Genomic DNA, 72,089 nt, shown 5'->3' on the forward strand with positions numbered 1-72,089 from the left:
TGCAAAATGCTTGATAAATAAAAGTGATTCTACTGAATTATCTCACACATCTTTATTAAAGCAGACCATAAAGTAGTCATTCCATAGATACAATTATATCAATTAAATTAAATGTGGAAAATATTGAAATATGAATTAGTAATCTGTATGGCATGCCAAAGGGTGATAGAATATTTAATTGGGAATAAAATTTACTGAATCATTGTGGATCTTTTCATAAGATGAAAACAAAGTAGAGTTTGTTGTTATTCTTATATTTTCACAAATATTTACAAATTTCATCTTTTATCACATCCATGTGTTAATATTTTTCCCCTCTAAAAATACTAAACCTCTTAGGGTACCTCTGTGTTGTGGGGAAGGTTATTTACTATTTTACACTGCAGATTTAAAATTTTTATGTTATACAAGTAAATGATGGATTGATAACAGGTATTTAGTTGTTTCCTTCCAAAAGGGAAATGAAAACATGTCAAATAGCTTTGAAATGGAAAATAAACTAGTTGACAATGTAGAATTCTGTTTAATGCTTCTGGAACCAAGTCCCCCTAAACCTGAGCTCCTCTGCTGAGTTTATGATTAACCTCTGTCCAAAACTGTATTCACTTTCTTGCTGTGCCCCTGTTCCCCTTGGGATTGAGGAGAATCAAAGAAAAGAGGGGTTTGAAATTGAGCAGGACTCTGCAGGGGCCCCCTACAAAAGTCCCTTTTTGTCCTCCATTTCTTGTTTGTTGAAAGCAATAACAACAAATTCCTCTAAGCTTTATTTGAGTTCCAAACAACAGTCTCAAGCAGTGAAGGAACACACAAAAGAAAAGCAGGTAAGCAAGAAAAGTAGTGAGAGCTTAAACAACAGCTTAAGCAACAATTTGACTGCAAAACAGAGTTCCAGTTCCTCCTCAGGAGACAGACATAACATGCCTTTGAATTGTTCTGCAGAAACTAAGCCCCCTCCCTTCCCACCAAGGTGGAGGATGGTGGCTTCCTGCTGACCACAGCACATAGACCCCAGACCATTTGGCATCAGAAAGCTGATTATTAAGATTCCTGAACATCACCTTGTTACCTCACCACCAACCAATCAGAAGAAAGTCCATGAACTGCTATGTGGTACATGTGTGTGTGCTCCATGAACCGCCCTGCCTGTGTGCTCAGTCATGTATGACTCTTTGCAGCCCTGTGGACTGTAGCCCACCAGGCTCCTCTGTCCGTGGAATTTTCTAGGCTAGAATACTGGAGTGGGTTGCCATTTCCTTCTCCAGGGAATCTTCTCAACCCAGGGACTGAACCTGCGTCTCCTCTCTAGCATTGCAGAATTCTTTACCACTGTGCCACCTAGGAAGCCTTTTTCGTTGCTTCAGTTCAGTTCAGTTCAGTTGCTCAGTTGTGTCCAGCTCTTTATGACCCCATGGACTGCAGCACGCCAGGCTTCCCTGTCCATCACCAACTCCCGGAGTTTGCTCAAACTCATGTCCATCGAGTTGGTGATGCCAACCATCTCATCCTCTGTCGTTCCCTTCTCCTCCTGCCTTCAATCTTTCCAGCATCAGGGTCATTTCCAATGAGTCAGTTCTTTGCATCAGGTGGCCAAAGTACTGGAGTTTTAGCTTCAGCATCAGTCCTTCCACTGAATATTCAGGACTGATTTCCTTTAGGATGGACTGATTTCCTTTAGGATGGACTGATTTCCTTTGGATCTCCTTGCAGTCCAAGGGACTCTCTTTCCTTGCTTGGTACCCTGCAAATAAACACTATATTTTTCTTCACTACAATCTGGTGTCAGTAGATTGGCCTTGCTTTGTGGTGGCAAGTGGACCTGACCCAAGTTTGGTCTGTCAATGCTTCCATTAAGAATTTAGACTGATCCATGTACATTATAGCAATTAGCAAACAATCCCTGAGTTGAAATATTGAGCAACTCTCCTTTAGAATATGAGCAGTTTGTGGATAAATGTATTTATATCAGGATCTGTACTTTTCTCTGACATAAAGCCTAAGATCATATGTGGAAATGATTGTGAATCTGAAGTAAACTCCTCAAAAATTCTCTTGATCCACAGCGAAGAAAGAAGAGGAAAAGGATGTTCCTTATCCCTTGACTGTATTAGGGGTAAGGTATAATCCACTGCCGTTGCTCACCAACAGTGTACTCTGAGAGGAGTTCAGGATGAAATATAAGACAAGACACTCTGTGCTTTGGATAAATAATCCTCTTAGGTAGTTTGATGTATATTTGAGGAAGAATGATAATGAACCTAGATTCTTGCATCTTCCCATACATAGGACAACACTAAAATCATTAACTCCACATATCTGTTCTTTGTGATTAGCAATAATCTTTCACCAAGATGTATGCTTGACTGCGTGGGTTCCCTAGCCACAAATCATATAGGAACTTGCTTACTCCCTGTCTCTTTGGAGCAATTTCTTTGGGACTAACTGAGTTATTGTCTCCTCAGTAGGATCCTTAATAAAACTTAAACTCACAACTTTTATGTTGTGCATTTTAATTTGATACCAGCATATTTTCATTATTCATAGGCTACTAGTATGCTAAATTTTTAAAGAGATAGGAATATCTGACCACCTTACCTGTCTTCTGAGACGCCTATATGCAGGTCAAGAAGCAACAGTTAGAACTGGACATGGAACAGCAGACTGATTCCAACTCGGGAAAGGAGTTCATCAAGGCTGTATATTGTCACTTGCTTATTTAACTTATGCAGAGTACATCATGCAAATGCAAGGCTGAATGAATCATATGTTGGTATCAATGCCAGGAGAAATATCAACCACCTCGCATATGCAGATGATACCACTTTAAGAGCAGACAGAAAAGAGGAACTGAAAAGCCTGCTGATGGAGGAGAAGAGAGTGAAAAAGCTGGCTCAAAACTCAGCATTCAAAAATGAAGATCATGACATCTGGTCCCATCACTTCATGGCAAATAAATGGGGGAAATAATGGAAATAGTGACAGATTTTAATTTCTTGGGCTCCAAACTCAGTGTGTATGATGACTGCAGCCACAAAATTAAGATGCTTGCTCCTTGGAAGAAAAGCTATGACAACCTAGACAACATGTTAAAAAGCAAAGACATCAAAAATAAAGGCAATGGTATAATTAAGGTAGAAATGAAGTAATATGTGTAGAAAAATATTTCCATTTTCATTTTTGAGAAAAGTCATAGTAAAACAGAAGGATTATCTTACAGTACTAGGGTGAGAATATTAAGTTATTTAACTCATTTGTATTTATTAAGGATTATTTAACATATAATCTAAATGACATATACACTAAGCTTTTCACATATATTTTATGTACATATATGTGCATGTGTGTCCATATACATGTATATATACCTATGAAAACAAAACTGTATTTCAGAATCTGTTAGTGCCTTTGTTCTGAAATTTTACCTGGAAGAAAATACAGCTCATATTGTATCGTTGTAACAATAATAGACACATTGATATAAATAATAACAATTTTTAACAGACATAAAAAAAAAAAAATGAGGCGGGGGGGGCGGGAAGCAAAGACATCACTTTGTTGACAAATGTCCACATAGTCAAAGCTATGATTTTTCCAGTAGTCATGTATGGATGTGAGAGTTGGACCATAAAGAGACTGAGTAGTGAAGAATTGATGCTTTCAAAATATCGTGTTGGAGAAACGCTTGAGAGTCCCTTGGACAGCAAGGAGATCAAACCGGCCAGTCTTAAAGGAAATCAACCTTGAATGTTCATTGGAAGGACTGGTGCTGAAGCTCCAATACTTTGGCCACCTGATGTGAAGAGTTGACTCATTGGAAAAGACCCTGATGCTGGGAAAGATTGAGGACAGGAGGAGAAGGGGGTGACAGAGGATGAGATGGTTGGGTGGCATCATGATCTAATGGACACAAGTTTGAGCAAACCTTGGGAGATAGTGGAGGACAGAGAAGCCTGGAGTGCTGCAGTCCATGGTGTGGCAAAGAGTCGGACATGATAGCAACTGAACAACAGCTGGTATTACTTAGCTCCTACTGTTGGAGGGAAAGAAAATTTTCCTCTCCCCTCTAAGTTCTTCTGGATGATCTAAGAATTAAATTGATATGATATAGATTAATAGTAGAATATACATTTAATTTAATACATATGGGAACTACCCATACATGAGAGGGTCAGAGAACCTCACATATATCAGAGGATCAGAAACAGAAGTGTAAAATGAGTTCTATATGCCATCCTGAGCTAAGGAATGGGATAAGGGCTTGGGGCTTCTGAGGACAGAAGAGTCACAGGATGACAAGAGAAAGAACAGATGTTTGGTCATCAAAATGCCCTGCTATATAGATGAGGCCACTTAGATAGAACATATCTGTAGTAATAACTCTTTCCTGGGAAGGAGTCCCAGCTTAAATTCACCTAGGTAGTTAAAGGAAGAGCAGCAGTTTCTCTTAAACCCTCAGGATCTTGATTCCTTTTAGCTCAAAATAATCCTCATCCAAAAGTACACATTTTAGGGGAAGTTCATTCTGAACCTCTACACCATGTATTTGGTTATTTTTAAACTCACTGTGTTGATCTTTTAGAATATATTAAATTTCTTGCATAAGTATATTTTTTATCATTTGTCTTATATTCCTATTAATATTTGCTTAATGTATTTAGCTGCCATACTGTTTGTTCATATAAATTTATGACATATCTGATGCCTAAGTTTTGCCTTTTATTGTTAAATAATGTCCCTTCTTTTCTTAGATGGTGTTCATAACTTTTCCTTCTTCCTAGTTCAATATTCATTTCTTTTTTGTTTGCTATATGTCAATCTGTTATTTTTAAACTTTTATTATCAATGTATTTGGTTTATTCTGCTATGATATTTTTCTTTATTTTTCTGGTTTACTCAAATTCCTCCATGCTAACTTATGAAATCTGATAGGCTTTTTAGGCTTTTCTATCTGATTAATAACCACCTTCCATTTATAGTCACTAATAATCTATTTTTTAAATAAAATAGTATATCTTTCCCCCACTTATCTGCATATGTTATGTTCGCCTATGCTTCCCTTAATCTAAAAACAATTTCACTTCCCTATTTTACTTTTCCACCCCTAGATGAGAGCTTGGGAATGATCTTATTATATCCCTCCAGTCTTCTTAGAGAGATCCCTCCAAGCCCAATTGCAACTCTTGAGTTGGCCAAGATAATTCAGAGTTTTAAATCTCAAACAGTTGTATTATTGACAGTATGAATCTTCTATGTCAACACATATGACATAGTCTCAAGAAATCAATCTTTTCTCACTGAAAGGCCAGTTTCATGTTGTGCTTATGAGCTTGGGCACCAGAGTCATTATCTGGGCTGGTGTCTCAGCTTCTTTGCCTGCTAACCATGTGTGATATTGTGATTTATAATAATATCTTTGGTCTTCATCCCCATTTTGGGCACAGAGCTCCTGAAACCATTGGCATTCCTAAATGATGACAGAAACAAAGATATCTTTTTGTTATATTAATGTGGTGACTTTTGAACCCCACCTAAGGATGGGGACTGGTTTTCAGGAGAACCAACCTTGTGATTAGCAGGTTGGATCTTCTAGTCCCACTGCCCTCCCCCCCCACCTCCAGAGAGTGAAGAGGGGTTGGAGGATGAATCAATCACCAATGGCCAATTAGTTAATCAGTCACAACTATGTAATAAAACCTCCATAAAACTCCCAAAAGGATGAGATTTAAAGAGTTTCCAGGTAGAACCAGAAAGTTTCCATGTGCCACTGTGCAGGTTTTCAGACTCCACAAAAACAATAACTCATTTGTCAGGACTCAGGACTTTGCCCTATGGATCTCTTTATCTGGCTATTGATTAATATCCTTTAATATTGTTTGTAATAAACCAACAATGTAGACAGCAGACAGGTTTCTTGAGTCTTTTGAGCCATTCAAGCAAATTAACCAAATCCAAAGAAGGGATCATAGGAACCTCCAATGTACAGCAGTTTTGTCAGAAATCTAGGTGACAGCCTTGACTTACTATTGGCATCTGAAGTGAAGGGCAGTCTTGTGGGAATGAGCCCTCTACCCTGATGCTAACATGGATAGATAGTATCAGAATTGAGTTGAATTGTAGAACACCCATTGGATTCGTTTGCTTTTTCTATGATCCAGTGATGTTAGCAATTTGATCTGGTTCCTCTGCCTTTTCTAAATCCAGCTTGAACATCTGGAAGTTCTCAGTTCACATCCTGTTGAGGCCTCACTTGGAGGATTTTGAGCATTACTTAGCTAGCTTGTGAGATGAGTGCAACTGTGTGGTAGTTTGAAGACTTTTTGGCATTGCCTTTCTTTGGGATTGGAATGAAAACGGAGCTTTTTCAGTCCTGTGGCCACTGCTGAGTTTTCCAAATTTGCTGGCATATTGAGTGCAGCACTTTCATAGCATCACTTTTTAGGATTAGAAATAGCTCAACTAGAATTCTTCCATCACCTCCCCTAGCTTTATTCATAGTGATGCTTCCTAAGGCCCACTTGACTTCACACTCCAGGATGTCTGACTCTAGGTGAGTGATCACACCATCGTGGTTATCTGGGTCATTAAGATATTTTTTGTATAGTTCTTCTGTGTATCCTTGCCACCTCTTCTTAATATCTTCTGCTTCCGTTAGGTTGGGATAGGAGTACGTCAAGGCTGAAAATTGTCACCCTGCTTATTAACTTATACTCAGCGTACATCATGAGAAACACTGGGCTGGATGAAGCACAAACTGGAATTAAGATTGCCGGGAGAAATATCAATAACCTCAGATATGCAGAAGACACCACCCTTATGGAAGAAAGCAAAGAAGAACTAAAGAGCCAAGGTGAAAGTGAAAGAGCAGAGTGAAAAAGTTGGCTTAAAACTCAACATTCAGAAAACTAAGATCATGGCATCTGGTCCCATCACTTCATGACAAATAGATGGGGAAACAGTGGAAACAGTGAGAGACTTTATTATTTTGGGCTCCAAAATCACTGCAAATGTTGACTGCAGCCATAAAATTAAAAGATGCTTGCTTCTTGGAAAAAAGTTATGACAAATCTAGACAGCATATTAAAAAGCAGAGATATTACTTTACCGGTAAAAGTCCATCTAGTCAAATCTATGGTTTTTCCAGTAAGTCATGTATGGATGTGAGAGTTGGACCATGAAGAAAGCTGAGCACCAAAGAATTGATGCTTTTGAACTGTGGTGTTGGAGAAGACTCTTGGGAGTCCCTTGTACTGCAAGGAGATCAAACTAGTCAATCCTAAAGGAAATCAGTCCTGTATATTCATTGGAAGGACTGATGCTGAAGTTGACTCTCCAATACTTTGGCCACCTGATGTGAAGAACTGACTCATTGGAAAAGACCCTGATGCTGGGAAAGATTGAAGGCATGAGGAGAAGGGGACAACAGAGGATGAGATGGTTGAATGGCATCACTGACTCAAGGGACATTAGTTTGAGCAAGCTCTGGGAGTTGGTGATGGACAGGGAAGTGTGATGTGCTGCAGTCCATGGGGTCACAAAGAGTCAGATGCGACTGAGTGAGTGACTGAGAACTGCTTGGTGGTAGCAAAGTAACCCATCTGACCCCAACACACACACACATGCACACACACACACATTCGAGTCAGAACCTTTACCATGTAAGGGTAGTCAATTTAAATTTCTTTTCTGTGCCTCAGTGAAAAGAATAAAAATGTGGTGGTGGTTTAAAGTGTCCACTTGTTCTTTGACCCTCGCTTCAAAAAAGTGGAGCTGAATTCTCCTCCCCTTTCACAGATCCAGGATTTGATCTTACTTGTAATGACTAGAGGGCTTCCCTGTGGCTCAGAGGTTAAAGCGTCTGCCCGCAATGCGGGAGACCTGGTAGAATATAGTGACTGTGACAGTGTGTGACATCTAAGATGAGGTCATAAAAGACATTGTGGTTTCTGATACGCTCCTCTTCAGAACATTCCAATTGCTGTAGACAAAGTCAGCTGCTATGTTACAAGGACACTTGGGAAGCCCGGGATGGGGCCTGTGTGGCAAAAACCTGGGGCCTCCAGCCAGCAGCCCTGTGAGTAAATGATCTAGGAAGTGGATCCTTTAGCTCCAATTAAAACTTCAGATGCCTGAAGCCCTGCCTGCTGCTTCCAGGCTTTTTCCTCTGTTAAGATCATCCCCCAGCCATATGCCTCATGGCCAGTTTTAATGGAGACTTTGCTATAAAATGCTTGATCTGTTCCTATCCCACCCCCAATCATGCCACAGGAGGTGTAAACAGGAGATCGTGGAGAGAAAAATACACTAATGGAGGCAGAATTTGGGGAAATCAGAATTTGGTGCCTGAACACTTCCTACATCCAAGTGGATCAGTCAAGATGCATAGAGGCCTGAACATAAAACTTTTGAAATTTGCATGTGTGCTAGACCATATGAATGATATCTGCTTCTCATAATCAGGACATTTCTAAAGGCAAGAGGCCCCTTGCCATATCTCGAGCCAACGGGACATGGCAGGATCATAGGGGTAAACAGAATCACCCACCCTCTCTTCATTCCCCAAGCTCTCAAAGGACAGCGAATAAGACCCCTCAAGTTTCTCCACTTTCAAAGGAGAGAGATGTCTCAGATTAGCCAATGGGCAGGAGTTATGAGCCAGCCTGGAACAGTGGGACACACACTTAAGGGAGTGTGCAGGATTTATGGGCTCCAAAGGAGAACACAGCTGAGATTCGGCTAAAAGGGCAGGGGAGTGACTAGAAAAATATGTCCACCAGCTATGTTGAAACCATCACATCAATAATTACTAAAAAATCAGATTCTCCCTACATGACAAGCAGCTGGCGATCCCAGCAGAAGACAGCATGGTCCAGGTTTGTCCACCAAGAAACCGTCAGTCACCATCACTTATCCAAGCAGCTTCTCTTTTCTGCCTTCCCTTCAGCACACACTAGTAATGGACAATGTGCAAATACTGATTACTTATATTTCATTAACTACTCGTGACTGCTATCACAACAGAATTAGACAGAAAATCCCAGATTAGACTAGATTATTGAATGGAAAAACATTCAATTTTTCCATCACCAAGCAAGAATGCGGGCTTTGCAAAGAATTTGACTGTTTGTGGAAAGGGTGAACATGCGCCAGTGGTTTGACTGGACAAGCAGGTTTATGCCTTGTGTTAGGTTTCACTGTTAGGAGGTGCTGCAGCATCTTCTGGCCATGAGGGAGCAACCTTCTGCGCAAAAGCCAATCAGCTAAGATTAGCAGAGAGAATTATAAGAACTTGAAGCTTTAATGCACCTGAATTAACTTGAGCTTGCCCTACTTCTGACTTCAGACTGAGATAATAGTTTCCTATATTTTTAAGCCACGTTGAGGTGATAAAAATAACCTGATGCTGCATCCCGACAGCAACATTTGTTATGTTTATCCAAGAAATCTTGATGTCTGTCTTGCTGTGTAATGTAAATATGGTCTGAATATCCAGTCAGAAATTACAGCTGCTTTGCAATATATAATTGTTATGTGGCCTATATTTGTAGTTATTCTTAACTCTCTTTTACTATTCCATATATACACGCAAAGTAAATCTACATTGTTTTGTTGATTAGACAAAACATAGCAGAAATCAACTGTTAGGAAAATTAAAAGGGAGGAAGTCTTGTTCAGGCTTCAGAGACCAGAAAGCAGAGCAGGCCTCTGACCTTGGTTTTGACCTGCCCGGAGCCCTGACTACATGCCTGCTCATGAGTGCACCAATTATTACCAGTAAGCTGAATGGCACTATAGGAAGCGAGTCTTGGAATTTTCTTGAGCCCCTGGAGATTTGTCCAACCCCTGAGGTCTGGAAAATCTCACCACTCAGGAGATAAAACCAACAGCACTGTAAAAAGATTAACATGAAACCAGCCTCGGATTATAAGTGGGAGCCCCCAAATTGCAATTTGAAACCTCACTGTGGGTGGATGCACTGCCTGAGACCCTTTCACAGCTGAGACTTCAGATTGCTCTTACATGGGACTTCCCAGCGCCGTTTGGATCTCATTGTTAGTTGGCCCAATTCTGTGATGTATGTGCTGTTAATTTCCTCTACTGTTTCTATTTCTCTTTTCTTTTAATGATTGTATATTGAAAGTAAGTTAGATAATTCTCTATTAAATATCAAAATTGTTTATTTATGTATCACAAGTGGTTTCTTTTGTTAACAAATCCTTCGAAACTGAAACAAAAATTAAAACTTTCAGCAAAACATCAGCTCACTGTACCTTTATTTCAATTATGGGAAAATCCAAACCTTTCTCTCCCGTTTAATATGTCCCTAGGTAAGCAGATGAAATAAACTAGTACAATTCTAAGTTGATTTGTGCAATAGATAGATCAGAGTACAGAGAGGAACCTCCAAAAAATACAGGCATGACTTTTCTACAAATTAGGTTTTCATTAAAAACCAAACTTAAATGATTAACTTCAAGCCAATTAATTATTTTTATGAATTGCATCCTGAGCCAATGTATTGTTTCACTGTTGCAATAATTAAAATATAATACATATTCAAATAGGTATTTGAATTAGTTAAAAGAACATGCTCAGTTCAGTGAAGACTTTTGAATAAATAGAATTCAAGTATTATATTTTTGTGATTCATAACACTTTCTGTATCTTAGTTTTAAAGACTACCATGTCTGTTACTATAAGAAAATCTAATTTAGAATTTATTTTGCACTATTCACAGGCTCATATACATGGATTACAGCCTATGTATGGATTATAGCCTGAGAATTTGGTAACTATACTTGAGATGAGAAATTCTGTAGACACAGTCTGATTCGTTTTGCACACTTTCATATTTTCTACCTGTCGAGCTTTGCCAGTAAGATCCATAATATTGGTTTTTTTTTCTTCTTTCTTATAACCAAGCAGTAAAATGACTAATGCATTGGGAATGTTGTTTTCCTGTGCTAAGTTCTTAAAATAACTCATGTTCAGTACAAGGAAGAAGTTTTATAAGATGGTTTGGAAAAGAAACTTTTTTTTTGTCTTGCTATTCTCAACATGTTAGTAATTTTAAAGTGCCTTTTAGGAATGAATATGGATAATGGAGGTGGAAATTGAATCAAAATTCATTTAACTTTCATTGGTATTACAGAAATTCATTCTTCATTCATTTTTTTCTAAAGGCTCTTGAATACTTGAACTATTTTAAACACAATTTTCTATTCAAAAGGATTTTAAATTTTTATTCCATTAAAAGTCATTATTAAGCACATATCTATTATATGCCAGGCACAGTTCTAGATGCTATAATTACTTCTGCTAATGGTTCACAGGTGCCTTTCTCCTGAAACTTCCCTGAACTATGGAGCCCATGTACCAGAAGATACCTAGGAGGTTACAGTCCACCACTCACCCATCAAATGGGTGCACACATGCACAACTCTGTGGCGCTCTTCACACTCCAGAGCTGTTCCTGTGCTCAGGCTGAAGCTAGATTTTAGCTACATTTCCAGATGCTTAGCTTCCTTTTGGGGCACTCTGCCCCTTTCCTTGGTCTCTTACAAGTCACTTCTGAGAGCACTCCCTCAATAAATCACCTGAATAAGAATCCCTGGATCACACTCTGTTTCTAGGAAAACTGAAATAAAACATAAGGCATCAAAGTGCTGAATACTAAGTACTTGTTGAGTACTCTTAGGCCAGTGATACCATAGAGAGATATGTCTTATTATTGTTATTATTATTTATATATTCATATAACTGACTTCATTTATCAGATAACTAATGTGTATCATGGGTGTATTATCCATCCCATAGGTACACTGAAAAAAGCAAGCAATACAATCTCTTCAATGATTAATGATATCAAAGGAAATAATTTTTATAGTTTTCTGAAAATAGATTTTGTCAAAGGCAAGAATTGTTAGCAAAAATCTTGAGATGCTTACTATATAGTAAACTGTTACTAAGTTGGCCTGGGTAAGAAAGCTAACCTGAATTAATAGGCAGGAAAGACAAGTATGATTAAATGCTTCCTGTTTGAAGGCTTCTTATCAAAACATTCACTTCATCTTTGGAAAGCATCCTGTTCTTCATGTTAATACAGTAATTTACACGTTGATTCTTATTAAATTATTAGAGTGAATTCGGGGAAATAAAAACAAACATTAAATATACTGGAAAGGGTTAATTTGGGGAAGGCATGTTTAAATAAGTATTTTAAAATAACTTCAAATGACTCTCAGTATAAGTTCTTTGAACTGCATTTTGCTTAATTTGTTTCATTAACTGCTGCTGCTGCTGCTAAGTCGCTTCAGTCGTGTCCGACTCTGTGCGACCCCATAGACGGCAATCCACCAGGCTCCGCCCTCGCTGGGATTCTCTAGGCAAGAATGCTGGAGTGGGCTGCCATTTCCTTCTCCAATGCATGGAAGTGAAAAGTGAAAGTGAAGTCGCTCAGTTGTGTCCGACTCTTAGTGACCCCATGGACTGCAGCCTACCAGGCTCCTCCGTCCATGGGATTTTCCAGGCAAGGGTACTGGAGTGGGGTGCCATTAACTGCTGTTTGCTAAAAGCACATTGCAAGTGGAGAGAATATATTATGATTATAAATGTTGTGTTGAATTATATCTACAGCTGTATCTATCTATAAAAATGTCAGACCACAGAACCTTCATTCTGAATCATACTTTATATTATTCATAAATGACTGACTGTAATACACTTCATAAAATTAAATGGTATGTTCAGACATGAGAGAAATTCAGAGTTATCTAGTGTAGCTGCCCAAAGAGTGAGATACTAGAGGAATTCCTACAATTTCTTCATTTTTCACTGGAGGAAATTGCAAGTTAGAAAAGTTAAGGGATTTACTGAAAGTCATAGAGGTGATTAGTGTCATATCCAGAACCAGAGGGCTTCCCAGGTGGCATTAATGGTAAAGAACCCGCCTGACAGTGCAGGTGACTTAAGAGATGTGGGTTCAATCCCTGGGTTGGGAAGATCCCCTGGAGGAGGGCGTGGGAATCCACTCCAGGATTCTTGCCTGGAGAATCCCATGGACAGAGAAGCCTGGTGGGCTGCCTTCCATAGGGTCGCAGAGTCAGATACAACTGAGTGACTTAGCACGCAATCATGCTATAATCAGAACACAGAACAGCATGTAGTAAACATACTCATTATAAGGTATAACTGCTATACTTGTTGCTATTATAGAAAAAAGAATGGAAAATACATGAATTGGAGAATTGATAATTATCAATATAATTATTTCAAGTGGTTCACTTATCTGCATAACTCAGGCAAGTCAACATTGTAGTTTCCTTCTAAATTAAATGGATATTTAATACTAGTTTTTCATAGCATAGAAATTAAAGCAGAAAACTCTGTATTATTTAGTTACTTCCTCTTATTTAAAACATTTAATTCACTTAGTTAAGTAGTATCTTTGGACCTGCCTCTGTTTCTCCTAAACAATGCTGCTTTATGTCACTTCTTATAGGAGAGCTAGCAGCTTTAGGAGACAGAATGTGGCAGTGTTGGATGGAACATTATTTGGGCTGAGTTTTTAACAATTCAATTTAGAATAAAATAAAAAATTAATATATTTGGGAAAATTTTAACAAAAAAAGTGCAAAACTTATAACTGAAAAGTATAAAATATTGTAGGCAGAAATTAAAAACCTAAATAAGTGCTAAGAAAGCCCATGTTCATGGTTGGAATATTTAATATTGTTAATACGGTGGTGCTGCCCAAACTGATTTAGAGATTCAACATGATCCTTATCAAAATCGCAACTCTCTTTTTCTCAGAAATTGACAAACTCATCCAAAAATTCATTTAGAAATGCAAGGGACACAGAATAGCCAAAATAATCTTGAACAAGAACAGAGTTGGAGAACAATTTTAAAACTTACTACAAAGCTACAGTAAACAAAAGGGTATGATGTGTGTGAGTGTGCTCAGTCACTCAGTCATGTTTGACTCTTTGTGACCCCTTGGACTGTAGCCCACCAGGCTCCTTGTAAGGATAGACAAATAGATCAATGGAATAAAAAATGAAAGTCCAGAAATAAACCAGTACATCTATGGTCAAATGATTTTTTTAACAAGGTTACCAAAACACATCAAGGGAGACAATAGTCTTTTAGTAAATGATACTGGTACAGCTGGATATCTATATACAAAAGAATGCATTCTGCCTCACATCTTATACATAAAGTTAATTCAAAATGGATCAAAGACCTAAATATAAGAGGTAAAACTATAAAACTTTTAGCAAAAGCTTCAGCTGTCACAGGAGCCCAGGAAACAGCTTATGAGTGTCAACCCTCGGAAATGTGCCACCTAGAACAGGGGAAGGAGAAAAAAGAAGGGAGGGAAAATAGACTCAAGACTGGCATGAGACCTTAAGGGACGTGTACATTTGTAATTTATCATTATGAATGCCAAAGAATAACAAAAATAGCAGAGTGAGGAAGTTCTGCCTGAAAAGGTATTACCTTTCATGCATCCCAACTGCCCGCACGTTAGAATCACTGAGAAGATTTCTAAAATCCCCTGCCAGGCTGCATCTCAGGCTGATTACGTCAGAATCTCTGAGAATGAGACCCAAACATTAGTGTTTTTTTAAACTACTTGGGAGATTCCAACACACAGATAAGCTTAAGAACCACAACTTTAGGAAAAAGGACTGGGCAGACGATGTTATGTAGCTTTCTATTAGAAATTATGATAACAGGGGGCATCATTTTTCTATTAGCCTTATATTATTACAGTAGCAAATAATTAGAGCAAGAGAAGAAAGGAAGGAAATAAGGCAGATGAGGAAATTTTATAAATGGGGTTATTTTAATGGTGAATGTACTATTTTAGACAGACATCTAAAAGGAGAAGAAAATATTGAGCTGGCTGTCTTGACCAGAGTGGGCAATTCAAAGGGAGAATCTGATTAAGGGGAAGGAAAGTATCACCATTAGCTAAGGGAAATAAGAAAAGTTAAGGTAGTAAATCCAAGACAAATGAGACAAATCAGCTGTTCACCACAGAGAGCCACAAAGCAAGAAATGAGGCAGAAGTGCAGAAAGGATTGCATTCTTTCAACCATAAAAGTGAGAACATTCAAGAATGTAAAAGAAAAAACATAAGTAGGGCCCAGTCACCATGCATAGTGCACAGTGCTGTTTTTGTTGCCCAGGCAACAGGAACCTGGTCCTCATGTTAATGAGAGGAAAGCACATAGTAAGCGAAAACACATGCAAACACAGTACTAAATAATCAGAGTGGAGTCACACCTAGTGCAGGGGGCTTCCTTTCGGGAAAGCTAGGTAAGAACTGGGGTGGGATTAAAGTGAGAGGTTGTGAAGGGGATGCATTTATGTGTGAAAGCAGGAAATTGAAGCTTCTCTAGTGTCTGTTAAAGAGGAGCTAAATCGGTAGTTATGTCTCTCGGTGGTGATGTCTCCCTGTTGTCTCTTTATGTACCTTGCAGATCAGCTGGGAATGGAGAAACAAGTCAGCTCAGGCTTGGCTGTCTCTCCTCTCAGGAAGGGAAAACACTGAATAAAAAATATATATATATATATATATATATGGATAATTGCTTTACAGTGTTCTTCTGTTGGTTTCTGCCAAACCTCAACATGAATCAGCCATAGATATACCTATGTCCTCTCCCTCTTGAACCTCCCTCCCTCCCCCTACCCATCCCACCCCTCTAGATTGATAGAGTCCCAGTGTGAGTTCCCATATGGTAATGTGAGTTCCCACGGTACTCTCTGCATCAGTTCAGTGCAGTTCAGCCGCTCAGTCGTGTCCAACTCTTTGTAACCCCATGAATCGCAGCACACCAGGCCTCCCTGTCCATCACCAACTCCCGGAGTTCACTCAGACTTGCGTCCATCGAGTCAGTAATGCCATCCAGCCATCTCATCCTCTGGCGATCCCTTCTTCTCCTGCCCCCAATCCCTCCCAGCGTCAAAATCTTTTCCAATGAGTCAACTCTTCACATGAGGTGGCCAAAGAACTGGAGTTTCAGCTTTAGCATCATTCATTCCAAAGAAATCCCAGGGCTGATCTCCTTCAGAATGGACTGGATGGATCTCCTTGCAGTCCAAGGGACTCTCTGCATACATCCTAACTTTTCCTTCATCCCCTACTTCTGCTCTGTCCTTACAGCTGTTCTCTGTGTCTGTGTCCCCTTTGCTGCTATGCAAATAGATTTATCAGTACCAACTTTCTAGACTCCATATATATACATTCAGTTCAGTTCAGTTCAGTTCAGTCGCTCAGTCGTGTCCGACTCTTTGTGGCCCCATAAATCGCACCATGGCAGGCCTTCCTGTCCGTCACCATCTCCTGGAGTTCACTCAGACTCACGTCCATCGAGTCAGTGATGCCATCCAGCCATCTCATCTTCGGTCGTCCCCTTCTCCTCCTGCCCTCAATCCCTCCCAAATTCAGAGTCTTTTCCAATGAGTCAACTCTTCACATGAGGTGGCCAGAGTACTGGAGCTTCAGCTTTAGCATCATTCCCTCCAAAGAAATCCCAGGGTTGATCTCCTTCAGAATGGACTTGTTGGATCTCCTTGCAGTCCAAGGGACTCTCAAGAGTCTTCTCCAACACCACAGTTCAAACACATCAATTCTTCGGTGCTCAGCCTTCTTCGCAGTCCAACTCTCACATCCATACATGACCACAGGAAAAACCATAGCCTTGACTAGAGGGACCTTAGTCAGCAAAGTAATGTCTCTGCTTTTGAATATGCTATCTAGGTTGGTCATAACTTTTCTTCCAAGGAGTAAGTGTCTTTTAATTTCATGGCTGTAGTCACCATCTGCAGTGATTCTGGAGCCCCCAAAAATAAAGTCTAACACTGTTTCCACTGTTTCCCCGTCTATTTCCCATGAAGTGATGGGACCAGATGCCATGATCTTTGTTTTCTGAATGTTGAGCTTTAAGCCAACTTTTACAGAGACTCTTTTACTTTCATCAAGAGGCTTTTTAGATGCTCTCCACTTTCTGCCATAAGGGTGGTGTCATCTGCATATCTGAGGTTATTGAGATTTCTCCCGGCAATCTTGATTCCAGCTTGTGTTTCTTCCAGTCCAGCGTTTCTCATGATGTACTCTGCATAGAAGTTAAATAAGCAGGGTGACAATATACAGCCTTGACATACTCCTTTTCCTACTTGGAACCAGTCTGTTGTTCCATGTCCAGTTCTAACTGTTGCTTCCTGATCTGCATACAGATTTCTCAAGAGGCAGGTTAGGTGGTCTGGTATTCCCATCTCTTTCAGAATTTTCCACAGTTTATTGTGATCCACACAGTCAAAGGCTTTGGCATAGTCAATAAAGCAGAAGTAGATGTTTTTCTTGGAACAGTCTTGCTTTATCCATGATCCAGTGGATGTCGGCAATTTGACCTCTTGATCCTCTGCCTTTTCTAAAACCAGCTTGACCATCAGAGAGTTCACGGTTCACGTATTGCTGAAGCCTGGCTTGGAGAATTTTGAGCATTACTTTACTAGCATGTGAGATGAGTGCAATTGTGCGGTAGTTTGAGCATTCTTTGGCATTGCCTTTCTTTGGGATTGGAATGAAAACTGACCTTTTCCAGTCCTGTGGCCACTGCTGAGTTTTCCAAATTTGCTGGCATATTGAATGCAGCACTTTCACAGCATCATCTTTCAGGATTTGAAACAGTGGAGGAATTCCATCACCTCCACTAGCTTTGTTCGTAGTGATGCTTTCTAAGGCCCACTTGACTTCACATTCCAAGATGTCTGGATCTAGATGACTGATCACATCATCGTGATTATCTGGGTCATGAAGACCTTTTTTGTACAGCTCTTCGTGTATTCTTGCCACCTCTTCTTAATATCTTTTGCCTCTGTTAGGTCTATACCATTTCTGTCCTTTATCGAGCCCATCTTTGCATGAAATGTTCCCTTGGTATTTCTAATTTTCTTAAAGAGATCTCTAGTCTTTCCCATTCTGTTGTTTTCCTCTATTTCTTTGCATTGATCGCTGAAGAAGGCTTTCTTATCTCTTCTTGCTATTCTTTGGAACTCTGCATTCAGATGCTTATATCTTTCCTTTTCTCCTTTTCTTTTTGTCTCTCTTCTTTTCACAGCTATTTGTAAGCCCTCCCCAGACAGCCATTTTGCTTTTTTGCATTTCTTTTCCATGGGGCTGGTTTTGATCCCTGTCTCCTGTACAGTGTCACAAACCTCATTCCATAGTTCATCAGGCACTCTTTCTATCAGATGTAGGCCCTTAAATCTATTTCTCACTTCCGCTGTATAATCATAAGGGATTTGATTTAGGTCATACCTGAATGGGCTAGTGGTTTTCCCTACTTTCTTCAATTTGAGTCTGAATTTGGTAATAAGGAGTCATGATCTGAGCGACAGTCAGCTCCTGGTCTTGTTTTTGTTGACTGTATAGAGCTTCTCCATCTTTGGCTGCAAAGAATATAATCAATCTGATTTCGGTGTTGACCATCTGGTGATGTCCATGTGTAGAGTCTTCTCTTGTGTTGTTGGAAAACGGTGTTTGCTATGACCAGTGCATTTTCTTGGCAAAATTCTATTAGCCTTTGCCCTGCTCCATTCTGTACTCCAAGGCCAAATTTGCCTGTTAATCCAGGTGTTTCTTGACTTCCTACTTTTGCATTGCAGTCCCCTAAAATGAAAAGGACATCTTTTTTGGGTGTTAGTTCTAAAAGGTCTTGTAGGTTTTCATAAAACCGTTCAGCTTCAGTTTCTTCAGCATTACTGGTTGGGGCATAGACTTGGATTACCGTGATATTGAATGGTTTGCCTTGGAAATGAACAGAGATCATTCTGTTGTTTTTGAGATTGCATCCAAGTACTGCATTTCGGACTCTTTTGTTGACCACGATGGCTATTCCATTTCTTCTCAGGGATTCCTGCCCGTACTAGTAGATATAATGGTCATCTGAGTTAAATTCACCCATTCCATTCCATTTTAGTTTCCTGATTCCTAGAATGTCAACGTTCCCTCTTGCCATCTCTTGTTTGACCACTTCCAATTTGCCTTTATTCATGGACCTGACATTCCAGGTTCCTATGCAATATTGCTCTTTACAGCATTGGATCTTGCTTCTATCACCAGTCACATCCACAGCTGGGTATTGTTTTTGCTTTGGCTCCATCCCTTCATTTTTTCTGGAGTTATTTCTCCACTAGTCTCCAGTAGCATATTGGGCACCTAATGACCTGGGTCAGTTTTCTTTCCAATTCCAAAGAAAGGCAATGCCAAAGAATGCTCAAACTACCGCACAATTGCACTCATCTCACATGCTAGTAAAGTAAAGCTCAAAATTCTCCAAGCCAGGCTTCAGCAATACATGAACCGTGAACTCCCTGATGTTCAAGCTGGTTTTAGAAAAGGCAGAGGAACCAGAGATCAAATTGCCAACATCCACTGGATCATCAAAAAAGCAAGAGAGTTCCAGAAAAACATCTACTTCTGCTTTATTGACTATGCCAAAGCCTTTGACTGTGTGGATCACAATAAACTGTGGAAAATTCTGAAAGAGATGGGAATACCAGACCACCTAACCTGCCTCTTGAGAAATCTGTATGCAGGTCAGGAAGCAACAGTTAGAACTGGGCATGGAACAACAGACTGGTTCCAAATAGGAAAAGGAGTATGTCAAGGCTGTATATTGTCACCCTGCTTATTTAACTTCTATGCAGAGTACATCATGAGAAACGCTGGACTCGAAGAAGCACAAGCTGGAATCAAGATTGCTGGGAGAAATATCAATAACCTCAGATATGCAGATGACACCACCCTTATGGCAGAAAGTGGAGAGCATCTAAAAAGCCTCTTGATGAAAGTAAAAGAGTCTCCAAAAAAGTTGGCTTAAAGCTCAACATTCAGAAAACGAAGATCATGGCATCTGGTCCCATCACTTCATGGGAAATAGATGGGGATACAGTGCAAACAGTGTCAGACTTTATTTTTTTGGGCTCCAGAATCACTGCAGATGGTGACTGCAGCCATGAAATTAAAAGATGCTTGCTCCTTGGAAGAAAAGTTATGACCAACCTAGATAGCATATTCAAAAGCAGAGACATTACTTTGCTGACTAAGGTCCCTCTAGTCAAGGCTATGATTTTTCCTGTGGTCATGTATGGATGTGAGAGTTGGACTGTGAAGAAGGCTCAGTGCTGAAGAATTGATGCTTTTGAACTGTGGTGTTGGAGAAGACTCTTGAGAATCCCTTGGACTGCAAGGAGATCCAACCAGTCCATTCTGAAGGAGATCAACCCTGGGATTTCTTTGGAAGGAATGATGCTAAAGCTGAAACTCCAGTACTTTGGCCACCTCATGTGAAGAGTTGACTCATTGGAAAAGACTCTGAATTTGGGAGGGATTGGGGGCAGGAGAAGAAGGGGACGACCAAGGATGAGATGGCTGAATGGCATCACTGACTCGATGGACATCAGTCTGAGTGAACTCCGGGAGATGGTGATGGACAGGGAGGCCTGGCGTGCTGTGATTCATGGGGTGGCAAAGAGTCAGACACGGTTCAGTTGGAGCGACTGAACTGAACTGAATGAACTGGGGAGTTCTTCTTTTGGTATCCTATCGTTTTGCCTTTTCATACTGTTCATGGGGTTCTCAAAGCAAGAATACTGAAGTGGCTTGCCATTCCCTTCTCCAGTGGACCACGTTCTGTCAGACCTCTCCACTATGACCCGCCCATCTTGGATTGCCCCACAGGCATGGCTTGGTTTCATTGAGTTAGACAAGGCTGTGGTCCTAGTGTGATTAGATTGACTAGTTTTCTGTGAGTATGGTTTCAGTGTGTCTGCCCTCTGATGCCCTCTTGCAACACCTACCATCTTAAATGGATTTCTCTTACCTTGGTCGTGGGGTATCTCTTCACGGCTGCTCCAGCAAAGCACAGCCGCTGCTCCTTACCTTGGAGGAGGGGTATCTCCTTACCTTGGAGGAGGGGTATCTCCTTACCGCCGCAGTTCCTGACCTTCAACGTGAGATAGCTCCTCTAGGCCCTCTTGTGCCTGTGCAGCCACCACTCCTCTGGTTGCTGCTCCCGGCCGCTGGCCCTGGCCTCGGGTGTGGGTGGCTCCTCCCAGCTGCTGCCCCTGGCCTCGGGCTCAGGGTGGCTCCTCAGGATCACCACCCCTGACCTCAGACAGACGCGGGGTGTCTCCTCCCGGCCGCCGCCCCTGACCTCGGACGCAGGGTAGCTCCACTTGTATACGATATTTGTTTTTCTCTTTCTGATTTACTGCACTCTGTATAATAGGCTCTAGGCTCATCCACCTCATTTGAACTGACTCAAATTCACTCCTTTCTATGGCTAATACCATGACCTAGTGACTAACTCATTTTGAGTCTTCCCTAATGGCTCAGATGGTAAAATATTTGCCTGCATTGCAGGAGACCTGGGTTCGATCTCTGGATCAGGGAGATCCCCTGCAGAAAACAACGGCCACCCACTCCAGCATTCTTACCTAGAGAATTCCACTGGCAGGCTACAGTCCATGGGATCACAAAGACTTGAACACAATTTAGCAACTAACATTTATGGCTGAGTAATATTCCATTGTATATATGTACCACAGCTTCTTTATTCATTCATCTGTAAATGGACGTCTATGTTGCTTTCATGTCCTACCTGTTGTAAATAGTGCTACAATGAACATCAGGGTACACATGTCTTTTTCAATTCTGGAAACAATGATTTTTGATGCAGGAAAAATTACAATTTACAAAGTTCAACTTACTCTCCTTGAAAGGTGCTAATATTGGTTTCTGTTGTTTTTATTCAGTTATCTTGCTTCTCTAGATACTGAAAAATTCAGTTTTGTATTTAACATTTTAACATTTAAAATATTTTTAATATTGTGAAAGAATTATCTTTACAAATTGTCTCTGATATTTGAAGGTACTTTCATTTTTCACATAATAGGAAAAAATTAAAATGCTTTACCTTTAAACAGTTTCTTTTTCAATGATTAAAGCAGAAATCAAAATGCTTAATGCTTTAGAGCAACATTACTGAAACTTCCACGCACTCAACAATTGCCTGGGGATTTAATACAGATTCTGCTGATCTGAGGTGAGGCCTAAGATTCTGCATTTCTAGCCAGCTCCCAGGTATTGCCATTGCTATTTGCAAGAACTTCTAGCTACTTTGAGCAGCAAGAATTTAATTCATTATGGTAGATGCCGGGATATAGAAATGATAATTTGGTGCTTAAATGCTGACCAAATATAATACTTTTGCTTTGTGCATTTTTTCTTCATTTTGGAAACAATTTCTGTATTTATTTTCTTCTTATAGATTACTCAAGTAATGTGTATCATAAAATATTCACTCTGGGCATGTGTGCCACGCTTGGTCAAAAAAAATAAAAATAAAAATAAAATATTCAGTTAATCTTAATTATGTTGAATAGATTCATAGTGTCTATCAAGTTTACTATATTCTTATACTTTTCTGTATATTATTTCTATCAAGTTTTTAGAGTTTGATATTGAAACTCCAACTAAAAATATTAATTCATCCACTAAAAAAATTAATTGTAATATATAGTGGAACTATACGTAACTTTGTTCTGTATTTTCCAAGTCTCCTGTATGTGTTATACTTTCATAGTTTAAAAAATAAAAAAGAAATAGAAAAAAAATCACTAATTGTAAAAATGTATAGAATAAAAGTAAAAAAAAAAAAAAAAGGCTGTCTGAGGAGGCCTTACAAACAGCTGTGAAAAGAAGTGATAAGCAAAGGAGAAAAGGAAAGATATACCCATTTGAATGCAGAATTCCAAAGAATAGCAAGGAGAGATAAGAAAGCCGTCTTCAGCAATCAATGCAAAGAAATAGAGGAAAACAATAGAATGGGAAAGAGGGTCCGACATGCCTGAGCGACTTCACTTTCACTTTTCACTTTCATCCATTGGAGAAGGAAATGGCAACCCGCTCCAGTGTTCTTGCCTGGAGAATCCCAGGGACAGAGGAGCCTGGTGGGCTGCCTATGGGGTCACACAGAGTCTATGGGGCCACACAGAGTCGGACGCAACTGAAGTGACTTAGCAGCAGCAGCAGAGATCCCTTCAAGAAAATTAGAGATACCAAGGGAACATTTCATGCAAAGATGGGCACAATAAAGGACAGAAATGGTATGGAAGCAGAAGAGATTAAGAAGAGGTGGCAAGAATACACAGAAGACTGTACAGAAAAGGTCTTCATGACCCAGATAATCACGATGGTGTGATCACTCACCTAGAGTTAGATATCCTGGAATCTGAAGTCAAGTGGGCCTTATGAAGCATCACTATGAACAAAGCTAGTGGAGGTGATGGAATTCCAGTTGAGCTATTTCAAATGCTGGAAGATGATGCTTTGAAAGTGCTGCACTCAATATGCCAGCAAATTTGGAAAACTCAGCAGTGGACACAGGCCTGGAAAAAGTTAGTTTTCACTCCAATCCCAAAGAAAGGCAATGCCAAAGAGTGCTCAAACTACCACAAAATTGCACTCATCTCACATGCTAGTAATGCTCAAAATCCTCCAAGCCAGGCTTCAGCAATATGTGAACCGTGAACTTCCAGATGTTCAAGCTGGTTTTAAAAAAGGCAAAGGAATGAGAGATCAAATTGCCAACATCCACTGGATCAACAAAAAAGCAAGAGAGTTCAAGAAAAGCATCTACTTCTGCTTTATTGACTATGCCAAAGCCTTTGACTGTGTGGATCACAATAAACTGTGGAAAATTCTGAAAGAGATGGGAATACCAGACCCCCTGACCTGCCTCTTAAGAAACCTATATGCAGGTCAGGAAGCAACAGTTAGAACTGGACTTGGAACAGCAGTTTAGTTCAGTTCAGTCGCTCAGTCATGTCCGACTCTTGCGACCCATGAACCACAGCAGGTTAGGCCTCCCTGTCCATCACTAACTCCAGGAGTCCACCCAAACCCATGTCCATTAAGTTGGTGATGCCATCCAACCATCTCATCCTCTGTCGTCCCCTTCTCCTCTTGCCCTCAATCTTTCCAAGCATCAGGGTCTTTTCAAATGAATCAGCTCTTCACATCAGGTGGCCAAAGAATTGGAGTTTCAGCTTCAAAATCAGTCCTATCAATGAACACCCAGGACTGATCTCCTTTAGGATGAACTGGTTGGATCTCCTTGCAGTCCAATAGACTGCTTTCCTGGTCTGATGGAACACCAGACTGGTTCCAAATAGGAAAGGGAGTACATTGAGGCTGTATATTGTCACCTTGCTTATTTAACTTATATGGAGACAACATCATGAGAAATGGTGGGCTGGAAGAAGCACAAGCTGGAATCAAGATTGCCAGGAGAAATATCAATAACCTCAGATATGCAGATGACACCACCCTTATGGCAGAAAGTGAAGAGGAACCAAAAAGCCTCTTGGTGAAAGTGAAAGAGGAGAGTGAAAAAGTTGACTTAAAGCTCAACATTCAGAAAACTAAGATCATGGCATTCAGTTCCATCACTTCATGGGAAATAGATGGGGAAACAATGGAAACAGTGTCAGACTTTATTTTGGGGTGCTCCAAAATCACTGCAGATGGTGACTGCAGCCATGAAATTAAAAGACGCTTACTCCTTGGAAGGAAAGTTATGACCAACCTAGACAGCATATTAAAAAGCAGAGACATTACTTTGCCAACTAAGGTCCATCTAGTCAAGGCTATGGTTTTTTCCAGTGGTCATGTATGGATGTGAGAGTTGGGCTATAAAGAAAGCTGAGAGCTGAACTGAGGCTTTTGAACTGTGGTGTTGGAGAAGACTCTTGAGAGTTTCTTGGGCTGCAAGGAGATCCAACCACTCCATCCTAAAGGAGATCAGTCCTGGGTGTTCATTGGAAGGGCTGATGTTGAAGCTGAAACTCCAATACTTTGGCCACCTGATGTGAAGAGCTGATTCATTTGAAAAGACCCTGATGCTGGGAAAGATTGAGGGGAGGAGGAGAAGGGGATGACAGAGGATGAGATGGCTGGATGGCATCACTGACTCAATGGACATAGGTTTGGTTGGACTCTGTGAGCTGGTGATGGACAGGGAGGCCTGGCGTGCAGCGGTTCATAGGGTCACAAAGAGTCAGACATGACTGAGCAACTGAACTGAAAAGTAAAAAATGTCCGTTTTCATTCTCCACTCTTTTCTTCCCTCAGTCTCTTTCCTCTGTGGATCATAAATCCTTTGGTATAATAAGCATTTTTTTACATATAAATAAAAATAAAATGTGAGTAGTATAATGAGTACTTTCATATTTATTGAGAACTTTTAATTGCATTTAGATACACACATATATGTACAAACTTCTCTCACATAAAATATGAGAGAATCATGTTATATGAAATTTTCTCCTGCTTGATTTTTAGAAAATTTTTCAATCTCTAACTGACATCTCTCTGTGTCAGTATTCATTTGATTTTGTGACTATTACATTCTATCGATTGACATTATTTCCATATTATTTACCTTTATACATTTAGACCTATTTTTCTTCCCTTAAATATTACTTTTTAATACATTTTAAGTTTTTGGGGGTGGAAAAATATAATTTTGTTGCTGTTTTGAGTGAGATCTTTATATAGATCATTGTTAGCACATTGAAATGTCTGTGCTTGTGTGTGTTTATTTTACTTTTAGACACCTTGCAATTTTCTCATATACCTGTTACATATTTTTATTTCATTATTTTGAATTTTAATGTAAAATCTTAGAATTTTTTCCAGTTTTTGCTAATATTTTTTTCTAAGATTCTTTAGATTATTTTGAATAATGGGGATTTGTGGAATTATTGCCTTATTTTATGGGACACTCCTAACATTTTAGCATTAATATTTGTCATAGTTTCCCTGTAAGCATTATGTCAAATTTAGTTAGTCTCCTTTATCAAAGTCCTAATTTTGAATTTTTAAAATTGGGAGTGACTAATACATTCTATTGAATACTTTCCAATAATGATTAAGATTTTTTTTGCTCATTTATTCTTTAATCTAGTGATTTAGCATAAATATACTTCTTATTGTTTTGTTGGTGGTGGTTTTTTAATTTTTATTTTTGATAATAGCCATCCTAATGGAACTGGAAAAGGACTGCAATTTTAAGGAGGTGATCAGAGTAGGCTTTGGTGAGACAGTGGCATTTGAGACTTGACAAAGTTGAGGCAGATACTTGGGAGGCAAGCTTTCTAGGCAGAACTGTGGGTTCTGAGGCAGAAACCCACCTGGGGTGTCTGAGGAAGAGCAATGGGAAACCAGAATGGCTGTATCAGCCTGAGCAGATGGGAGAGAGGAAGGGAGGAGGTAAGATGGGAGCCCTGGGGGTGTTTTGAACAGTCCTCTATTCACGTCCTATTCTTACACTACTCCTGCATTCCTAAAATAAACCTTCCTCTATCACTTTGTGTTGTTAATATTGCAAGTTGTTGCTATAGTGAATTTGAAAATATTTTATTCATTATATTTGCATTGAGCTTAATATCTACTTTATTATTGCTGCTTGTTAGGCATAATGCCAGTGGGTTTTATTTTCATGTTTTCTTTTTAATGTGATTGAATAGACTATAAATGCCAAAGAGATTACTTACTAATTAAAATTGGGATAAAAACACTCCGTAAAACAAGCAAAGATTGCTGTCAAATTAGAGTCATGGGGGTGTAATAAGGGGTGATCTTTGACTATCTTCATGTTTTCTGATAACACTGGTTTGTTTACTCATGTCAGGGAACTGAGTGGTATAGAGTGTAAGTGAAATGGACCTGTGTCTTCCCTGGACGTCTGGTGGCCTGTGGGGCCAAGGTCATGGCCAAGGGCAGGTGTATGCAGGCATCCAGGACCCCCGGAAGCCCCTGGAGGAAGAACCTCTATGCACAGGCATTCAAAGGCCTGCAGCACTGCTTTGTCTCCGCGGCCAAGAGCCTGAATGGAGGCCGTTAGAAAGGAGGGAGTGCTGCACTTCACATCCATCTTCTGCCCGAGGACACAGAGCCCCTGGCCTGGTACTGATGGCTCCAAGGCTCAAACATCTAAACCCACAAGAGCTCGTCCAGCTACAAGCCAGAAATGTGTTAGGGCAGAGCACAGGCAGAGGGGAATGTGTTTTCCAGCATTGCATCTTGTAAGGATTTGGGTTAGAATAAGCTACAATGCACCAAAAGCAAAGACCACTCTAAGGCCAGGGCCCAGGTATGTGTGTGTGTGTATTTTTAGTAAAAGGAAATAAAGAATTGGATTAAAATTTTAATCTGTAAAACCACTGAGAGTAATTCCTTCTTAGCCAATCCTCTGGGCTCTGTCCAGGCTTCTGTCCTCACTCCATTCAAGTCAAGTCGAGTTTTCATATGTTGTCATCTGGCTTTTCCAACAGAAAGCATTGGATGGAGAAAAGAGTAGCAAAACCATTTTCAACTTAGACTGGCTCCACCTTGGTAGTGGTTCAGAGTAATGACCAGTACAGTAGCATCACACACCCTGCAGTGTTTCCTGTGTTCATATAGGAAGAGCTGAGGGCTGATTATTTAATATAGTTTGGTGAGGCTTTTCATTTATAAACCAGAGCCATAAACTTGATGTTGGCTGCTTTCCCAGTTAGTTCTTTAGTCATGGTAAAGGAGATTTTCATTAAGCGGATCTAATGCCATCTTGAAGTTTTTGTAAAGTTTAATAAGTAATTTCAGTTTCAAAGCTGAGTTAAACTGCCTCTAACACTTTACTATTCTTTCCACCTTGTTACCAGCAGGAGACTGTTAATGCTGTTTTTCTCTGTGTTTGGACATTTTGCCCTTTGCAGAATAACCTCAGCGCGTACAGTAAAGGCTACTGGTGCCCCAATCCACGTCCTTTCAGCAAACTCCCAGATTGACTGCAGCTGTAGTTCACACCGTCCACCCCCCACCCCCTCAATCATCCATACCTCTCCACTGGCATCTCTGCCTGGAGGCTTATTAGGCACTAAGGGAGCTTGCTCTGCCTGCATGCCAGCCAGCACCATGGATTTAATGTTCCCAGTAGCAACCTTCACCCAATGAACTGGAGCTGGTGCAGAGACACCCGAGCTTCGCACACTTCCTGCAAGACTGAGACCCCGATAATAAGCTCCCGCACACACACTTCCTGCCTTTCCTCCCCATTTCAGTACCCCCTCCCTTGCTGCACTTCCTCCGTCACCTCCCAAATAAACTACTTGTAGCCACATCCTTGCCTCAGCGTCAGCTTTTAGAGCAACTCAAACTAAAATAGGTCAAAAGCAGGAAAAGCGGAGGGCTTTCCCTAAATCACACAGAACTCAAAGCACCTAAAGTAATTTATGTGATGATAAAAAGATGAATGGCAGATGGCATCACTCTGCCAGAGATGAAAAGTTAAAATAAATAGCAACCAAATACCAAAAACGTGAACAGACAGAAAAACTCCCATCCAGATGTCAGTGTATTTGAAGCACAGAGAAAGTGGAATTTGGTCCTAGGCAAAGGCAACACCCCAATGCCCTGGCTTCTTCTGCATCCCAACTAGTTTCCCTTTCTGACTTTCCTTTGGTATGTGTGCCCCTGTCTCTGACTGTTGTTAGAGGAATGGGTATTTTCCTGTGTTCATTATTTCCAGAGCAGACCGATTTGCATTAGCCTCATGTCTTTCTAAGCATTGGTGTCAGCAACTTCTTGTGCCCCAGATCACATCCTTCTACCCGCATTTTTACAGCAGCCAGCTTGGTGAAGGTGTCACTTGACAGCCACTTGCACCAACCACAGCAACTATCTCAGCCTTCCTGCCACGCAGCTTCTCTTTTGCCATCTTTTAAGATGCTTTCTGGAAACCACTCAGTTGTTCTGAAGTGTGGACAATACTGAAAGTGCAAGGTCATGCACTACATTCTGGGGCAATTCTTGACCAATAGGAGAAGAAAGCTGATGGATTATTTCTTGCTTGTCCTTCTGCTAGACAAGCTTAAGGTGTATTGTTTTGAATAATTTATTAGAGCGCCCCCTGGAGGACTGAGCCACAATTGTCCAAGGTGGTGCTCGGCTTTGTAATACTTTGTTTTACCGTTTCCCAGCTCCCACTCCAATTCCTTAGGATGGAACTGCACAAAGTAACTTCCTGCATACACATCCTGTCCAGCTCAGCTTTCTGGGAAGGCTATTACTTCTTAGGTCCACATTCTAGAATGACTTTCCCGTTTCTCCTTTTCCAATATCTCCTCATACACCTTCCCAGCTCAATTGCTCTCTGACACCATCATGATCTCATCTTGGCTTCCAAGGAACAAAGGTGTAAACATCTGAAAACCAGACTGTTACTCCTGATTCACTACTGGCAAGTAATTAACCATTTGTAAAGAAATGAAAAAACGTTTAACTTCTGGCTCTTGTTGTTAGATTTTGAGAACTTTCCTCATTCCTCACTTGATGGTTCTTCTCCGTAAATTTCCACATTTCCTTGGGGTGTACAGTATTTATGTCAGTGGCTATAGATTTTGTGGGATTTGTGGATTCAGACAAATGCCTATTGCTATTCACAGCTCTTGGATGGGCAACGTTGAGAATACAGAGCAGCTGAGATGCAATTGCTGAGATTAATCAAAGGATGAAATAGGATAAACTTTGCACATAGTAAGAGCAAGTAATATGCAGAATTCTGTAAGTGTGGCAAGTCAAGTATTGACAGGGTGTCATGGTGGAGAGAGAAATCATCTGGTCAAAGCTAGAAGAAAGCTGACTTCACAAAGTTCTTCACTCAGGAAATAAAAGATGCTCCATGGTGGACTGCCAAGAGACCAGCAAAGCAATGGTCAATTTTGCAACAATGGCAAAAATTCTTGTGGTTGGTTGGCAAAGGCATCATGAAGGAATATTTTTCTGTTTAATAATTAGACATTTTTGGCAGCTCTAAATTTCAAGCTCCAAAAGCATTTCAACAAGTATTGGCACTATATTGTTGAACAGCATGTTTATCCTCTTCAAGGTTGAGCATTAGAGTTAGGAAGTCTATCTTTTCTGAGGTTACAATGTCATAATACATGACTTATTAAAGCACTATAACTCTCCATGCCTCTTGGATACTTTGGCTTGTTTATGAAAATTTCATTGTTATGCATGTGTAGATGGCAGTTTGAATGACCTACAAAGAATAAGACATTAAAATTTACAGATGTTACACTACTTATTACAGTCTGTTCAAATATTATTTGTCACACAAAAAGATATTGGTTAGCTTGAAATATATAAGCAAGTTCTATGCATTTCTTTAAATTAAAATACAGATATCAAGGTATATTATTCATTCTCTTGTGTAAGTTAAATGAGGAACTAAACTAGTTGAGGTCTTTAATACCTTCTCAACTCAGAGTGTGGTCTTTAGTCCAGCAGCAGCAGCATCACCTATTAGCTTTTGGAAATGCAGAATACTGGGCCTCAGCCTGGAACTACTGACTGAAAATCTGGATGTTATTAAGATGTTCAGTGATTCACGAATACATTAAGGTTTGGGAAGCCTTGACCTACTTTTCTCTAGCTATAATTCTTCAAGGAGATCAAACTGGTCAACCTAAAGGAAATCAACCTTGAATATTCATTGGAAGGAGTGTTGCTAAAGCAGAAGTTCCAATACTTTGACCACCTAATGTGAAGAGCCGACTCATTGGAAAGACTGAGGGTAGGAGGATAAGGGAGTGGCAGAGGATGAGATGGTTAGATAGCATCACCGACTTAATGGATGAACTTGAGCAAACTCTGGGAGATAGTGGAGGACAGAGGAGCCTGGTGTGTCTCAGTCCATAAAGTCACAAGAGTCGGACATGACTTAGCAACTGAACAATGACAACAACAATAATTCTGCAAGTTTTAAGAGCTAACTTTGGCCTTAAATGCAATGATGTCTGACACATGAGATGCCCTCAGACCATCTGGTGACCAATGGTACTTGGGTTTTACAATATATATATTTTGAAATATTAATTTCTAGTATACTTTTAAAACAATTATTTTTTTCCATAGAATGTCTTCCTCCTAGGCTGAGAGGATTGGCCTATAAATCTCAGAATATATGAGCAATCCATAGAAATTAAAAATAGAGAAAAATTTAAGAAAAGTCTCTCAAGGAAAGTGTTCTAAGAAATTTTTAGATATAGGGTTTCTGAGAAACATCTGAATTCTGAATACATTTTCTATTATAGGTTAAAGCATTTTGTTCTATGAATATTTAAATGCACAGGTAATTTTCAAAATGCAAAGTGAAATGAAATAGCGTTTTCTACTTACCAAGTTGGAAAAAAGTTTGCCAATGTTAAAAAGGTTGCTAATATTCAGCAATCATAAGTAGGTACACAAATAATGACCTGCAAAGATGTATATTTTTTAAATGGAGCAATCAAGTTTCAGTCCAATACGTGTAGCCAGACACCATTTTATAATTTAAATTTTATATACAATATATACACATTTCAGAATAAGCATAAGAAAAAGTTGGAAAGAACAATATCAAGCTCTTAGCAATGGTTAGTTACCTCAAAGGCGGGGAATTCAAGAACAGACATTTGAACACATATATGGTCCAATTGGTCCAAACACTTGATTAGCTATTCAAGGGAATAAAAATCCATGTTGGAGTAGGCCGTTAAAACTTTTATTTTTAAAATTTAAAATTTATTTTTATTTTATATTGGTGTGTGGTTGATATACAATGTTCTGTTAGTTTCAGGTGTACAGTAAAGTGATTCAGTTATACATATATATGTGTGCGTGTGTATCCGTTCTTTCTCAGATTCTCTTCCCATATAGGTTATTATAGAATACTGAGTGAGTTCCCTGTGCTATACAGTAGATCCTTGTTGATGTCTTATTTTATATGTAGTAGAGTACATAAGAAGTGTGAAAAAGTGAAAGTGTCACTCTGTGCAACCTCAAGGATTATAGCACATTAGGGCTCCTCAGTTCATGGAATTCTCCAGGCAAGAATACTGGAATGAGGAGCCATTCACTTCTCCAGGGGATCCCCCTGACCCCAGACTCAAACCTGGGGCTACTACATTGCAGGCAGATTCTTTACCATCTGAGCCACCAGGGAATCAAGGGATATGTTAACCCCAAGCTTTTAATTTATCCCTCCTCTCCCCTTTGTCCTTTGGTAACCATAAGTTTGTTATTTGAAGCCTGTGAGTGTGTTTCTGTTTTGTAACATCTGTTCATTTGTGTCGTCTTTTTAGATTCCACATGTAAGTACTATCATGCGATATTTATCTTTCACTGTGTGACTTAGTATGATAGTCTTTAGGCCCATCCATGTTGCTGCAACTGACATTGTTTCATTCTTTTTAATGGCCGAGTAATATTCCATTATGTATATGTACCACATCTTCCTCATCCATTCCTTTGTCAATGGACATTTAGGTAAAACATTATTTTTTTAATTTATTTTTTAATTGAAGGATCATTGCTTTACAGAATTTTGTTATTTTATGTCAAACCTCAACATGAATCAGCCATAGGTATACATATATCCCCTCCCTTTTGAACCTCCCTCCCATCTCCCTCCCCATACCCCCAATCCTAGGTTGATACAGGATGCCTGTTTGAGTTTCCTGAGCCGTACAACAAATTCCTGTTGGCTATCTATTTTATAGATAGTAATGTAAGTTTCCATGTTACTCTTTCCATACATCTCACCCTCTTCTCCGCTCTCCCCATGTCCATAAGCCTATTCTCTATGTCTGTTTCTCCACTGCTGCCCTGTAGATAAATTCTTCAGTAGCATTTTTCTAAATTCCGTATATATGTGTTAGAATACAATATTTATCTTTTTCTTTCTGACTCACTTCACCCTGTATAATAAATAGGTGCTAGGTTCATTCACCTCATTAGAACTGACTCAGATGCATTCCTTTTTATGGCTAATATTCCACTGAGTATATGTACCACAGCTGCTTTATCCATTCATCTTGTCAATGGACAAGATCTAGGTTACTTTCATGTTCTGCTGCTGCTGCTGCTGCTAAGTCGCTTTGGTTGTTTCATGTTCTAGCTGTTGTGAATAGTGCTGCAATAAAAAATGGGATATATGTGTCTTTTTCAATTTTCGTTTCCTCAGAGTATATGCCTAGGAGCGGGATTGCTGGGTCATCTGGTGTTTTTATTCCTAACTTTTAAAGAAATCTCCATACCATCTTCCATAGTGGCTGTATTAATTTACATTCCCACCAACAGTGCAAGAGTGTTCCCTTTTCTCCACACCCTCTCCAGCATTTATTGTTTGTAGAGTTTTTGATGATGGCCATTCTAACTGGTATGAGGTGATATCTCATTGTAGTTTTGATTTGCATTTCTCTAATAATGAGTGGTGTTGAACATTTTTCATATGTTTGTTAGCCATCTGTATGTCTTTTTGGAGAAATGTCTGTTTAGGTCTTTTTCAAATTTTATGATTGGGTTGTTTGTTTTTCTGGTATTGAGTTGTATGAGCTGCTTGTATATTTTGGAAACTAATTCTTTGTCAGTTTCATTTGCTATTATTTTCTCCAATTATGAGGGTTGTCTTTTCACCTTGCTTATAGTTTCCTTTGCTGTGCAAAAGCTTTTAAGTTTAATCAGGCCTCACTTGTTTACTTTTGTTTTTATTTCCATTACTCTAGGAGATGGGTCATAGAGGATCTTGCTTTGATTTATGTCATTGAGTGTTCTGCCTCTGTTTTCCTCTAAGAGTTTTATACTCTCTGGTCTTACATTTAGATCTTTAATCCATTTTGAGTTTATCTTTGTGTATGGTGTTAGGAAGTGCTCTAATTTCATTCTTTTACACATAGCTGTCCAGTTTTCCCAGCACCATTTATTGAAGAGGCTGTCTTTGCCCCATTGTATATTCTTGCCTCCTTTGTCAAAAATAAGGTGCCCATAGGTATGTGGGTTTATTTCTGGGCTTTCTATCTTGTTCCATTGGTCTGTTTCTGTTTTTGTGGCAGTGCCATACTGTCTTGATGACTGTAGCTTTGTAGTACAATCTGAAGTCAGGAAGGTTGATTCCTCCAGTTCCATTCTTCTTTCTCAAGACTGCTTTGGCTATTCGGGGTCTTTTGTGTTTCCAGATGAATTGTGAATTTTTTTGTTCTAGTTCTGTGAAAAATGCCACTGGTAATTTCATAGGGATCACATTGAATCTGCAGACTATGTTTGGTAGTATAGTCATTTCACAATATTGATTCTTTCTACCCAGGAACATGGAATATCTCTCCATATATTTATGTCATCTTTGGTTTCTTTCATCAGTGTCTTACAATTTTTTTTGTGTATAGTTCTTTTGTCTCCTTAGGTAAGTTTATTCCTAGATATTTAATTCTTTTTGTTGCAATGGTGAGTGGGATTGATTCCTTAATTTCTCTTTCTGATTTTTCATTGTTAGTATATAGAAATGCAAGCGATTTCTGTGAATTGATTTTGTGTCCTGCAACATTGTTAAATTCACTGATTAGCTATAGTAATTTTCTGATAGTATCTAGGATTTTCCATGTAGAGTATCATGTCATCTGCAAACAGTGAGAACTTTACTTCTTTTCTGATCTGGATTCCTTTTATTTCTTTTTCTTCTCTGATTGCTGTAGATAGGACTTCCAAAACTATGTTGAATAATAGTGGTGAAAGTGGACACCCTTGTCTAGTTCCTGATCTTAGGGGGAATGCTTTCACTGTTTCACCATTGAGAATAATGTTTGCTGTAGGCTTATCATATATGGCCTTTACTATGTTGAGGTAGGTTCCTTCTATGCCCATTTTTTGAAGAGTTTTAATCATAAATGGGTGTTGAATTTTGTCAAAGGATTTTTCTGCATCTGTTGAGGTTATCATATGGTTTTCATCTTTCAATTTGTTAATATGGTGTATCACATGGATTGATTTGCATATACTGAAGAATCCTTGCCTCTCTGGAATAAACCCAACTTGATGATGGTGTATGAGAGTTTTAATGTTCTGTTGACTTCTGTTTGCTAAAATTTTGCTGAGGATTTTTGAATCTATGCTCATCAGTGATATTGGTTAGTAGTTTTCTTTTTTTGTGCTGTCTTTGGTTTTGGTATCAGGGTGATGGTGGCCTCATAGAATGAGTTTGGAAGTGTTCCATCCTCTTCAATTTTTTTGGAAGAGTTTTAGAAAGATAGGCATTAGCTCTTCTCTAAATATTTGATAGAATTCTCCTGTGAAGCCATCTGGTCCTGGGCTTTTGTTTTTGGGAGATTTTTGATCACAGCTTCAATTTCAGTGCTTGTAATTGGGTTGTTCATAATTTCTATTTCTTCCTGGTTCAGTATTGGAAGGTTGAACTTTTCTAAGAGCCTATCCATTTCTTCCAGGTTATCCATTTCATTGCCATATAGTTGTTTATAATAGTCTCATAATCCTTTTATTTCTGCACTGTCTGTTGTAACCTCTCCTTTTTCATTTCTAATTTTGTTGATTTGATTCTTCTCTCTTTTTTTCTTGATGAGTCTGGCTAAAGGTTTGTCAACTTTGTTTATCTTCTCAAAGAACCAGCCTTTAGTTTTATTAATCTTTACTATTATTTCTTTCATTTACTTTTCATTTATTTCTGGCCTGATATTTATGATTTATTTCCTTCTGCTAATTCTGGGGAGTTTTTGTTCTTCTTTTTTCCAGTTGTTTTAGCTGTAAAGTTAGGTTGTCTATTTGATGTTTTCCTTGTTTCTTGAGGTAGGATTGTATTGCTATAAACTTCCTTCTTAGAACTGCTTCTGTTGCCTCCCATAATTGTCATGTTTTCATTTTCATTTATTTCTAGATATTCTTTAATTTCCCTTTTGATTTCTTCAGTAACCTGTTGGTTATTTAGAAACATATTGGTTAATCTCCATTGTTTGTGTTTATTTACAGTTCTTTTCTTGTAATTAGTGTCTAGTCTCATAGCATTGTGGTCAGAAATGATGCTTGATACGATTTCAGTTTTCTTAAATTTACTGAGGTTTGATTTGTGACCTAAGATGTGGTCTATCCTGGAGAATGTCCCATATGCACTTGAGAAGAAGGTGTATTCTTCTGCATTTGGATGGAATGTCCTGAAGATATCAGTGAAATCCATCTCATCTAATGTATCATTTAAGACTTGTGTTTCCTTATTAATTTTCTGTTTTGATGATCTGTCCATTGGTGTGAGTAGAGTGTTAGTCTCCTACTATTATTGTGTTACTGTCAATTTCTCCTTTTATGTTTGTTAGTGTTTGTCTTATGTATTGAGATCTCCTATGTTGGATGCATAGATATTGGCAATTGTTATGTCTTCCTCTTGGATTGATCCCTTGATCATTATGTAGTGTCCTTCCTTATCTCTTGTAATATTCTTTATTTTAAGGTCTATTTTGTCTGATATGAGGATTGCTACTCCAGCTTTCTTTTGTTTCCCATTTGCATGGAATATATTTTTCCATCCTCTCACTTTCAGTCTATATGTGTCTTTAGGTCTGAAGTGGGTTTCTTGTAGACAGAATATATATGGGTCTTGTTTTTCTATCCATTCAGCCAATGTGTTTCTTTTGTTTGGAGCATTTAATCCATTTACATTTAAAGTAATTATAGATTTGTATGTTCCTATTGCCATTTTCTTAATTGTTTGAGCTTTGATTTTGTAGATTGTTTTTCTTCTCTAGTATTTCTTGACTATATAAGTCCCTTTAACATTTGTTGCAAAGCTGGTTTGGTGGTACTGAATTCTCTTAACTTTTGCTGGTCTGAAAAGCTTTTAGTTTCTCCATCAATTTTGAATGAGATCCTTGCCGGGTAGAGTAATTTTGGTTGTAGATTTTTCCCTTTCAGTACTTTAAATACATCCTGCCATTCCCTTCTGGCCAGCATTTTCTGCTGAAAGATCAGCTGTTAAACGTATGGGGATTGCCTTGTATGTTACTTGTTGCTTTTCCCTTGCTGCTTTTAATATTCTTTATTTGTGTTTAAACTTTGTTAGTTTTATTAGTATGTGTCTTTGGCATGTTTCTCCTTGGGTTTATCCTGTATGGGACTCTGTGCCTTTTGGACTTGATTGACTATTTTCTTTTCCATGTTAGGGAAATTTTAAACTACAGTCTCTTCAAAAATTTCTCATACCCTTTCTTATTCTCTTCTTCTTCTGGGACCCCTATAATTCAAACATTGGTGTGTTTGATATTGGCCCAGAGGTTTCTGAGATTATCTTCAGTTATTTTCATTCTTTTTACTTTGTTCTGCTCTCTGGAAGTTATTTCCACCATTTCATCTTCCAGTTCACTGATTTGCTCTTCTGCTTCAGATATTCTGCTATTGATTCCTTCTAGAGTATTTTTAATTTCAGTAATTCTTCTGTTTGTCTCTGTATATTTATTTTTTAATTCTTCTATGTCTTTGTTAATTGATTCTTGCATTTTCTCCATTTTGTTTTTGAAGTTTTTGATCATCTTTACTATCATTATTTTGAATTATTTTTTTCAGGTAATTTGCCTATTTCCTCTTCATTTACTTGGACTTCTGGGTTTCTATCTAATTCCTTCATTTGTGCAGTATTTCTCTGCCTTTTCATTACTATTATTATTATTTTTTTTTGACTCATTGTGTTTGAGGTCTCCTTTTCACAGGCTTCAAGGTTGAATTCTTTCTTCCTTTTGGTTTCTGTCCCCCTATGGTTGGTGCAGTGGTTTGTTTAAGCTTCATATAGGGTGTGATTTATGCTGAGTTCCCCCCCACCCCCACCCCCCGCCTCTGATGGGCAAGGCTGAGTGAGGTGGTAATCCTGTCTGCCGATTACTGGGTTTGTATTTTTGTTTTGTTTGTTGTTTGGATGAGGCGACCTGCACAGGGTGCTACTTACTGGTGGTTGGGTGATGCCGGGTCTTGTATTCAAGTGGCTTCCTTTGTGTGAGTTCTCACTATTTGATGCTCCCTAGGGTAAGTTTGATGGCACCCCGCTCCAGTACTCTTGCCTAGAAAATCCCATGGATGGAGGAGCCTGGTAGGCTGCAATCCATGGGGTCGCAAAGAGTTGGACACGACTGAGCGGCTTCCCCTTCAATTTTCACTTTCATGCATTGGAGAAGGAAATGGAAACCCACTCCAGTGTTCTTGCCTGGAGAATCCCAGGGACAGGGTAGCCTAGTGGGCTGCCATCTATGGGGTCACACAGAGTCGGACACGACTAAAGTGACTTAGCACAGCAGCAGCAGCAGCAGCAGCAGCAGGGTAAGTTCTCTGGTATTCTAAGGTCTTGGAGTCAGGGTTCCCACTCCACAGGCTCAGGGCTTGATCTCTGGTCAAGAAGGAAGATTCCACAAGTGGTTTTCTATGGCTTTAAGTGAGATTAAAACACATACCCAAAATGAGAAACCAAAGATGAATCCCAAACAAATAGCAGTTACAAAATCAGGCAAATAATAATTAAAATAATAGATATATACATATATATCAATAAGCAAAATCAAAACAGTCCAACAAAAATAAAGTACAATAGGTTGACCCAGTGACTAAAGGAAACCAAAAATTATATCTACTGGTTTAGAACAAAACTAACTAAAGCACAAACTGGAAAACAAAACTAAAGCAAGATGGCAACTGGGGAATAAAATAATGAAAACACAACTAACAAATATGTTGAGAGGAAAGTAAAGAAAGAAAATAAAGAAAGAATAAATATGCAAAGCTAAATAGAGGTAGATAAAGAAGATTCATATACATTAAAGATTAAGTTCAAGGGGAAAAGAACAGTAGGAAAAACAAAGGAATAATTGTAGAAAAATTAATAATAGCTTTTTAAAATTTAAAAAAATGAGGAAAGGAAAAAAAAAGGAAGAGGAAAGAAACAAAAGGAAAACTCCACAGAACTGCAAGAGGTAGAGGTTTATAACAGGAAAAAATATGATTTAAAAAAAACCTCAAAACTTAATTAGATTTCATAGTGCCAATAAAACCAACAAATACAACAAGGGGGCAGGGAAGAAAAAAAGGAAAAAAATTAAAAGAATCTACAGAAGAAGTCAAATCATAAGAATAATAAGTGTTTTTCTTAAGTCATTGCTGTCAGGAATCCTTTCCCTTGCCTGGAGTCACAGTCCACCTCACCTCCCTAGGATGCCCTCCAATACTGTGCTGGTCTCTGAACCTGCTGTGAGGGCAGCTCAGATTCTAACCTGGTCATACTCCTGTGTGTTCTTGCCTCCAATGTCCACAGCTATCAGAACCAGTGCATTTTCTTTTGTGGGAGCTCTCAATGACCTTTTATATATTCTGTGCAACACAGAGTCTGCCTAGTTGATCGTGTGAATTTAATCTGCAGCTTGTACAGATGGTGGGAAGGTTTTAGGTCTTCTTCCTTAGCCACACTGCCCCTGGGTTTCAACTGTGGTTTTATTTCCACCTCTTCATGTGGGTCGTCCACTGGAGTTTGCTCCCGAGGCTGCCCTGGAGAACTTGTGTTTGCCCCTGTGAGGGCCAGTTGCGGAGGTGGTACAGCTGCTTGCATCTCAGGGTTTCTGGCAGCACCAGGCACTCAGGGGGAGTTGGCAGCTAGGGCAACAGGAAATACAGTGTTCTAGAAGGTTATGGCAACCAGTATTGGCCAACACACTCCAGTATTCTTGCCTGGAGAACCACCCCCCACCCCCCCGCCCCGACAGAGATGACTGCAAGGCCACAGTCCACAGGGTTGCAAAGAGTTGGAAATGACCTAAGGGACCATGCATGTATAGACACAAGACTTTTTTTTTTTTTTCCCTGCGGCAGCTCTTCCCCAGTGAGGGTTGAGTGTGAAGGTGGCGCAGCTGCTGGAGTCACGGGGACCACGTGTGCAGGGACACGGACTGGCTCAGCCACTGGAGTTATGACCCTGTCAAAGTCTTTTTTCAAGCCTCTGGGAGCTGGTGATCAGAAGGCCTCTTTGCCTAGTCTTTCTCTGTAGCTCTGCCCATTCAGGCATTTAGAGGGCTCCCTTGCCTGGGGTCCTGCTGGGGGTCCTAGTCTTTAGATCCGCACATTAGGCACTTCAAGGAGGACCCTGGGTAGGGTCCTACTCTGTAGGTCAGTGTATCAGGTGCTTAATCGGCCAGTCTCTCTGTTGTTCAGCTGCTGATACTGGCTCGTGGGGAGAGAGAGGCTATGGTGATGGCTCCACCCCCTACACATGACTCATGTATCGCCTTGCTTCCATGGCTGCCTGGCTGTCCTCCACAGGCATTCCCCACCTGTCTCCTCCCTCACGTTCCCTCGTTCCATCTTTCTGCAGTAAACAGCAGCCCTTGCCCTGGGATTGCTCCACAATCCCCAAACTCCAGCTCCCAGCCACTTCACCTACTAGGAGACCTGTGTCCCTGTTCTGGGTATGTATGGCTGTGGCAAGGACTGTCTCAATCTCATTGCATTTAGGCTGCCACTGATCAGCTGTTTCACTCTCAGCCTTAAATGTTTCTCCTCTGACTCAGACGGTTGCCCTGATGTGGGGTCAGACCCTTGCTTCGGTTCCCCCTCCTGCCGAGAGCAGGTCCAGGCCTAGTAACACTCCTGTTTCCCCCCCAGTTCCTTCATCCTACCGAGTTTTGCATGACTCTATATATTCTTGTCCGCTGGTCAGGTGCTCCTGTCTGCTCTCAGCTGGCGTTCTGCATGCACTTCTGTGTCTGCAGGTGTGCTCCTGGTGTATCCGTGGAGAGAGCTGACTCCACGTCCACATCACCTACTCCTCCACCACCTTGTTCTCAACCCCATTGTTTTAAATATAGTGTACTTGTATGGTCTTTCTTATTTTTATTGGACATCAAGGAAAGCCACTTTAGTTATTGTGACAAAGAGATCACTTTGGGGTGATGTCATTTATTCTTTTCCAAAATTAAAGATTTCTTTTTTGTTTGTTTGTTTGTTTTGTTTTGTTTTTAGTACTTGTTTGGAACACAAATACAGTCATATATATCCACACACTAAGTAAAGTGAAGCATGCACTGGCATGTTTAAAACTGTGGCTCTCTTCAATAAAACAAAGTGGGAAAATCTAATTAACGCTTCTAATAGATAATGAAAAAAGTTACTTGCTCAGTCGTGTCCAACTCTTTGCCACCCCATGGACTGTACCCATGGCTCCTCTACCCATGGAAATCTCCAGACGAGAACATTCGAGTGGGCTGCCATTCCCTTCTGCAGGGAATCTTCCCAGCCCACAGATCAAAGCCAGGTTTCCCCCATTGTGGGGCAGATTCTTACTGTCTCAGCCACCAGGGAAGCCTCAGTTCTAATAAAGAATATTTATCCCCTTTAAAAAGATCATTACATTGATGTAATTATTTAATGTAGTAAAGTATTTTAATTGACTAAAATTTAGGGTAGCCCTAGCAAAGCCAGGTACCATTTTCATTACTGCAATCCAAAATTGAACATATGGATGAAAGTTTACAATGTGAATAAATTCCAGTTTGACCTACAACTGCTTAAGTATTTAACTTCTAAGGCATTTATTTTTAAGATAAATGCCTTAGAAGTTCTAGAGGCTGCAGATTCCAGGACCTGACTTGAGGAGCCTGTGGTTTAATGGGAGGAGACAGGGGGATAGCCACAATATAAAATTAGTGGGATGTTTAGGGGTATGAACCAAACCATATGAACTCATAGTGACGGAGATTTATTTTCCTGGGGTTACTGGGAAAATCTTCACTTAAATGGAGGTATTTTAGTTTAAATTTAATTGGTTGTTTGTTTTAGTTTTAACCTAGTTTGGAGTGTACCAAGTGGAAGAAAAGAAAGAAAATGAATAATTAAATGTCCCACCCATGACAAACAGCAAAGGTAAAGTCAGGGAGGAATTAACATCATTGTGTGAAAACTAGAAACAAGATACAAATCATATATTGTTCTTCAATGTCAAGTTACTGACAGGCCATATGATATCTGTTTGGCTTGTTTAAAATGTATTTTCAAATAGAAGTAATAAGGCAAATTGTATTTCAACCAACTCTTCTGGATGAGGAATCTGGCCCTTCTAATCTGTTGTAGAAGGAACAACGGGGTCCGCCTCAGTAACAATTCTGTTGATGTGTTACGTGTGTCTGTACATAGTGAGCACCATGTCAAAACATGTTTATAGTCAGATATGTTAAACAGCTCCCAATTGGATATTTTTTCTAAAATAGCTAAGCAAATATTGAAAAACAAATAAACAAGCACAATGCATTTTATAACTACAAGAGATTCTGAGTGGTGGCAAATGGAATCCCTAGGAAATGATACTGAGAGATGAGGCAACAAAGATAACCCTGGTACGAATGCTCTGAGGGGCTTTAGGCCCAACCATGGGCCTATTTTCATGCAGGCGCCCTATTTCGGGCTCTCCCTTTCTTCTCTGCCTTTGCTTGACTGCAGAGCCCCTGGTAGCTTCTTCCATTAGACAGGACTTCTTGGCCCGTTCCTTCCAGATGAAACTTGTCCAGAATCAGGTGTCTCCACCAACCACCACACTCTCTTGACTCCTCCATTTCAAAACTGTGCTCCTTACCTGCAGCTGTCTCTTTTATCCTTTATTTATTTATTTTTCCCTTTGCATTAATACAAAGAGTTACAGAATTTCATTCCCCAGTGAACCCATCAAGTTAAGGAAAATGAAATACTGGTATGACTAGAAAATTCAGACAGTTCAAAAAGAGATGAAATGAAAAATGAATTTCTCTCCTTCCCCTACAAATCTCTTGCCCCAAAGGGTAAATGTTGCTATTAACTTCTTATGATTCCTTCCAGGTGCTGTATTCTCTGACCGGAGTTAGTCTTGTGATTGATTTTATTTTTCAAGACAACAATCAGGACCACTAAAATTCTCAAGTTTGTTTGCAGTTTGCAAAGTACTTTCTTTGGATAGTTTTAAGTTCCTCTCTGTTTTTGATTCTCTATTCTCATATTATAATATTGTGTTTCTTCCTTTGCTAATTAGGTTCATCAAGAAGTTACCTGCTGTGTTCCTTCTTATTTTGCCCCTACTTACTTGCTTTTCAATTGATTCATCCACTTATTTTTTCCTGTTTTCTAGATAAGAGTTTTCCTTTTAGCTTGTTTTCTGCCTTTTCTTAAATTTATTTTGTTATTATTTTCTACCTTTTGGTCTTTAGGAGTTAATCTGTCTATTTTGTTATTTGCTATGGACTTCCCAGGTGGTGCTAATGGTAAAGTACCCACCTGCAAATGCAGGAGACATCAGCAACATGGGCTCGATTCCTGAGTTGAGAAGATCCCCTGGAGGAGGGCATGGAAACCCACTCCACTATTCTTGCTTGGAGAATCCCATAGCCAGAGGAGCCTGGTGGGCTGCAGTCCACAGGCTCTCAAAGAGTTAGACACAACTGAAGCAACTTAGCACACACACGTAGTATGTAAGACTGTGTATTTTTCTCTGATTTTAAGTTTTAATGTTTATTGTTTTCATTATTAAAAACTTCCTAAATACTCTGCATTTACAATTTTGATCACTTCTTTGATTCCAGATGTAAAATGCACAGAAAATTAAAATCTCTTAGATTGTTGCAGTTTTTTACCTTGATTTCAGTTATTATTTTTTACTTTGACTTCAAGTGTGTGTGCACATTTAGAATGTTGTCTGTTCTGTTTCTACTTTTTCTTTTAATACATGGAAAAAATTTTGGAACTGTGAGTGATTAATAAATAAATAAATAATGTATAGCATTTACTATATTTTTTTACTTTTGCTTCAATTATTTTGTTCAGAACTTCAAATTCTTAGGTTATCTACATCCATTTTGTTTCCTAGCATTTCTTACAGTTCATGATTTATTTTTTGTTTGATAGTTACTATTTAACATTTTGCTATCTTATTATTTAAATTTTTGCTATAAATTAGACTTATGTTTTTTGTCCTTTTCAATCTTCTCCTCCTTAAATCTGAACTTCTCCATTATTGGTATCACATCTTCAACTTCCTGTTAATTTTTTGATATGGACTTGTTCATCCTTTAAAAATTTACCCTTTCAGTCCTTCTTTACATTATTTGCATTTTATTCAAACACGTTTGTTGCTGTTTACCCAACCTGTCATTTTTTATTCTAACTTTAATGTATGTATTGACATTTTCAAAGAAAATTATGTTTAGACTTAACTCTATCATCTTGACATCTTTTCTGCTTTCAATACTGTGAATCCAATTGAATCAACCTTTAAATCTGCAAAGTAATATTCATTTTTCAGATTTTTAAAGATTTAAACTCTACTTTTCAAAATTATTTAGCTACTTCTTTGCCTGTAGTACACAATCAGTCTTCCGGCAGCCTAAGGTATAGGACAAAAACACACTACACAGGAGTACCTGTGAAGACATACTCAAGCCAATGAGTTCTCCTGAAACTAAAGGCCCATGTGAGTTTGAGCAAAATCTAACATGAAAAAATGCCTGCAGAAAAACAATAAAACAAAACCAAAAAAGTCTAAGATCTTCAAAAAAACCCTGCAATCTCAACATGAGTTAGAGCTGCCCAAAAGTAGTGACTAAGAATAATATGTTGCCACCTGAAAGTTTAAAACTAGGTGGGTCTCATGGTCTCAGCAGGCTGGTGTGGGTCTAGTAGGCAGCACTGCTGACCCTGAGGGGGACCCTGGGCACCATTTCGTGTTTGGGGGCTGGCTGGCTTTAGCCTGGTCCAGCGTGGCCTCAGTTGTACATGTGCTTTCATTTTCCTAACTGTCTGGCTGGAGCTTATTCCCAAGGTTCTGGTAGGACTCCAAGAGAGCAGAGTGCAAGCTCCCTTCACATGCGGCTGGTAACTAACTCAGTCTCACTTCTGACAAGTTCTCTTGGTCTAACCAAGAGTAAGGCCAGCCCCAATTCAAGAGGCAGGAAAAGAGATGCAGCCACTCTCTGATGGGAGGAGCTGTAAAGTTGAGTGCAAAGAGCCTGAAGGATTTAAGGAATGAAGTGCTTTAGCAACTGATATGTTACTAGGAATTTAACTCACTTGCATGCAGGTCTTCTACTTGATGTACCCTAGGCTTTCTCAGAGACTTGAGCATTCTTCAATGAAAGGAGGACTGTTAACATAAAATGGGCATTTGCTGTATGACTCAGGTAACTCAAACAGGGGTTTTGTGACCATCTAGAAGGGCGGGATGGGGAGGGAGATGGGAGGAGGTTTGGGAGGGAGGGGACATGGGTGTATCAATGGCTGATTCTTATTGATGTATGATAGAAAACCACAAAATTCTGTAAAGCAAATATCCTTAATTAAAAAAAATAAATAAGTGGCAAAAAAAGGGACAAAATCTATTGTGCAGCAGCAATTCATTTGGGACATTTTATAATGTGTTGTCTATGCCCTGATGTCAGCATTTCCACTGAGTTTGTCTTAACTCTGGGAATCCTGAATATGCTTACATAGCAATTTATGAACTTTGCAAGAACCTATACTTTTCAGATTAAAAAAAAATGGAGAAAATTAATATATGCTCATATATTGGTGTTTATAATCCCTGGGGGCTCAGACAGTAAAGAATCTGCCTGCAATGTGGCAGATCTGGGTTTGATCCCTGGGTTGAGAAGATCCATTGAAGAAGGAAATGGCAACCCACTCCAGTATCTTGCCTGGAAAATTCAATGGACAGAGGAGCCTGGTGAACTATAGTCCATTGGGTTGCAAAGAGTCGGACGTGACTGAGTGACACACACAGTACTACTTAACGATGAATTTATATAGCTACTGATAGATTTTCTTACTGTAAATATGCCTATTTCTCAGAATTGTTCTTTGAATGATTCATTTACATATCTGAGACTTTGTGAGTATATAAACAGTCTCAGGATTCCATGGAAGTTATGTCTATATTATTTCTTTCAATCATAGGATAAGCCCTCTGCAGTTAAATAAAACTAGCTATAAAGAGCATATCCTTTAGGAATAAAAAGTCTCTCCAAATATATTTTTCTAAATTTGTCAGGCCTATTTCAGAACATGAATCTTATTTTAAAAGATATCTGTGATTTGCATTTAGTTTAATTTCTCAAGGCTAACAATGACATGAAATTATAGTGTTTCATAGTGATGTTAATTAGTAAAACTGCTAGAGATCAAAACTTGAGATTGAAAAAATAATCCAGAATGTTTACATCATTTTTTCTTATTCAGCAAGCCCTTAACATACACAGTGAAACAGGGAATTCTGGCAATCTTTAAACACATTAAGAATGCTGTGTGTGTTATTTGCTCAGTTGTGTCTGATTCTTTGTGACTCCATGAACTGGACCTGCCAAGCTACTCTGTTAATAGGATTTCCTAGGCAAGAATACTGGAGTGGGTTACTATTTCCTTCTCTGGATCTTCCCAACCCAGGGGTCAAACCTGGGTCTCCCACATTGCAGGCAGATTCTTTACTGTATGAACCATCAGGGAAGCCCAAATAAAGACTGCAGGTGCATGCATGCTGGATGGCTTGTTGTGTCTGACTTTTTGTGACCCTATGACTGTAGCCTGCCAGGATTCTCCAGGCAAGAATACTGGAGAATACAGACCATGCCCTCCTCCAAGGGATCTTCCTGACTCAGGGACTGAACCCAAGTCTCCCTCACTGGCACTTTACCACAAGTGCCACCTGGGAGGCCCCAAGCAACTGAGACACCTCCTTCAAGCAGAAGCAGGACCAGTGACCTAAGGATGCCCACATGCATCAGACCTACCGTTCTCCACTCTACCAGCTGAGTTACTGAAGGGTGCTTAAGAGTACTACTTGCTGGAATGTTCAGCCCTGAGTTATATACTGGGATGGGGCTTCCCAGGTGGTACTAATGGTAAAGAACCCGCCTGCCAATGCAGGAGACATAAGAGATGCGGGTTCGATCCCTGGGTCAGGAAGATCCCCTGGAGGAGGGCAGGGCAACCCACTTCAGTATTCTTGCTTGGAGAATCCCCATGGACCGAGGATCCTGGAGGGCTACAGTCCATAGAGTCTCAAAGAGTTGGACACGACTGAAGCGACTTAGCACACATACACACATATACTGGGATAATTATCACAAATAATAAAAATGAGAAAAATTAGTATATTATCTTTTTTTATCAAAATGATATTATAAAATGGGAATTTTCAAACAAGTATTGTGTACTGTATTATTAAAACGAAATTTAGGAGAGTTCTCTGGCAGTCCAGTGGTTAAAACTCAGCGCTTTCACTTCTGAAGCCCAGGTTCAAGATCCCCCAAGTATCATGGCTCAGCCAAAAAACCCCAAACTTAAATAACTAGCTAACTGATATTTTTATCATAATCCATTTCTGTCAGTGATGTCTAAGAGCAATTAACACAAGAATGCTATGGCTATTTAGCAAGAAATGAAAACTTTTGTTCTTAATGACACCTGGCTACTAAGTAAAGACAAATTAAATCGGGTAAATTAACACAGTGGGAGATGCTGTGATTGAGAACACACATGCTTTAAGTAATTTTTCAAAAGCCAAACAATCTGGATCTTTTACTTATACAAAATCCTCCATGAAGTGCATTATTCCCTACACACTAGTTTTTATAGCCAGGCCAAAAAACAAAAACAAAGAAAGAACAGCAAAAAAACTCTGCTTTAATTTATACACTATTCTATATAAATTGGTTTAGAAGCTAAATAGAGATATCAAATCCACAGAACTCTTTTCATTAGGAAAAAGTGAAATGCTGTGCCCATTAAGTAATGACTCCACCACTTCCTCTCCTGCGTCCCTGGCAACCACCATTCTTTTTGTCTCTATGAACCTGATAGTTCCCTGTACCTCATGTAAGTAGAATTGCACACTACTGGTCCATTGTGACTGGTTTATTTCACATAAAATGATATCCTTAAGGTTCATCTATATTGTAGCATGTGTCAGAATTTCTATCCTTTTTAAAGAACTAAGTAATATTCTATGGTGCAGATATACCACATTTCGTTTACTCATTCATCTGTCAAAGGACACTTGGGTTGCCCATATCCTTTGGGTACTATAAGCAATGCTGCTGCTGCTGCTGCTGCTAAGTTGCTTCAGTCATGTCTGACTCTGTGCTACAGAGGTACAAATATCTCTTTGAGACTCTGCTTTCAATTCTTTTATATATATATATATATATATATATGTTATATACATACCCTAAACTGGCATTGCTCGGTCATATAATAATTCCATTTTTAATTCTATAAGGAATTACCATACTGTTTTCTATAGAGCCTGTATCATTTTACATTTCCACCAACAGTGCACAACAGGTACCGTTCCTCCACATCCTCACTAACACTTACTTTCTGAGTTGTAACAGTAGCCATCCTAATGAGAGTGAGACGTATCTCATTGTGCTTTTGATTTTCACCTCCTTAATAATTAGTGATGTTAAGACTCTTTTTATATGCTTAGTGACCATTTGTATATCTTCTTTGGAGAAATGTCTATTCAAGTCTTTTGGCTATTTTTATCATTAGGTTGTTTTATTGTTGAGTTATATATTCTTTAAATATTTTGGATATTAACCCCTTATAATTATAACATGATTTATAAATATATCCTTGCATCTCATGAACTGTTTTTTTCAACCTGTTCATTGTGTTCCTTGATGCATGGAAATTTTTAATTTTGACATAGTTTGGTTTCTCTTTTCTTTAAAATTTTTGCTTTGCTTTTGGTGCTATATTCAAGAATTATTGCCAAATAATCCATTTATGTTTTGCCAAGTCTGTTTTCTAAGGCACAAAGATAACTTAAAATGCAAATCAATTAGATAAATTGGATTAGTTTACTCATTAAAAACACAGGCTATTAAAAATGAGTAAAATTAACATTGACAAACAGTTTTTAGTGAAATTTTAACTTTTGAAAAATAGTGAATTTTATTTAAGTAGTTGATTACTTTTACTGAAGCTTTGAATTCATGTCTAGTTCATGGATCTTTTCAAATTGAGACCTAATGGAAACTCTTTGAAGTCTAAGTCTATGAATTACGTTTCTTTGTTTTGACAAGCCACCTCCTACAGTGAGTGGCAAGCAGCAGCTATTCAATAAACCCTTACAATGGCAAAATAGCCCATGTAAGGCTATTGATATTATTTATAACATGTTTTCATTTTATGAATGAACAAACTGAGATACTGCAGGAAAAGTAATCTGTGTTCAAAAGAAGTGACTTGCCAGCAGATACAATAAAAATGCACAGGTTTAGAAGTCTGGATGGTCTGTCTGAATTAATTGATAATTAAGAGTAATTGAGGGAGAAGGCAATGGCAGCCCACTCCAGTACTCTTGCCTGGCAAATCCCATGGATGGAGGAGCCTGGTGGGCTGCAGTCCATGGGGTTGCTAAGAGTCGGACACGACTGAGCGACTTCACTTTCACTTTTCACTTTCATGCATTGGAGAAGGCAATGGCAACCCACCCCAGTGTTCTTGCCTGGGGAATCCCAGGGACGGGGGAGCCTGATGGGCTGCCGTCTCTGGGGTCGCACAGAGTCGGACACGACTGAAGCGACTCAGCAGGGGCAGCAGCAGGAGTAATTGATGCCTGTGGGATGCACGTACGCATATGACGTCATCCTTTGATTGTAAGCAGGTAGTGTGGTGGAGACATGGAGATAAACTTTGGGCCTCTAAGAAAACTTATTCTAAGAGTTTTTCCCTCAATTCTATAAGTGCTCTGAAAATCGCCACCTTGTCTCTTGGGGGCTTCCACTTTGCATGCGTCCCCTAGGTATTTGCAATGCATTTTGAGAAATGCTTAGAGAGCCTCTGTGTCAACTGCCCTCTTGGCTGACCACATTTTACATTTCTAACTCGCTTTATTCTGTAAAATTTGCAGTTATTTTAGACTGAAAGAGGCTTCTGTCATTGGGGTCACATCCTCTTTTTTTTCAGATGGAAGAACAGAGGCCTAGGAAAGCAGTGACTTGACACAAGACTGCCAGTAGGGGTGTGGTTAAGAGCCTAATTAGACTCTCAGATCTGAAACCTTATATTTGCTAGAAATGTCAGCAGAAACAGAAAAGAGATAACAGTTTCACATTCCAGGACTTGAGTTTCTTCCTTGTTTGTACCTTCTAGGAGCTTCTCTCCCTCAGCCATCCACAAAGCCAGACACACCTTTGGCTTCTAACACTCAGACCTCCCCAGACCTGCTCACAAAGCCGTGGGATGCTGGCTAATTTCCTCCTCAGCCCTCAGTGGGCTGGCCCCAGTGTCCCCAGAAGTGGGAGAGCTGGACCCCTTTCCCTAGCTTTCCCACTCTACCTTTTTATCTCTGTTAAAAGTGGCTTCATTCTGTAAAGATTAGCATAGCTCGCTTCTCCAAGTGTTGCAGTCTCTGGAGTCAAGATTGACAAGGTTGCTAACACTGCAAAATGCTCAAATTCATCTGACTTTCCAAGTAGTGGACTGGAAACATCCACTGGAAAATTAGTGAACTTCTGTGAGAATCAATCTGGGGTTGAATTAAATTTTTGATGTACTGTGAATTCAGGTCAGTGCATTAGAATTATATTTTAATAGTTATGGGTGTACTAATATAATGCTATTCTTCAGTGCAAATTGGCAACTCTCCCAGACTTTGGGAAACTTCGAAGGAAAGAATTTCAAAATCCTATGTAGCAGATACATATAAGAAGTCAGAAAAGACATATTAAGAATCTTCTATTAAAGTACACAATAAACCCTAGATTTATCTTATGAGTTATGATCTTAAACGCTGTCCGTTTGCTCTGAAAAGAACAACATTGTTCAATGGTGTGAGTAGCAAGTAGAAAATTCAAAAGGAGAGAAGCTCCTCTTTCTCCTTAGAATTTGTGACATCATTATATTCTATTGATATCATTGTATTTCCTTGACTATTTTCAAGATTGCTTATTAGAGCAAAAATAAGACAAAGAGATGGGAGATGTGAGGACTCAGATTTCTATTGGATATTATTATAAGAGGCTGCCTTGCACCTCTCAGGAAAACTGAACAAGCACAAGTTACAAAACCATCTTTCAAGGGTATTGTAGAAGGTATTTCTTAATTGGACAAAAAGTGCACTCAATGACTTTCAAGTTCCTTTTGAATTTTAAGACTGTTGCAACATTCTATAAAATAAAGTCAAAAGGAGATGCAGTTGAGTTGCTTTTAAATAACACGCCTTAGAAATGAATTCTCATTAACAGCATTTAGAATTTAGCAGAACTAAATTCAATTTACTGAAACTCACATAGAGGCTAAGGGATGCCACAGGGGGAGCTAGGACATTCTTTTTGAATGCCAAAAGGGAGCTGCAGGAACCTGGCAGGGTTTGCAAATCCAGTGCCCTGCAGGGCTAGCAAGTTTTCTGATGGCAGTTGTAAGAGGCGTGTGGTGAAGGCAGACCTCAAAAGGTATGTACTCAAAGTGTAAAGCACTTCTGGTTTCCTTTCTTATCAAATCGTTACCATTGACCCTAATCCTTTACATCTGGAACACTTGAGAGATAAGAGAACTCTAGGGCAAATGGCAGAGACTACAGGAGCAATTTTGTGTAGTATCGCTGAAGCCCATTCCTGATGAATGTTAGCACAACAGAGTGTAGAAGCTCCCCAGGTATCGAAAGATTGTGCATGGACCTTTTATACATGTAGCTGAATAAATTAAGATTTAAAAACAAAAAGAAACATACTGTGTACCTCTTCCATGATGTTTGCATGACAATTGAATTTTCTTAGAATTAAAAAAACCATTATCACAAAACAATGCATCTATCATTGTCAATCCCTTGCAAGTTGTTAAGGGTGAGAGTTTGACAGTTAAAGAGGTGGTCTGGCTGTGCAGCCCACATCCCACCAGATAAATTGCCCCCTTCACATCTGTGTGTAAAGTTGGAACTATGTAATGGAGAATTATTTAAGAATTTCATAATACAACCTGCTCAACAAAACATATCAGTTTCTTCTCGGGAGCAGTTATTGTGCCCTTGAACAAATATCATGGCTGAAATGGATAAAATTATACTAAAGCTAATTTGTTTTCTAAAAGTTTAAATAGTTTTCTAAAAGTTTAAATATTTATATTTAATAAATATACTAAATATTAAATATATTGTCATATATATATAACAAGTTGTTTACTTTAAACATATTTATCATATACATGGGGATCCAAGGTGGCATAATGGTAAATAACCTGCCTGCCAATGTAGGAGACATAAGAGATGCAGGTTCGATTCCTGGGTTGGGAAGATCCCCTGGAGGAGGGCATGGCAACCCACTCCAGTATTCTTGCCTGGAGAATTCCAAGGACAAAGGAGCCTGGCGGGCTATGGTCCAGTGTCTCAAAGAATTGGACATGTTTGAAGTGACTTAGAATGCACACCCAATCACCATATACATAGTGAATATATATGCTAAATATATACAAGATATATAGTGATGTAATCACCATAGTCAAGCCAGTTAATATATTCATCACTTCACCCAGTTACCATTTTTTGTTATGGTGACAACACTTAAGATCTACTAGAAATTTAAATATTTATTGTCCATGGGGCTAAGCTTATTATTTGTCCTTATTGAATACAATTTTGTTACTTTTTTGGTGAGAAGAGCATTTAAATGTTAGTTTACATATAGAATAAAATAACTTTTTAGTTTTTGAGAGAGAAACACTTTAAAAGTTAAAATATCAGAAGTCTCAATGAAGAGGAGGTATGAGGACAAGGGCTTGGTTTTAAGAAGGTGTAATCACAACTGCTAAAATTAAATTAATTTACCAGAGTCTTCTGCAAACTAATCTGGTATTTTAGAGAAAAATGTATCTGTCTACTATGAAATACTTGGATTTATACCATAAAAACCCAAACACAAGGCACCATTTATCTAACCATTTATCTGACAAAAAACCAGGACAAAACTTATCCATCTGCTTCCACTGGACCAAAGCAGTGGAATAAACAAGGAACCAGGAAACTTCAAATAAGTCTAGTTTTAAAGTTTAAAGTCTTCTTAAGAGATCATCCTGGAGTGTTTCACCTTGCAATCTCTAGTGTTCAGAAGACACTAAACCGAAATGAGAGTAAATCTACATCCTGCCATTTCATATGCTCACACATTGATTTTGATCCAAGGACCATTTTAGTTGTATTTTTAAATTATAAAATTTTATTATCTTTTATATACCTTTGGCTGATTCATGTTGATACATGGCAAAAACCATAACAACACTGTAAAGTAATTATCCTCCAATTAAAATAATTTTATTATCTTTTTTATTGAAGTATAATTAATTTGCATTGTATTAATTATTGCTGTACAGCAAAGTGATTCAGTTATAATAAATAGCTTCTCTTTTTTCATATTCTTTTCCATTGTGGTTTATCATAGGATACTGAATGTAGGTCCCTGTGCTGTATAGTAAGACCTGGTTGTCTATCCATCCTGTATATAAGCTTGAACCTAGTCCCAGACTCCCACTCAGTCCTTGCCTCTAACCCTCCTCTCTTGGCAATCACCAAGGGGTTCTGTGTCTGTGATTCTGTTTCTGTTTCATAGGAAAGTTCATTTGTAATGCATTTTATATTCCACATATAAGTAATAGCATATGTATTTCTATTTCTATTTTTTTCCCGGGCTGTGCAGCTTGTGGGATCTTAGTTTTCTGACCAGGGATCATATCTGGGACCTAGGCAGTGAAAGCATGGAGTCCTAACCACTGGACTGCCAGGGAACTCTTCTCTCTTTCCGACTTAATATGATCATCTCTAGGTCCATTCAAGGACTGTACTGAAAATCCACTGTCCTCTCAAGAACAACTACTGAGTATCTTTGCCACTTGAAGTCAAAGAATATGCTCTGCCCTCTATTGCTACTGTGTGTAAAGTACATAACTAATGAGAACATACTGTATAGCGCAGGGAACTACTTTAATGCACTGTACTCACTTGAATGGGAAGGGAATTCAAAAGGGAGCAGACATATGTATATGTAAGGCTGATTCATTTTGCTGTACAGTAGAAGTTAACACCACATTGTAAAGCAATTATCTCTTGTTGTTTTTAGTCACTAAGTTGTGTTCAACTCTTTTGAGACCCCGTGGACTGTAGCCCATCAGACTCCTCTCTCCATGGGATTTTCCAGGCAATATGACAGTGGGTTGCCATTTCCTTCTCCAGGGATCTTCTTGACCCAGGGGACTGAACCTGTGTCTCCTGCACTGCAGGCAAAATCTTTACCACTGAGCCAGCCAGGGACTGCGAGGAGATCAAACCAGTCAATCCTAAAGTAAATCAACCCTGAATATTCATTGGAAGGACTGATCCTGAAGCTGAAGCTCCGATACTTTGGCCCCCTGATGTGAAGAGTCAACTCACTGGAAAAGACCCTGATGCTGGAGGAGAAGTGGATGACAGAAGATGAGGTGGCTGGATGGCATCACCCACTCGATGGACATGAGTTTGAGCAAGCTCCAGGAGTTGGTGATGGACGGGCAAGTCTGGTATGCTGCAGTCCCTGGGGTTGCAAAAAGTCAGACACAAGTGTGTGACTGAACTGAACCGAATCACCAGGGAAGTAACTATACTCCAATAAAAAGTAATTTAAAAATAAAGGCAATAAACAACTCATAGATTGAAAGAATATCCGTTTATTCAAATTTCTCTTCTACCAAGCCTTTTTGCCCAATTGGTAAAAAAGATTGAAATGGGAGTTTCAACTGTTTTTGACCTGTGCCTAACCCATGCTTGAGAGAGAAAATATCACAGGTAGGACTCCCTAATTTACTGAGTAAATGGAACTCTTAGCAGAAAACAAAAATTGTAGTCTCTACAGATTCTACCAACTCCATTTTTGAAACGTGGAAGGCAGTGATAAAAGGCATCTGCTTGTTTTTCTCTTCTCACCTCAAACATGCATGTGTTACTTCATTTGCAAAAGGGAGAATTAAGCTGAACATTCCATTTCTTACCTCAAGAAATACTTCTCAGCTGGTGGGGGTGGCATGTCGTGAGTCTTCCTGGGTGTCTCCTCCACCACCGAGGGCTTTTCACTCCACTCTCCTAGAGTGAGAAGGCCCCGTCTTTTGGGGCTGGAAAATGGACAGGAGGCATCCTGGAGCTGACTGTCTCTACGCTGCCTAGGAATGGCTTCCCAGCAGCATTGCTAGAATCCAGTACCCAGGCTCTGCTCATAATGAAGTCATAGTTTTTTTTAATTTCCCCTTTGAAAATATAGAAAAGGACAGAGATGAAAATACTTGTAGCTGCTATTAAATAAACAACATAAATAATAATAAAAAAGGCCAAAGCAAGTGTAAGATCCACAACAAAAATGATCAGCTCTGACAACATGTCTGCATTTCTCCGTGTTCACAGAAGATACTTAAACAGTCCTAAAGGCACGCACTTAGTTCTTTATAAGATGTGAGTGGGAAAAAAGACATTTCTAAACATGCCAAAGTGTGTTGTAATTCCCCAAGGATCGACCAAGAGGGCTGTGTAATGAAACTTCTGATTTCCCAACTGATACACAACAGTGGCTAAAGGTAAAAGATGAGATACTGCTTCACTATGAATATGCTAATGGAGAGAAGCACAAGAACCTATTTCATCTCCTGTGTAACTGATTCACTTGGATTGTAATTTCCAAAGACAGGAACACACTGCTGCTGCTGCTGCTGCTGCTAAGTCGCTTCAGTGGTGTCCGACTCTGTGCGACCCCAGAGACGGCAGCCCACCAGGCTCCCCCATCCCTGGGATTCTCCAGGCAAGAACACTGGAGTGGGTTGCCATTTCCTTCTCCACTAAATGCATTTATAACATGCAACGCTGCTATAGAAATTTGATATTTTTCTTGGGAGATTGAACTGTACAAGTCTAGTGTAAAAGGAAAATAAAGCCATTTTCACATATGCAAAAATTCAGAACGTCTACCTCTCTTGAATGTGTTTGGGGAAAAAAATTACTAGAGGATATATTCCAATAAAAGGTCTTCATTACTGAAAAAGGAAAACTTAGTATGTAAAAAAATGTGAATTTAACCAATGGAGCAATGAAATTAAATCCCAGAATCCCAGCTCATCAGCAAACATATAAGGTAATAAGTTCAGATTATAAAGGGAAGTTAGTGAGCAGCCAGAGATAGCCTTTAAGAAACAGTCACTTTCCTATATTAAATAGTATAATTGAAAAGTGAGATGACCTAAAAACAAAATGACCAGAATATTTCTCAGTTAACAAACTAAATGAAAGGTAATAAGAGAATCCAAGAAGTACATAAAGTTTAACAGTATAGCCATGGTACTCAAATGAAGCAAACTAAACTGAAGCATGATTCCAAATAAGTCATGGGATATAAAAAACAAGACCCCCATAGACTGTAGTCCACCAGGCCCTTCTGTCCATGGAATTCTCCAGGCAAGAATACTGGAGTGGGTAGACTTCCCTTCTCCAGGGGATCCTCCCAACACAGGGACTGAACCCAGGTCTCCTGCACTGCAGGCAGATTCTTTATCATTTGAGCTATCTGGGAATCTCTATTTGTCTTTAATATTTGGAAAATTCTGCTTTAAGTAGCATTGATTCAGAGTGTAGAATTTCATTTCCAAAAGGTTCAACCACAGTCCTTGATTTTATAATGAATGTTTTCAAACTCAATACTTCACTTCTTTCCATCTCTCTCAGTATGCTTCCTAACTTTTTTCGGCTTTTAAGTTGTCAAAAAACTCATACTACACAAAGGGCAGAGGTATTGATTTCCTCATCTTGCATATGGAACTCAAAGGATACTGTACAACAGTTGTGTAAGAAATAAGTATTAGCTATAGTTTTCAAAATAATAGATGGTCAATTGGAAAGCTAAAAATACAAATGTAATAGGACTTGTAATAATAAGATAGAATGGATAGTAAAAGATGTTCAATTCTTGATTTTCATGGTAGTAAGTCAAAGATACTGTTTTAAATTGCTTATAAATAACAAGCTAGACTTAAAGTATATTACTTAGACCTATGCTGTCCAATACAGTGGCCACCTGTCATATGCAGCTATTGAACATCTAAAGTGTTGCCATGGTGAATTGATACATTCTCTAAGTAGGAAATAGATTTAACATGAAAAAAAATTTAAATATCTCATTCATACTTTTTATATTGACTACATGTTAAATAATATTTTGAGTTATGGGAGTAAATAAAATATGTCATTAAAATTATTTTATCTATTTCTTTTTACTTTAAAAGTATGACTGCTAGACTTATTAATGTGGTTCTCCCTAAGTGCCCAATATGCTACAGGAGATCAGTGGAGAAATAACTCCAGAAAGAATGTAGGGATGGAGCCAAAGCAAAAACAATACCCAGTTGTGGATGTGACTGGTGATAGAAGCAAGATCTGATGCTGTAAAGAACAATATTGCATAGGAACCTGGAATGTTAGGTCCATGAATCAAGGCAAATTGGAAGTGGTCAAACAAGAGATGGCAAGAGTGAACGTCGACATTTTAGGAATCAGCAAACTAAATGGGAATGGGTGAATTTAACTCAGATGACCATTATATCTACTACTGTGGGCAGGAATCCCTCAAGAGAAATGGAGTAGGCATCATGGTCAACAAGAGTCCGAAATGCAGTACTTGGATGCAATCTCAAAAATGACAGAGTGATCTCTGTTTGTCTCCAAGGCAAACCATTCAATATCACAGTTATCCAAATCTATGCCCCAATCAGTAATGCTGAAGAAGCTGAAGTTGAACGGTTTTATGAAGACCTACAAGACCTTTTAGAACCAACACCCAAAAAAGATGTCCTTTTCATTATAGGGGACTGGAATGCAAAAGTAGGAAGTCAAGAAACAGCTAGAGTAACAGGCAAATTTGGCCTTGGAATGTGGAATGAAGCAGGGCAAAGACTAACAGAGTTTTGCCAAGAAAATGCACTGGTCATAGCAAACACCCTCTTCCAACAACGCAAGAGAAGACTCTACACATGGACATCACCAGATGGTCAACACCGAAATCAGATTGATTATATTCTTTGCAGCCAAAGATGGAGAAGCTCTATACAGTCAACAACAACAAAAAAAGACCAGGAGCTGACTGTGGCTCAGATCATGAACTCCTTATTACCAAATTCAGACTCAAATTGAAGAAAGTAGGGAAAACTACTAGACCATTCAGGTATGACCTAAATCAAATCCCTTATGATTATACAGTGGAAGTGAGAAATAGATTTAAGGGTCTAGATCTGATAGATAGAGTGCCTGATGAACTATAGAATAAGGTTCGTGACATTGTCCAGGAGACAGGGATCAAGACCATCCCCATGGAAAAGAAATGAAAAAAAGCAAAATGGCTGTCTGGGGAGGCCTTACAAATAGCTGTGAAAAGAAGAGAGACAAAAAGCAAAGGAGAAAAGGAAAGATATAAGCATCTGAATGCAGAGTTCCAAAGAATAGCAAGAAGAGATAAGAAAGCCTTCTTCAGCGATCAATGCAAAGAAATAGAGGAAAACAACAGAATGGGAAAGACTAGAGATCTCTTCAAGAAAATTAGAGATACCAAGGGAACATTTCATGCAAAGATGGGCTCGATAAAGGACAGAAATGCTATGGACCTAACAGAAGCAGAAGATATTAAGAAGAGGTGGCAAGAATACACAGAAGAACTATACAAAAAAGATCTTCACGACCAAGATAATCATGATGGTGTGATCACTCACCTAGAGCCAGACATCCTGGAATGTGAAGTCAAGTGGGCCTTAGGAAGCATCACTATGAACAAAGCTTTTGGAGGTGATGGCATTCCAGTTGAGCTATTTCAAATCCTGAAAGATGATGCTGTGAAAATGCTGCACTCAATATGCCAGCAAATTTGGAAAACTCAGCAGTGGCCACAGGATTGGAAAAGGTCAGTTTTTATTCCAACTCCAAAGAAAGGCAATGCCAAAGAATGCTCAAACTACTGCACAATTGCACTCATCTCACATGCTAGTAAAGTAATGCTCAAAATTCTCCAAGCCAGTCTTCAGCAATACTTGAACTGTGAACTTCCTGATGTTCAAGCTGGTTTTAGAAAAGGCAGAGGAACCAGAGATCAAATTGCCAACATCTGCTGGATCATTGAAAAAGCAAGAGTTCCAGAAAAACATCTACTTCTGCTTTATTGACTATGCCAAAGCCTTTGACTGTGTGGATCACAATAAACTGTGGAAGATTCTGAAAGAGATGGGAATACCAGACCACCTAACCTGCCTCTTGAGAAATCTGTATGCAGGTCAGGAAGCAACAGTTAGAACTGGGCATGGAACAACAGACTGGTTCCAAATAGGAAAAGGAGTATGTCAAGGCTGTATATTGTCACCTTGCTTATTTAACTTCTATGCAGAGTACATCATGAGAAACGCTAGACTGGAAGAAACACAAGCTGGAATCAAGATTGCTGGGAGAAGTATCAATAACCTCAGATATGCAGATGACACCACCCTTATGGCAGAAAGTGAAGAGGAGCTAAAAAGCCTCTTGAGGAGAGTGGAAAAGTTGGCTTAAAGCTCAACATTCAGAAAACGAAGATCATGGCATCCAGTCCCATCACTTCATGCGAAATAGATGAGGAAACAGTAGAAACAGTGTCAGCCTTTATTTTTTTGGGGGCTCCAGAGTCACTGCAGATAGTGATTGCAGCCATGAAATTAAAAGACGCTTACTCCTTGGAAGAAAAGTTATGACCAACCTAGATAGTATATTCAAAAGTAGAGACATTGCCGACTAAGGTCTGTCTAGTCAAGGCTATGGTTTTTCCTGTGGTCATGTATGGATGTGAGAGTTGGACTGTGAAGAAGGCTAAATGCTGAAGAATTGATGCTTTTGAACTGTGGTGTTGGAGAAGACTCTTGAGAGTCCCTTGGACTGCAAGGAGATCCAACCAGTCCATTCTGAAGGAGATCAACCCTGGGATTTCTTTGGAAGGAATGATGCTAAAGCTGAAACTCCAGTACTTTGGCCACTTCATGAGAAGAGTTGACTCATTGGAAAAGACTCTGATGCTGGGAGGGATTGGGGGCAGGAGGAGAAGGGGACGACCGAGGATGAGATGGCTGGATGGCATCATGGACTCGATGGATGTGAGTCTGAGTGAACTCTGGGACTTGGTGATGGACAGGGAGTCCTGGCGTGCTGCGATTCATGGGGTCACAAAGAGTCGGACACGACTGAATGACTGAACTGAACTGAACATCTAGAATTTTAGAGCTAAAAGCCAGGAGAACCAAAACCAAAAATTTTAAGACTAGTTCCCTCTGGAGAGTAGGACAAGTGTGGAAGGAAAGGCTTCATATTTTTATTTCTGCCTTTTGTATAGTCTGAATTTTTAATATGAAGTTCATCTACTATTCTTTAAATGAAGATTTAATTAAATACAAATAAAAGATACAGTGTTATAAATAGATTATGATACAGTTTTTTTCTTTTATAATTGAGATTTTATTGGTTGTTTTGAGGATCACTACACAAACATTTCAATTTGTACACAATTCTTCACATATGTACCAGAAATCTAAAAAATCATATAGTTGTGATTCTTAACAGTTATTCCAGTGACTTGCCAGCTTAAAATTTGGAGCAAAGTTTCCTTAACAGGATAGCAAGTACCAATATCTTCAAATATTGATATGCAGTTACATCATAAGTCCCACTGATTCGCAATTTCACCTCTTAATAAAAAGCATTTACACTTAAAAAATGGGATGAGGTGGGATTCCCTCCTTTTTAAAAATGTTTTTAGAGCTACCAAAAACTTTCATTTACAAAATAGTTGATAAATATTCCTCTGGATTGTACAAGAAGGGAAACAGGTGCCACTGGCAGGACTGGGTATGTGGTATTAATCAGACTTGGCTTCTTTCTCTTCTGCATCAGAAGCTGGGCTCTCCTCGTTTTTAGTCTCTGCATTTTCTGCAAGTAAGTCTCTTTAGTCTCTTGGTTGTTCACTTCCACCTGTTGTCCCTTTGCTCCTCTTTTTCCTTTTGTTTGTACTTTTTTGTCTGAAGATTCACCCTCTCCAGCTGCCTTTTTTGACTTTGTTTCCACTCTTGCAGGAGCGGGTTTGCTGACAGCCTTCCCAACCTCCCCTTGGGCTCCTCCTTCGCCACCCCCTCAGTGGAGCTGACCTTCTCCTGGGCACCATGGCAGCTAGCAGGCAGAGCCGGGCACCTGAGGGCTGTGCTGTCGAGAGCCTTCAGTGAGCTGAGTAGCCTGGATGCAGCCACTCCTCCGCCCAGACTATGGTACATTTTTAAAGAAAAGATTAGGTGGGTATTTGAGAGAAATCAAAAGGACAAAGTGAGGTGAGTGAAGCAGATTAAAATGTAGAAACTATACAGCTTTCAATATATAAGAAAAGAAGGAAAGGGGCCGTAGGTAATTGTACTTGGGAAGGGAGGTTAAGCTTATAAAATGTATCATATTGATCAGTAGGGCACAGTTCAGTTTAAAACTCAATTTTAGGGATCACTGGATATAGATTATATAGATTATATTAAGTAATAATGTAAAATAATTAGTAGATGGTGGCATTGTGATGGCTAATTCAAATGTAGTTAGCTTTATGCTTAAGTAATACACAGTGCTCTAATTTAGCAAATATAGACTTGCTTGTAATGGGTCACTTTACTAAAGAAGCTTGTCCTTAACTTAAATAACCAGCAAGGAACTTCAGAACTGAATATCTTTAAATATATTATCTTGAAAATTCAACACCCCAAATTTGCAGAGCTTCTAGAGAAGCAACATTAGGGGAAGAATGTGGATTTTCTATTATAATTTTGTTGGGGGAGTTTATAATTTCCTCAGTTTTGTCTCGTCGCAACAAAAATTTGAAGCAGTGGACCAGTGTTATGGCCCTTGGATGGACCAGTGTTACAGCTCAGTTTTATTTAGAAAGTAAAGGAAAACACATCCTCAAGGCGTGAGGGACTGCCAACCCAAAAGACTAGAAGAGAAGAGAGGTTTTGGCTCCTCTTTTTATGTTTTTCTCCTCCCTTGGGCCTGCCCTATGTAAACTGTGCTAGCGAGGAGTGGTGCTAGTTTTATCTCACTGTTTGAGGTCCTCACTCCAGTCCTCAGACCTTCTTTTGTTCTATTTTCACAGGCTTTTCCCTTCCTTGTCTTTTAGCCACCACCATTCTGGACTCCTTTTTCCTCTTCTAACTACCTAACGTCCCCCCACCCCCCACCCCGCCCCAAGAGATGAGAGGCCAAGTTCTTTGGGAACAGGGGCATAGAGGTCTTTCTGGCTATTTCCTGCTGAACTGGGGTGGGGAGGGGCATTGGGCCGCCCCCTCTTGCTAGTCTCAGGCCTCAGAGTCCTTATAGTGGTGTCCATCCGAGAGTGAGTGATATTTTCTGTGGTCGGCTGTCGTTTTATATATCACTGTTGCACTGGCACTGCATGTTGTGGCTTGTTGACCTGGGCAGAGACAAAATGGGTTAGACAATTGATAATATGTGGAGCAATCATAAGCAGCATCAATATGGTGATGACAGGGAGAAGCAGGGGCATTAGCCAACTCCAAGTTCCCATCACCAGGAATATTCCCCAAAGAGAGGTTGTAGCCACCCAGAGGACCCTCCAGCTCATTCTTTGAGATCCTGTAGGGTCTGAATGTTTTTCTTGAGGACCATGAGACTTTCTTTAACTTGAGTCTGAGTCTGAAGTCGCTCAGTCGTGTCCGACTCTTTGCGACCCCGTGGACTGTAGCCTATCAGGCTCCTCTGTCCATGGGATTTTCCAGGCAAGAGTGCTGGAGTGGATTGCCATTTCCTTCCCCCGGGATCTTCCCGACCCAGGAATCGAACCCGGGTCTCCCACATTGCAGGCAGACGTAGTTGGAGGTATTTACCCAGAAACAACATGTCTCATTCAAGATGGCTCAAGTCCCTCCTTGTTCAGGGATCAGGAGATCCATCCCCTGTCTGTTTTGGAGTACAACCCCTGCCAAGCTGTGTTGGCTCTTTAGAGCTGTTCTGAGAAATCTTATCCCCATAAACTTGATTTTGGGGGTGTTCATTAGAATGGCACTCATTTGTAGTCCTGAATAGGTATCTGAGATCTCCCAGGGGCTCACAGATATATTGAGTGTCCTCTTCTGTTTTCTTCCATGGCTTGTGTGAACAGTGAATCCAGGAGTCATGTCTTGGTACCTTAACTGCTGTTGGAGTAGAAAGTATTACAGGGTAGGGGCCCTTTCATTTGGGCTGGAGTTGAGCCTTGGGAGAGCCATCTTTCCAGACTTTAATTAGGACTTGAGTCCCTGGAGCATATAGTGGTAACTCTTTAGAATCTTTTGGGCCCTGGTTGACAGCTCACAAGTGTATATCCTGTTGGAATTGCCCAGTGGCCATGGTATAAGACCAGAGGCTTTGAGCCTCTGGATCTAGGAAAAGGTCATTGACATAAACAAAAGGCCTCCCATATAGTATCTCATAAGGACTAGGACCAACCTGTTTCTTAGGGACAATACAGGTGAGGAAATCTATTGGTAAAGCCTCCTTCTATCCCAGGGAGGTCTCCTGGGTTATCTTATTTATCACTGATTTTAAGAACTGGTTGGCTCTTTCTACTTTTCCTGAGGCCTCCAGGCACAATGGAGATAAGTAATGCCCAATGCTTTAGAGACCTGTTGGGTGACCTTAGAATTAAATGATGTCCCATTGTCACTTTGTAATTACCTGGGCAGACCAAATCTCAGAATGATTTCAGGGAGCAGTTTTTTTTTTTTTTTTAAAACCACCTCTTCAGCCTTCTCAGTCCAGGTGGGAAAGCCTTCAATCCATCCTGTGAATGTATCTATCATGACTAATATGTATTTATACCCTTGAGAAACTGGCATCTGGGTGAAGTCCATCTGCCAGTCCTTTCCTGGGTAGGTCCCACATTGTTGGATGGGCTGGGCCAGCTGGGGTCTTCAAGCTCCTTGGGAATTGTTTTATTGGCAAGTGGGACAAGAGGAGATCACTTGCCTTATAGTTGTTTGGAGGCCTGTTCCTCTGAAGGACCTTTCTAGTAATCTTTGGAGGGCCTTTTCCCCTAAATGAGGATATTCAGTAGTCTCCAATTTTGAGACCATAGAGGCTAAGCCTTTGCTGCCAGGTACTTCAGGCCAATTAGCTGAGCTCTTAGCCCTGACTCGGGTTTTAGAGCTAGGAAAAGGAAAAAAAAGTAGCCATTTACACTGACTCCAAGTATGCCTTTCTGGTGCTACATGCACATGCTCCTATTTGGAAAGAAAGGGGCCACTTGACCACCCGAGGGCCCCCTAAATGAGTGGTGACATGAAAGGAGTTAACCAACTTCCATTGGAGATTCCCAGGCAGAAAAAGGAGTTTCTCTTTTTGGAACCATCCCATATGATCTTGAAAACCCTCACTCTTAGCTTTAATAGTCTCACCTTCAGTATATGAGGGAGTTTTTGGCAAATTAGTCTGTGGGACTAAGGTGGCAACCCCTATTAGGTCATGTTCTGTAATGATGCTCTCTTAGCTGCTTGATCGGCTGCGTGGTTCCCTCTTGCCACTTCTGTGCTCCCTTGTTGGTGTCTTTACAGTGGAGACTGAAACCTCAGTGGCCAGATGGACTGCCTCCAAGAGCCTAAGGATTTCATCACCATATTTGATTGGGGACCCTCTGGAGATCTTGAACGGTTCGCCAGGTTCTGCCCTTTTTCTTTACAGGGAGGATCAGAACGTTACATTGTGAATTGGTGGGGACTAATAGCCCACAGGCAAGGAATTTATTTATTAGAGGCTGTAGTCCTTCCTGGGCTCCTCTTCTGAGGGAATATTGTTTCTGGTTAGGAAACCGAGTGGGATCTTGGAGGACAATGATGACCGGTTCAGCTTGGTGGGCTCATCCAGGAGTCCCCTGGTCCCACACCTGGGGGTTAATTTTGTCCTCCCATAGTTTTTGGTCCCTTTCTATTGGATAGAGTGTAATGGGTTCTTTAGCAGTAACCAGAAGCTGTAGGGCTCTAGGGGATGAAAAGCTTCCCATCATAAGGGTGGTCTCCAGTTTAGTGAGTATATCTCTTCCCAATAAGGGAGTAGGACACTCAGGGACCACCAGAAACTGGTGGGAAATTATTTGTCCATCCAAGCAACAAAGATGTGCTTGGGTGAATCTTTTAATAGTTGTTTTTCCTGTAGCACCCAAAATGGTACAGGTTTGGGAGAAGAAGGCTCTGGAGTAGGAGGTCAGGACAGAGCAGGTAGCCCCTGTGTCAGCCAAGAAATTCTCAGACCTACCTGCCACATCCAGTTGCACCCTTGGCTCCAGCCCCATGATGGTTGTCTGTGACAGGCAGGCTGGCTGGAGTGGGCTGCTTCAGTCCTGTTGACCCATCGTGAGGGAAGGCTTGGCACTTGACCGTGAGACTCTTGGGTCCCAAGGGCAGAGTGCTGCCGAATGTCCCAACTGATATCAATTGTAGCAAGCTGTTTTAGGAGACTTGTCACAGTTTGGACAGTCTTTGCTCCAATGGCCCACCTGTCTACAGATTAGGCATTTACCTCATGCCTTGTTCTTCAAGGACTCAGGGTTTGCCATAGGGCTTCCCTGGATGGCAGCCAGCATCTGGGCATGCCTTGTCTCTTTCCTTTTCTCCTTTTCCTGGGTCTTGGCCTCCCTCTCCTGTTCTCTGTTATAAAAGGTATTGGTGGCTGTCTGGACCATCTCATCTAAAGAGGCAGCAGGGTCCTGCTGCTGTAGCTGTTGTAACTTTATCCTGATGTCTGATGCAGATTGGGACAGGAATTTGTCCTTTAAAATCACTTGTCCCTCATAAAAGTCTAAGTCCAGATTGTTAAATTTTTGGAGGGCCTCTTTTAGCCTTTCCAGAAAGGCAATGGGGGTTCTCGTTGGGCTCCTGAGTTATTGCTGAGACCCGGGCATACCTTTTGCTGGGCTGCTTTTAGTCCTGCCTTCACACAGATCAGAAAATGATCCCTTTCCATGATGTGCTCAGGGTCATTATAATTCCGATCAGGATCTAAGGAGGTGACTGCAGTTTCCTCTACTGGGTATTTATCACATGACATGTGAAGTCCCATAGCATACCTTTGGGCTTCCTTTAAGACCCTAGCATGCTCAGGGTCAGATAAAATTTAACTAAATATGACCATGAGGTCTTCCACGTCAAGTGAAAGGCCAAGGCAATGTGTTGAAATGTATCTATGTATTTGCCTGGATCATCTGTATAGATTCCCAGGTCTTGTTTGATCTTAGTTCTAAGAGGGAGAAGGGCTTATGGACCCAGGTTGGTCCAAATTCTCCTCCAGTTTTGACTAAGGGACATACTCGAGTTGGCTTTTGTGGAGGGGGTGCTCCTGGATATGGGGGCACTTTTGGATACAAGGAAGGAGTACCAGGCAAATAGAGAGCTTGGGAGGTGAGCCTTCATGGAGGTGGGGGGGTCTTTCTTTTGGTTGTCTGTGCTTAGTAGGCTCACTTTTAGGGCATACAACAATCCCATACTTAAGACAGAGTTCCTTCATATCTCTTAGTCAGAAGAAAATTTGGACATAAGGGATCTCTCTCCATTTCCCTTGTCTTTTGCAGAATAAGTCTAGCTGCAGGATGGTATTGTAATTTAAACTCCCATCCTCAGGCCAGTGTTCCTTGTGTCCCAGAGGATACCATAGCCATGCAGTGGCACAAAAGAATTTTAAGCAACTTCTCCTTAGAGTTAGAGGATCAAACAGCTTCCAGTTATCAAGGATGCATCTCAAGGGCACTTGTCAGGAACTGGGTTGGTTATTTCCCATCTGAAAGACAGTGATGACATGGAGGAAAAGAAAAAATCTAATAGGCCTCCTTCAATTTCCATGGGTGGACTTCCTTAGGGGTGAGTCTTTTTGAAGCTTATCCTACCCAGTACTGAGAGCCAGGCGTCCCCGAGTCAGGGTGCAGATCCCCAGGCAGGCTGAGGAGTGACAGCCTGGAGATCGAATCCCCACCTCCTGGAACCCCTGGACTGGCAGATCCCTGAGCAGGTTGAGGCATGACAAACTTTCGAGGACCAGATCCCTAGGCAGGTCGACCTTCTAGGACCGTGGACTGGAGTTGGGCATCCCCAGGGTCTCCAGCATAACCAGTGCTGGGTAGGATTAAGGGGTTGTAATTTTAACTCATTGCCAGTTTGTTCACCGCAGATGGGAATAGATATCATGACGTAAAGCAGTCCAAGCCTGTGCCTTGAGACTGGGAACCTGGTGAAGCAGCCATAAGCTTTATCCTCCTACTGCTCTAAGGGAATATAAGTCACTGATTTCCTGCCCTAGTTCTCCATAAGAGCAGGTTAGGGTGTCTCCAGTGGTAAGCATTTCATTGTCACAGACCCACTTTAGGTAATAGCAGAAGTTATGGCAAAGGAGTGGGTTGTCTGGTTCTGTTAGGGGCTTTAAGAGTATTTTAATAAAAAGGGGAGTGGAGCAATGTTCCCTACAAGGGGGCAGGGTCCTGGTTGTAGGAGTTAGTAAGTGGCTTAAGAACAAATTGACAAGAGACAACAGACCATATGTTCCATAAAGTGGAGTGGAGATTTGTTCCAGGGGTATGTTTATAACTTTAGGAGAAGGGTGGTAAGGCTTTGAGCCCAAACGGTCTGCAGGGCTAACTCCCAAAGTGGCAAACATTATTCCTGGAAGCCCAATTACCTTTGAAGGGATGCCACCAGATGGATTTCTAGCAGGCATTGTGTGCCTGGCACCTGCTCTGTCTGGTTCACTGAGAGATGCTGTTGTTGCACATGTTGCAGGAAACAGGGAAGATGAAGGCCTGAATATGGAGAGGGATTGGGTATTATACATATTTCCCTCCCAAGGCCCAGCTGTTTTCTGGTTGTCCCTCCAGAAGATTGTAGAGGTGACACTGTGGGCCTGGATGGAGCTCAGGAAAAGAGCATAAAATAGGAGGGAAGGGAGCAGGGCACAACTTTTGAAAGAATGACATAGAGCAAGTGAAAGTGAAGTTGCTCAGTCGTGTCTGACTCTTTGCAACCCCATGGACTGTAGCCTACATTGTTTCTCCATCCATGGGATTTTCTAGGCAAGAGTACTAGAGTGGGTTGCCATTTCCTTCTCCAAGGGTATAACATAAACTGATTAAAATCAAGTGGGTCCAAAATGACAAGTCAAATTCAACTAAATCATGATCCCCAATCTGCAAGCTAACTGACACACCCAGAGGTGCCAGCAGGACAGTTCCAAGGCACTGTCAAAAGACAGAGGAGGAGTGGGTGGTTCCCAATTGTTGGAATGATCCTTTCACTCATTAGCATATGAAATCACCCAGCTTGAAAAAATTAGCCACACCACATTCCGTGGCCACTGCACTCTCCTCTGTGATGGCCCACACCCTGTGGAGGGTGCTTCTATCTGAGTCTGAAAAAATCACCTCTTAACTATCGCTGTGTCTCTAACTGAATTTTTGTAATGAGACGTCAGAGCCTGAGCTTCATTAGGTCCTGAAGCCAGGCACCATGGGTTTTGGCCAGGCTCAAGTCCCAGGAGAGAGAAGCTGAAGGACAGGAGGAAAAAGCAGTGGGAAAAACATGCCAAGGAATCCCCTTCATAACCTGCTGGAAAACCTGCTAAATACCTGACCTGTGCTCACAGTTTTCATTGGCCTGATCCTTGGCACAAAGAAGATTCAGGACAGAAGAACCCCCGCCCGCCTGGGCAAAGCTACTGGGGCCCAGCAGACAGTGGAGCCTTTGGGACACACTGAGGAGTAGCCCCTGCCAGGGTCCCTCATTTGCACCCATGGCCGCTCACCTGTTCACGGGGGGTTCAAGGAAATAAGAAACAACAGATTGTAAAGGAATCAAGATTTTGTTAGGCATGTGTCCTTCTAGCCATAGGAGCGAGGACCTCCTACCTTAACCAGAGGTCTTCTGGAATCTGAGACGAGCCGTGTGAGCTTTCTGCTGTTTGTTTTTTGCTGTCCCGGTTTCCAGTCTGCTGGGCTTCTTGTCACTGCCCCTGAGCTGGGTCTTCTTGGGTTTAGCCAAGTTGGGCTCCTGCTGTGCTTGGCTTCCTCCTTGTGGGGGCCGAGCTGAGGTTGTTTCAGCCAGGTTAAATCTGAGAAATGGCACCATAGATGTTCAGGGAGTTTGTAATTTCCTCAGTTTTGTCTCATTGCAACAAAAATAAGCGAAGCAACGGACCAGTGTTACAGCCTTTGGACGGACCAGTGTTACAGCTCCATGTTACAGCTCAGTTTTATTTAGAAAGTAAAGGAAAATACATCCTCAAGGCGTGAGGGAATGCCAACCCAAAAGACTAGAAGAGAAAAAAGTTTTTGGCTCCTCTTTTTATATGGTTTTTCTCCCCCCTTGGGCCTGCCCTATGTAAATTGGGCTAGCAAGTAGTGCTGTTTGTTTTACCTCACTGTTTGAGGTCCTCACTCCAGTCCTCAGACCTTCTTTTGTTCTATTTTCACAGGCTTTTCCCTTCCTTGTCTTTAGCCACCCCCTTGCCTGGACTTCTTTTTCTTATTCTAACTACCTAACAATTGCAATTAAAGAAAATTAGTAATATTAAATTTACAAACAGTATTTAATAAAATGTATATTCAAAATTTCTTGGATACATAGGTCTTTAAAATCAATTTTAGTATTAATTGAAAATAATATTATCAGTTCAGTGTTTTTTTATGATGGAGAATATGTTTTCAGAGGTCACTTTGAGGAGAAAACGTCTCCATTTCACTAAGAATTTGTTCCATCAAAAATGTTTGTAAATTTTTCCAAAGGTGGGCAGAAATGTAGATTGATTCAAAATTGTCATTTTGAATCACTGTCTTTAAATTTTCTCCATAGTGTGATTATACAAAAGAGAGAAATATATTCCACTTTCATCTTTAGTTGTCTTTAATTTCTCATTAAAGCATCATTTCTTTGGCTATTGTATTTGTATACCCTGGCATATGCTAACAGATTAAATTTCCTCAGTCTTTGAGGTATTGCAATCTGTTGGTAAACTTTTACAAAAATAATTTAAGTAATAATTTTGATAGAAAAAGGAAAATGTGAGATTAAGGCATTAGAGAACATCAAGAGATTCAAATAAAAGAAGGAATATGAAAAGGGCTGGGCTCAGAGAAGATTATAGCAAACCTCACCAGGTCTGCAGACTTAAAACTCAGCATGCCTGGTGAGTGTGAGGTCAACTGGGATTGTGGCCTTTCGAGTCCCTCAGTGGAAAACCTGAGAGGATTTTAAATGTAGATGACTTCTGGCTCAAGATTAAAAGGATCAGTATTCTTGTCATCAGACACAAAGATCTTGAGGTCTTATCCTAGAGAAGATTTATGTAAAAATCATTAGCTATAGAACGAGTTAGAGCAGAGAACAGTTCTTTAATATATAAAGAGGCTTGCTGACATGCATTTTTATTGGTTCTTTCCTTATGCAAATCAGATCTTAGTTTTGATGGTCAAAAATCACATTCAACCCTTCATTCCAAGATGTTCTTAAGATACATTTCTAGTTATTTAAGACACATTTTTAAACCAGCTGCAATAAAGGCTTCAGTTGATTTAAAACTGCTGCAGCATCTCCCAGAGCTAAATCAGACACTTAATATCTCTACCTTTCAGATCATCAAATCTTATAAGACTTCCTATAAATCTCTGCACTGCTACTCTGTAATGACTTGGGCCAAAGCATTCTGAATTAAATGATGCTATGACTTGATTTATGTACATCTGGACTTTCAACCCAATGGCTTCCTGGCACTCTATCAATCTTCATAAAGCCCTGGTAAAGTACTTGAAAAGAACTGCAATGCAGTGAGTTAAAACTGAGGCCTGGGCTTTTGCCAGTGTTACAAGACAAGAAGCCTCATGACCTGGCCCATGTAGTGTAGCTGCTGATGGAGGAGGAATTCTTCTCTGGGTTCAGCAGCTCCCCTCTGAGCCTCTCACATTAACTACCACAACCTGAAATGAATTTTTTCCAATGTGCCCCTTCTGGGAAAGGTTGAGAGGAACTTAGATGCTTGGACTTCTTTACTATTTCTTTTATGATGTTAAATTGAGGCTGATGGAGCATGCTCCCACTTTCACCCTATTAATTTATCCAGATAGGAGTCTCTCTAAGCCCAATATAATATAATGCAATAAGTCTAAGGATTGTTTTATTGTTCCCAATATTAGATGACCCATCCTGGGTTTGATTCCTGGGTTGGGAAGATCCCCTGGAGGAGGGCATGACAACCCACTCCTGTATTCTTTCCTGGAGATTCCACGTGGATAGAGGAGCCTGGCAGGTCATGGGGTCACAAAGAGTTGGACATGGCTGAGCGACTAAGCTCAGCACAGCAGAGCAAGCTCATGTGCGAGCTGGTGGCTATGGCAGGACTCTCCCTCACCACCTTTCCCTCAAAGCACCCCTTTCTAAGGGGGGGAAGTCATCCAGTCCCATTGCCATCAGGCTTGACCATGTGACTCGTTTTGGCCAATGAAATGTGCTCAGAAATGCCAGATACCATCTCTGAGCAGAAGCTCCAAGAACGATTGTGTGGTTTCACGCTCGTACTTTCCCCACGTTAGGTCCCAGATGGAAGCTGCTCCTTCAGCCTGAGTGGGTTCTGGATGGAACAGTCAAAGCCAACCCATGATTGGTGGCTGAAATGAGCAAGAAAGAAAATTCTCTTGTTGTAAGCTACTAAGATTTAGGGGTAAAGCGTGTCTTTTGTTACTGTAGCATAACTTAGCCTATGCTTGCTGACACAATAAGCATCCTTTATAGAAACTGCAAGTACTGTCTGGGCATGAATAAACTAAAAAAAGATTAGCAAAGTCACTTTCTTTGGCTGATGAGAGTGATGATCTCATTTCTCAAAATCTCTGCAAGCCTCCTTGTGTGTGTGTGCATGCTCAGTTGTGCTGGACTCTGTGTGACCCCATGGACTGTAGCCCACCAGGTTCTTCTGTCCACAGGATTTCCCAGACAAGGATACTGGAATGGGTTGCCATTTCCTCCTCTAGGGGATCTTCCTGACTCAGGGATCGAACTTGCATCTCCTTCAGCTTCTGTATTTACAGGCAGATATTTTACCATTGAACCACCTGGAAAG

At 40.1% G+C, this 72,089-nt stretch overlaps 2 long non-coding RNA genes across 2 annotated transcripts; both read right to left on the bottom strand.

The window, feature by feature from the left end:
* Positions 1-25,288: 25,288 nt before the first annotated feature.
* LOC120869189 lies at positions 25,289-55,618 on the bottom strand. Its single transcript, XR_005722462.1, has 2 exons — positions 54,932-55,618; positions 25,289-30,161 (listed from the first exon to the last, which is right to left on the bottom strand). It is a non-coding gene; the product is annotated as an uncharacterized LOC120869189 (long non-coding RNA).
* LOC120869188 lies at positions 32,505-41,088 on the bottom strand. The gene is made up of 4 exons (XR_005722461.1): positions 41,074-41,088; positions 40,338-40,342; positions 37,249-37,257; positions 32,505-32,619 (listed from the first exon to the last, which is right to left on the bottom strand). It is a non-coding gene; the product is annotated as an uncharacterized LOC120869188 (long non-coding RNA).
* Positions 55,619-72,089: the final 16,471 nt, after the last annotated feature.

Source organism: Oryx dammah, unplaced genomic scaffold (assembly GCF_014754425.2).
Source record: "Oryx dammah isolate SB20612 unplaced genomic scaffold, SCBI_Odam_1.1 HiC_scaffold_10, whole genome shotgun sequence".
Lineage (NCBI taxonomy): Eukaryota > Metazoa > Chordata > Mammalia > Artiodactyla > Bovidae > Oryx > Oryx dammah.